This window comes from Bubalus bubalis, chromosome 17 (genome assembly GCF_019923935.1).
Source record: "Bubalus bubalis isolate 160015118507 breed Murrah chromosome 17, NDDB_SH_1, whole genome shotgun sequence".
In the NCBI taxonomy this organism is placed as follows: domain Eukaryota; kingdom Metazoa; phylum Chordata; class Mammalia; order Artiodactyla; family Bovidae; genus Bubalus; species Bubalus bubalis.
The window spans coordinates 29,094,001-29,155,027 of record NC_059173.1 but is presented as its reverse complement, the minus strand read 5'-3'; the positions used below and the strand labels follow the sequence as shown (position 1 = coordinate 29,155,027).

At 38.7% G+C, this 61,027-nt stretch overlaps 1 protein-coding gene across 1 annotated transcript; it reads left to right on the top strand.

Moving 5' to 3' along the window:
- The first annotated feature begins 20,125 nt into the window (after nt 1-20,125).
- Nucleotides 20,126-58,047, top strand: ASIC5 (acid sensing ion channel subunit family member 5). Its single transcript, XM_044930381.1, has 10 exons — nt 20,126-20,204; nt 20,799-21,105; nt 31,698-31,935; nt 32,558-32,683; nt 35,483-35,632; nt 37,355-37,502; nt 40,165-40,221; nt 42,346-42,514; nt 54,518-54,609; nt 57,416-58,047. Exons 1-10 carry the CDS (start codon nt 20,126-20,128, stop codon nt 57,604-57,606), a joined length of 1,557 nt encoding a protein of 518 aa, XP_044786316.1. The 3' UTR covers nt 57,607-58,047.
- The last annotated feature ends 2,980 nt before the right edge of the window (nt 58,048-61,027 follow it).

The following is a 61,027-nucleotide window of genomic DNA, read 5'->3' as shown; positions in this document are numbered from 1 at the left end:
GCAGATGCAAACATGTGCATGTATGCACTTCCACTTACCACATCACTCTGCTTGAACCCCAAAAAACAATGTAATTGTTTTACATTGTTAGAGTAATCACACTCCCAGTATGGCTTGCAATTATAATTATCTTTTATTTTTTGTCTGGCTATTGACTATGAGGATTTCCTGGTAGCTCATAAGGTTAAGAGTCTGCCTGCAATGTGGGAGACCCAGAAACAATCCCTGGGTCAGGAAGATACCCTGGAGAAGGAAATGGCAACCCACTCGAGTGTTCTTGCCTGGAAAATCCCATGGATGAAAGAGCCTGGCAGGCTACAGTCCATGGGGTCACAAAGAGTCAGACATGACTGAGCCACTTCACTTTTTATTGACTGTGAAAACTGATAAACATCTTTTACTATTGTGATTATGTAACTATTACTCACTTAATACCATTGTATCATGATTGGTCAACAGAAAAAGAATAGAATTCTATATCACCAAAACTACCATTTAACAGAAACACCTACAATCACTTTTAAAATCCAGATGCATATCAGAATTATCTTGAAATTTTTTGAAAAATATATATGCTCAGGTATTGCTTTTTTTCCTCCAGAGCTCCAGATATTTTTCTAATGAGCAGCCATGTTTAAAAACAACTGAAATATTTTAAAATCTTTTACTTTTATCTAGTTTTATCACTTTTTCTATTTCATATAAAGTGCTTCTATTTCATTTAGTTTATTTTTTCCAATTTCTCCATCTCTTTTTTTTTTTTGCATTCTTTCTCAAGCCTCTATCAAGCATAGTAGAAAGGTTTTTGCATACATATATAAATAATATGTATAATATATATGTTATAGAAAACATATGAATTTTCAGCTAACAAAAAAATTTATGACATTTTGATTCCATTTTGAGTTAGTATGAGTAGAATGCTAGCTTTCTAATTTAAAATAATAGATATGCAACAAGCAACAAAGCTTTACTGTACAGCACAGGGAGCTATAGTCAATATCTTGTGATTGACTATTGAACTATAGTCATACCTTGTAGTAACTATAATGGAAAATAATTTCAAAAATGATATATGTGTATATGTATAACTGGATCACACAAAAAAGAATTTTACTTCTTGAAATTTAGTAATATTTATCTTTTTACAGTTTTTGTAAATGTCCTATGGAAATCTAATAACCTATGAGATGTAAAATTTTAAATATATTTATGTAAGATATAAGAGTAATGTAAATATAAACTATTATATTTAAATTATTAATAACATCCTTCAGGATACTCCTATTCTTATTTTTTCTGCACTTGATAAAATATTCTCAGGGAAATGTTAATATGTCTCACTATGATTATATTTTTTTCCTTATATTTCTTCTGATTTTTGCTTTATTTACCTTTGTTTCTTTCCTGTTAGATGTCTAATGGTTTATGAGGTCTATATTCTTTGTTAATTGTACCTTTCATCATTAAAAATATTCATCTTTGTTGCATTTTAAAATAAATAAATTAATTTTTTTAAAGATACATGTACCCTTATGTTCATAGCAGCACTATTCACAATAGCCAAAATATGGAAACAACTTAAATGTCCATCAACAGATCAATGGATAAAGAAGATGTGGTATAAATATATGTACAGTGGAATATTACTTGGCGATAAGAAGGGATGAAATAATGTCATATGCAGCAATATCTAGAGAGTATTCTAAGTGAAGTAAGTCATATAGAGAAAGACATATATAATATGATATCTCATATATGGAACCTAAAATATGACACAAATGAACTTATCTACAAAACAGAAGTAGATTCACACATAGATGTGTGGTTGCAATGGTGAGGAGGGTTGGAGGGGGATGAACTGGAAGTTTGGGATTAGTGGATGTAAGCTATTATATATATTATATATAGGAGGCCTAAACAACAAGATGTTACTCTATAGCACAGGGAACTATGTTCAGTATCCTGTGATGAACCATAATGAAAAAGAAAAACTACATTATTTATGTTGAAAAAATAATGGCAGCTTTAAACTTTTTGCTAAATTCAAATTATCATGCAGACTTGAGTGTGTAGTGGTTCATTTTAAAGCTTTCAGTCACCTCAAGCTTAAAAGGCTATTGTAAAAAGCCGTGGGCCCTGAAACCATGACTGCTGCCCCCAGCCAGGGGTAGATCTCATGTCACAGAAGGAAAAGAACCATGGCTGTCTCCTCAATTCTGAGATTAATTTAGCACATGGATAGAGATTCTTCAGCAGTCCTGAGAAAACACTGATATCAACAGAGTACAGCTGTGGTTAGCCACCTACTTTGATGTTTTGTCTGTCCTGGTGAAATCTGATTTAGCTGGTGTACAAAGAATGCTCAGGATTATTGCAGAAGGCTAGAAAAGCATGTTCCTTGACACTTTGAGGGTACCTGTCTGTTCCTGAAAATCAAACTGACAAAGACAGATTAATAGAAGAAAATTATACAAATGTTACAGAATTTATACATGTACACAGGAGCCTTCATAAGGGAGTGGAGAGCTGGAAGGAATCATTTATATCTCTTGGACCAAGAAACAATAAATTTGTGAAGAATTAACACGACAAAGGGGTCTGGTGTAGTAAAGAGTGAAGAAGTAACTCAGGATATAAGGGCTAAGGGAAAAAGGCTTGTTGGCGGAGTCCTCAGCTGACTATCTGGGCTGATAAGAGTCTGACTCCAGCAAAAAGGGAAAATTTCTGCTTTAGGCAGAAAGTGGGGAGCTTTTCCTACATTTACTGCTTCTTTATTGCCTTCAATTCGACATAATTTTTATGTCAAAGAAGCATATTTGGGGGTGACACAGCCTGGGGTTTGCTTCTTTATTAAATACTTGGTAACTGTGGCTCTCCTTTGTATGTATTATCTAACATGGTATTATATACACACACACACACACACACAAACACAGAACAATATTATTCAATTATTTTTTTTAAATCCCATGCTTTCTTCAGGAGAGACATTATATAAAATTAAAAGAACTCCAGGGAAAAAAATAGACCTTTGAATTTTTCTTTATTCCTACAAAAATGTACACATTGTGAAACAATATCAATACAAAACAGCAGCAACTCAAAAATGAAGGTTACCAGGGCTCCACTTACCAAAAAGAACCAATCTTTAACTTGAGTCCAATATTCCCGTATCTAGAAAAATAATTATTTTTAATATTATAAATTTAGTCAAATCTGTTTACCTATGTTGAAAAATGCAAATATGTGTGTATTTGACTAGTTTTATTATGAAATTTTTCAACCCCAGCAAAAACAAGCTCATCTCTTAAGAGCTGTAAGCAAACCAGTGTCTCTTGATTAAGTGGTTCATTTCACTGTCCTGAAAATCTACCCAAAGTTACTTATCCCCAAATAAGCCCTCTCCAGTATGCCTGCTTCTTCTCACTGCCTCTCTTTCACCTTGGCCAGGGATAGAAATACTACTCACTTTTTAAAATTTAATGTTTATCTTATATTGTGGTATAGTTGAGTTACAATGTTCTGTTAGTTTCAGGTGTGTAGCAAACTGAGTTACTTATATATATATATATATATATATATATATATATATATATATATTCTTTGCAGCCAAAGATGTAGAAGCTCTATACAGTCAGCAAAAACAAGACCAGGAGCTGACTGTGGCTCTGATCATGAACTCCGTATTGCCAAATTCAGACTTAAATTGAAGAAAGTAGGGAAAACCACTAGACCATCAGGTATGACCTAAATCAAATCCCTTATGATTATACAGTGGATGTGAGAAATAGATCTAAGGGACTAGATCTGATACATAGAGTGCCTAATGAACTATGGACGGAGGTTCATGACATTGTACAGGAGACAGGGATCAAGACCATCCCCATGGAAAAGAAATGCCAAAAAGCAAAATGGCTGTTTGGGGAGGCCTTAAAAATAGCTGTGAAAAGAAGAGAAGCAAAAAGCAAAGGAGAAAAGGAAAGATACAAGCATGTGAATGCAGAGTGCCAAAGAATAGCAAGGAAAGATAAGAAAGGCTTCCTCAGTGATCAATGCAAAGAAATAGAGGAAAACAACAGAATGGGAAAGACTAGAGATCTCTTCAAGAAAATTAGAGATATCAAGGGAACATTTCATGCAAAGATGGACTCGATAAAAGACAGAAATGGTATGGACCTAACAGAAGCAGACGATATTAAGAAGAGGTGGCAAGAATACACAGAAGAACTGTACAAAAAAGATCTCCACGACCTAGACAATCATGATGGTGTGATCACTCACCTAGAGCCAGATATCCTGGAATGTGAAGTCAAGTGGGCCTTAGAAAGCATCACTACGAACAAAGCTAGTGGATGTGGTGAAATTCCAGTTGAGCTATTTCAAATCTTGAAAGATGATGCTGTGAAAGTGTTCTACTCAATATGCCAGCAAATTTGGAAAACTCAGCAGTGGCCACAGGACTGGAAAAGGTCAGTTTTCATTCCAATCCCAAGGAAAGGCAATGCCAAAGAATGCTCAAACTACTGCACAATTGCACTCATCTCACATGCTAGTAAAGTAATGCTCAAAATTCTCCAAGCCAGGCTTCAGCAATACATGAACTGTGAACTTCCAGATGTTCAAGCTGGTTTTAGAAAAGGCAGGGGAACCAGAGATCAAATTGCCAACATCCACTGGATCATCGAAAAAGCAAGAGAGTTCCAGAAAAACCTCTATTTCTGCTTTATTGACTATGCCAAAGCCTTTGACTGTGTGGATCAAAATAAACTGGAAAATTCTGAAAGCGATGGGAATACCAGACCACCTGACCTGCCTCTTGAGAAATCTATATGCAGGTCAGGAAGTAACAGTTAGAACTGGACATGGAACAACAGACTGGTTCCAAATAGGAAAAAGAGTACGTCAAGGCTGTATATTGTCATCCTGCTTATTTAACTTTGGAGGTTGGTAGGCACAAGGTTTGTTTTAGCCCTCCTAGTGTCTCTGGCGGGTATGGGGTTTGATTCTAAATGTGATTTCGCCCCTCCTACCATCTTGTTGGGGCTTCTCCTTTGCCTTTGCACATGGGGTCTCTTTTTTTGGTAGAATCCAACTTTCTCCTCTTGATGATTGTTCAATGGTTAGTTGCAATTTTGGAATTCTCACAGGAGAAGATGAGCACATGTCCTTCTATTCTGCCATCTTATCTTCTTTGAGGTCTTCCAGGTCACTCCTTATAAAAAGTTAAGGACTCAAGGAGAATGGAATCTTATGAAAGAAGGGCGAGGGCAAAGCCAGAAAGAAGGGAGTTGCCAACGGCACCTCCTTGAAAGGATACACACACACACACACATATTCTTTTTCAGAGTTTTTTACAGCCTATAACCTGTAATATAGGTTATTGATGAGAATAGAATGCTGAGTAGAGTTTCCTGTTCTATGAGTAGGTCCTTGTTCTTTATCTATTTCTTACATATATTAATGTCCGTATAGTCGAAACTATGGTTTTCCATTAGTCATGTACAGTTGAGAGAGTTGGACCATAAATAAGACCGAGCACTGAAGAACTGATGCATTCAAACTGTGGTGCTGGACAAGACTCCCTAGAGTCTCTTGGACTGCAAGGAGATAAAACCAGTCAATCCTAAGGAAAACCAACCATGAATATTCATTGGAAAGACTAATACTGAAGCTGAAGCTCCAATACTTTGACCATCTGATGAGAAGAGCTGACTCATTGGAAAAGACCATGATGCTGGAAAAGATTGAAGACAAAAGGAGATAGGGGCAGCAGAGGATGAGCTGGCTAGATAACATCACCAATTCAATGAAATTTGAGCAAATTCCAGGAGATGGTGGAGGACAGAGGAGCCTGATGTGCTGCAGTCCGTGGGGTCTCAAAGAGTTGGAAATGACTCAGTGACTGAACAGCAACAACAACAAAGTGTGTACATGTTAATCCCAATCTCCTAAATTACCCCCTCACACACACGTTTCCCCTTTGTTAATCATGTTTGTTTTCTGTGTGTCTATTTCTGTTTTGTAAATATGTTCATTTGTATCATCTTTTTATATTCCATATATAAGTGAAATCATATTGTATTTTCTTTTTATTTTTCTTTCTCTTTCTGACTTACTTCACTCAGTAGGTCCATCCATGTTGCTGCAAATGGTATTATTTCAATTCTTTTTTACAGCTGTCTACTCACTTCTTATTCTTGTTTTCAGACTATTCTTCTTTGTTTCTTTCTGAAAACTACATCACTCCTCACTGTTGATATGAAGGACAGAGTCCTGCACTCTCCTTTCATGTTTCCCAGGGATTCTACCTACCTGCAGGTTGGCTTTCCTTTCAGAGGTTGTCCTTTATTTATTCTTGAAACTTTCAGTGCATGTAGACTGCCCTATGCACAGCCTGTCCAATCTGTCCTCTGGTCTCTCCGTCTCCTCTAAGAATCTTGAACTTCCTTTTCTCTCAGCCAGTCACCCCCCGGAGCCACCACCTGCTCTTGCACCACCCACACAGTAGCCATCAGATACATGTGGCTATTGACCACTTGAAGTGTTCTTGGTCCAAACAGAGATGTGAGTGTAAAATATACACCAGATTTTGAAGGTTGAGCACTAAAAGAAGAGTGGGAATATATCTCTTTAATAATCATGTTGATAACAAGTCCAAATAATATATTAGTTATTCTGTTGCATGAGATATATGATTAAAACCAATTTCACCTGTTTCTCCTTTTTTAAAGTCTGTAAGAAAATTTTAAAAGCTATACATGTGTTTTATTCTTGTGTCGTTCTACTGAATTCACTTTAAAATCACCATGAACCTCAGCTGGGTTCTTCACATTATTTTCATCTTCTCTCTTCCCCAGCCCTAGAACACAGAGTTAATATAGGAGGAACAGATTCAATATGGAGTCAAGTTTATTCTTTCCTGTTACACACTGACTGCCCCAGCATCATCTACACCATCTCCTCCGACTGAGGACCCTTGATCTCTCCTGCATGTTTTACCTCTTTTTCTTCTCCAGCACAGTTCCTTCTCTAACTCATTATGTAATTTACTTACTGATTAGGTTTACTGTCATCTCCTGCTAAACTAGCACCTCCACAAAATCAGGCATCTCTGTTTTGCCCACAGATGCCTCTTACAGAACTGGGAGCAGCATTTGAACCACAGCAGGGTGTCCAGACTTTGTTGAATGAAGACAACTATCCCCACAGATTTAATGCTAAACCCAGGTATGGTGTAAAAGTATTTCTCATTGTTCTTGACTTATTGAAAGCCTTACAGAAATTTTGGGCTTTTGCTGTGACATAGTTTTCATGAAGCATTTCTTGATATCTTCAATATCTTTCCTGACATTCATCTGGATTGTAACATTTGTTTGCTATAGAGTTGCAAAGAGTTTCATCTCACATACAAACTTACTATTCACTTCTGAAAACCAGGCTTTATAATGAGGCTTAGTTGCCAAGGAATCGCACAACTTTTTTACAAATCCAGTTAAAAATCCACCAGTTACCTCTTCATTGTATGCATGAGTTTGTTGTTGTTGCTCTTTAGTGGCTAAGTGGTGTCTAACTCTTGTGATTCCATCAACTGTAGCCTGCCAGGCTCCTCTGTCCATAGGATTTTCCAGGCAAGAATACTGGAGTGGGTTGCCATCTCTTTCTCCAGGGGATCTTCCTGACCCAGGGATACCCTACATCTCTTCCATAGGCAGGCAGATCTTTACCACTGAGCTACTAGGAAAGCCCATGAGTTTTTTAGGACTGCTAAAATAATTTACCACAAATATGATGCCTGCCTCCTCCAGCTGCTGGGGGCTCCCAAAGATTCTCAGCTGAGGCACAGTGTCCCTCCAATCACTGCCTCCATCTTCCATGGCTTCCTCTCTGTGTCCAAAATCCTGATGATTTCATCTTGAGATCCATAATGGATCACATCTGCGAAGACTATTTCTAAATAAGGTCATATTGAAGTTTCCAGTGGACATGAATTTTTTTTTTAATTTACCCCCCTCTAGTGTGTGAAATTCACATGAGAAAAATTAGATCATGAGAAAAATTAGATCATTCCTGTTACTCCTGACAATCTATGACTGTTGAATGTTCAATTTTAAAAATTCACCATCTTTGAGTTTGTTTTGCCTTCTTTCTTGAAGATACTCTAAGCACACAACTTATAGCCTTCTTTAGAATAGTTTCCAAATGTATGAAAATTGTGAGGAATCACTATTTTTCCTCTAAGTAGTTGTAAGGCAGGTAAATTTTTCCCAAATATGCCGTTGCACAAAGAAATAAGAGATCGGAGTTGAGAAAAGAAACAGAAACAGAAAATCTCCAGTAGAATGTTTGGATAAGTTGACCCTCTCCAAGTAACCTTGACCCCAGGATCATGAACTATATGGACACATAGTTTCACAACCTCCTGGGCCTGCAGGTTAAGCATTAGTAGAGTCCTTCCCCTACTTTGGCCAGTAACAGGAACATGTTCAATGCTGTGAGGAAAACCCAGAGGTGTTTAAACAGAGACCGTTTCCCTTGTGGCGTGGCAGGCGCTGAGTGACAAACAAACCTCCCACAGACTGGACCAATGGCAGGCTGTGGCAGAGCTGGAGTCCCCAAAGCCTTCCATTTTTAGAAAATTGAACATACCAGCTGGGGGTGGCCTTTTTCAACATACAAATAATTAGGATATCATCGAAGTACATTTAATACATGTTTATTAATGATGGTATTAGAGATATGTGACGTTTTCTTGTCTATCTTACTGCTATGTGTAGAAAACAGTAGCTTCCTATATTTAAAAATTGAAGGATGGGCATTTTATTGAATCAGAGCACGAAAATGAAATTCAGAATTGTTTGTATAACAAGGTCAACTTCTTATTATGGGTCAAGAGATAAAGAAACAGAGTCTGTGATTCAATTTTGTGTTGAGCCAAGAGGCTTTGTTTCTAGTATATCTAGAAACAAAGATAAATAAATGCATTTATCTTTATTTGATGTAAAATAAAGACAGAAAAGGAAATTGAGTTATTTAAAAGGAACACCCAAAGGTTAGCATATCTACATGTTACCTTACCACTCTTTTGACAGCCACCCAAATAACTGAGTGCTAAAATAATTATGAACCCTATCTCTTTCCTAAAGCTAAGTATTTTGGTGCTTTAAATTAATTGATCTGAGTAGAAAACATCACAAGTTTTTATTCTCAGATTAACACTTTTTTGTCTAAAGTGTATTTTTAATTTCTAATTTTTAATAGATACTTATGGAAGATGAGACAGGAGTAAACACAGGAAACATATTTCAATTAGTCCTTCCAGAAAAGTTGTCAATTTAAATAATTTTTTAAAAAGCAGTAACCACAGAAATAAGTTTTAATGTATACAACAATTCAAAACTAATTTTAAAAAAATAAGGGAAATCAGAAGATAAAGCTCTTCTTTATAGAAGAATAGTGACAAAAAATATAGCAAGAATAAAGAAAGAGAATATCATTCTATAAACACCATAGCTATAATTAATTCAGATGAGACTCATTGATTTGTGCTAAAATCAGTGGGTGAACAGTTGGGAACAAGAGTCTAACTTCCTTCTGGTTACTTATTAATTACAAACGGAAAAGTGTTGGGGGCCAGCGTGAGGCACTCCGCCCATGGCAAAGGTCATGAGGAAGGAGGCTTGACATACGCAAAGGCGGGATCGAGCCTCAGGAGTCCCCCTGGAAATCCTTGAGCATCTACCCCCATAACCAGAGCCTGCCTACTTTACTACTTTGTGCTCCCACCTACACCTCTGGCTTTACAGGGGGCTGTCCCCCACCACCTCTTTCGGAGAAGGAGTTAACCTAGAGCTCCAGTTAATAATAATTCCTGGGTGTGATAGGAGTGTTTTAACCTACAAACTCCTCTGAAGGTTCTCTAGCCTGCCTGACAGGCTTGTCCGGCCACATGTGATTGCTCACAGCCTCCCAACCGTGAGAGGCACGAGATGCTTTAAACTTTCTAAAAACAGGTTCCTTAGAAAAGTTAGAAAGCTATTAGTGTAAGTATAATGGGCTGATTAGAAATTGTATTGGTGAAGGGTTTTTTCATTTGTTGAGCCAATGTTTGTTGCTAAGTCTCCATATCCCCTGCCCTTACACACATTAATGAATATATAGAAGAAATAAGTATTAACCTTTGATATTAATCACGTTAGACCTTAGGCTAAGTAAATTCTTTCCTTAACTAAAACCCACTACACCCTCACCCTATAGGAATGTAACTTTATTTGGGTGGCGTCTGTTTTAAGAATAATCACCCCTGGAGAAATAAGTGTCCTGGTTGACTGACCGCTGTCACAAGGAGAGGGTCATAAATTGTCAGCAGGCCCCCTGGCCAGAAGATGATGTAACACCCCTAAGACCTCTGTATACATTTGTATGAAGCACCTGACTTTGATAAAAGTCAGGACTGCTGACCCCGAGTGACTTTTGCATAACATCTCAGTGTATAAAAGTAGACCATGGAAAATAAAGAATTGGGATCAGTTCCTCGAAAGACTGGTCTCCCCATGTCTCTCTCTCACTCTGGCTGAGTCTCCATCTGGAGCGCGGAACCCACCATGCTTACTAATTATGCCTGGACTTCTAAGATCCGACCGGGGAGGCCTCAGTGTCTCCTCTCCTTTGGGAGAACGGAAGGACGCCTGCGGCCTACGTAAGTGGTGCAAGCTTTTTGTCTTGAAGTTTTATTGGTCCCCCGCGTAAACCAAGCTACTCAGCCTCTTTTCTCCACTGAATTTTCCTACTGAGCTATCCTCATTCTATTACTCTTTATATCTTTGATGAATAAATAATTAAATAGGTCGCCGACGCCGTCCCCACTTCGAATACCCTGGATCAGCTGGGGCTGGACCCCGGCAGAAAAGGTGCATTTACAAAGAAGGAATATGACTGGCCTCCCTTAACCAGGCGATCAAGCTTCCTGCCATCAATGATACAAGAGACTGAGGTCACATGCTCCTTGATCTGATGCTTTGTGAGGAATACCAACCCCCGAGTGGTTCTCCAGGGACCTTAAGTACCTGACCTGAGCCTAATTATGAAGAAGAAACTGTACAACCCTGACTTGAGAGACATTCTGCAAAACATCTGGAATGAATTCCTCAAAACAGCAATATGATGAGAAGACAAAAAAATAAACTAATGGCTAGGGAACTGTTCTGGATTAAAAGTTAATGAATAAAAATGATAAGGAAATAAAATCCATGATCCTTGAAGGGATTTTGGATTAGGAAATAAAATATTATAAAATTCGACTGGGGAAAAATTTGGAAATATTCAGTATAGAATGAGTATTAAAATATACTGCGGCATCAAAATTAAGTTTCCTGAGTGTGATTTTTACATCATATTTACACAGGAGGGTGTCTTTTTTCTTAAGCAATAAGAGGATGGATTTTATTCCTTTATTTAACAAGGAAGATAAAGCAAACGTGAGAAAATGTTAAAAATGAATAGATTATGGTACAGTATATAGGTACTCATTGCACAATTTATGCAATTTTAAGTTTGTACTTTTCAAAATAAAAGTACAAAATTAATGACAATAATTTTCATGTATCATGATAGCATGCACATAATGAAAAAAGTACAAGGCTAGGACAGACTTTGTATTCATTCAACATATTTGTTGACTATCTCTTACTTACCAGTTATTTTTCTACCCAGTTGGGTAAACAACAACAAAAAAGAAACAAAGAACCCTGCTATCACGGAATTTACTTTCCTTCTCCTCTTGTCTGGGTGAGGGTGGAGGTAGCAATGAGGCTTGGACTTGGTGGTAACATAAGTTTCCTTTCTGTGACAAATGCTATCATTTTAAATATGTGAATTTATTTGCTTTTAATAGATACGATATAGTAGCTAGTTTCTTTCATTTAGTGTTTTATAAAAAAATATATATATATACTGTAACAAATACAAAAACACTAACCCACAATGCTTACACACAGGGCACAACAGAAAATAGCAGCTCTGTTTTTGTGTTAATACAAACCCAAAGCAAAATAGAATTATTTATTGTTTTTGTCCAGTTAGTCGAGTCTGATTCTTTGTGACCCCGTGGACTGCTGCGTGCCAGGTTTCCCTGTACTTCAGCATCTCCCTGAGTTTACTCAAACTTACATCCATTGAGTCAGTGATGTCATCCAACCATCTCATCCTCTGTGGCCTCCTTCTCCTCCTGCCCTCAATCTTTGCCAGCACGAGGGTCTTTTCCAATAAGTCGGTTCTTCGCATCAGTTGGCCAAAGTACTGGAGCTTCAGCTTCAGCATCAGTCCTTCCAATTAATATACAGGGTTCATTTTCTTTAGGATTGACTGGTATGATCTCCTTGCAGTCCAAGGGACTCTCAAGAGTCTTCAAACACCACAGTTTGAAAGCATCAGTTCTTCAGTGTTCAGCCTTATTTATGGTCCAGCTCTCACATCTGTACATGACTACTGGAAAAACCATAGCTTTGATTAGATGAAACTTTCTTGGCAAAGTGATGTCTCTGCTTTTTAATATGCTATTAGGATTCTCATAGCTTTTCTTCCAAGGAGCAAGCATCTTAATGTCATGGCTGCATTAACCATCTGCAGTGATTTTGGAGCCAAAGAAAATGAAACCTGTTTCCACTTTTTCCCCATGTATTTTCCATGAAGTGATGGGATCATATGTCGTAATTTTAGTTTTTTGAATGTTGAGTTTTAAGCCAGCTTTTTCACTCTCCTCTTTCACCCTCATCAAGAGGCTCTTTACTTACTCTGCACTTTCTGCCATTAGAGTGGTATCATCTGCATATCTGAGGTTGTTGATACTTCTTCCAGCAATCTTGATTCCAGCCTGTCATTCTGCATAATGTACTCTGCATTTAAGTTAAATAAGCAGGGTGATAATATACAGCCTTGACATACTCCTTTCCCAATTTGGAACCAGCCAGTTGTTCCATGTCTGGTTCGAACTGTTGCTTCTTGACCTAATACAGGTTTGTCAGGAGGCAAGTAAACTGGTCTGGTACTCCCATCTCTTGAAGAATTTTCCACAGTTTGTTGTGATCCACACAGTCAAAGTCTTTAGTGTAGTCAGTGGAACAGAAGTAGAAGTTTTCCTGGAATTCCTTTGCTTTTTCTGTGACCTAAAGAATGTTGGCAATTCCATCTCTGGTTCCTCTGCCTTTTATAAATCTAGCTTGTACATCTGGAAGTTCTCTCTTTACATACTGCTAAAGCCTTCTTTTGGAGAAGGCAATGGCAGCCCACTCCAGTACTCTTGCCTGGAAAATCCCATGGATGGAGGAGCCTGGTAGGCTTCAGTCCATGGGGTTGCTGAGTCGGTCGGACACGACTGAGCGACTTCACTTTCACTTTTCACTTTCATGCACTGGAGAAGGAAATGGCAACCCACTCCAGTGTTCTTGCCTGGAGAATCCCAGGGATGGCGGAGCCTGGTAGGTTGCCGTCTGTGGGGTCGCACAGAGTCGGACATGACTGACGTGACTTAGCAGCAGCAAAGCCTTCTTTGAAGGATTTTGAGTATTACCTTGCTAGGATGTGAAATGAGTACAATTATGTGGTAGTTTGAACATTCTTTGGCATTGCCTTTCTTTAGGATTGGAATTAAAGCTGACCTTTTCTAGTCCTGTGCCCACTGCTGAGTTTTCCAAATTTGCTGTCATATTGAATGCAGCATTTTAAAAGCATCAACTTTTAGGATTTAAAACAGCTCAGCTGGAATTCCATCTGTTCCACTAACTTGGTTTATAGTAATGCTTCCTAAGGCCCACTTGACTTCACACTCCAAGTTGTCTGGCTCTAGGTGAATGACTATATCATCTTGGTTGTCTGGGTCATTAAGACTTTCTTCTATAGTTCTTCTGTGTATTCTTGCCACCTCTTCTTAATCTCTTCTGCTTCTGTTAGGTCCTTGCCATTTCTGTTCTTTATTGTGCCCATTTTTGCATGAAATGTTCACTTATTATCTCCAGTTTTCTTGAAGAGATCTTTAGTCTTTCCCATTCTATTGTTTTCCTCTATTTATTTGCAGTGTTCACTTAAGAAAGCTTTCTTATCTCTCCTTGCTATTCTCTGGAACTCCACATTCAGATGAGAATATCTTTTCCTTTGTCCTTTGCCTTTCACTTCTCTTCTTTGCTCAGCTGTTTGTAAGGACTCTTCAGACAACCACTTGCCTTCTTGCATTTCTTTTTCTTTGAGAAGGTTTTGGTCACCACCTACTGTGCAATGTTACAAAACTCTGTCCATAGTTCTTCTGACTCTCTACCAGATCTAATCTCTTGAATCTATTCTCACCTCCGCTGTATAATCATAAAGGATTTCATTTAAGTCATACCTGAATGATGTTTTCCCTACTTTCTTCAATTTAAGCCCAAATTTTGCAATAAGGAGCTGATGATCTGAGCCACAGTCAGCTCCAGGCTGGCTGTATAGAGCTTCTTCATCTTCAGCTGCAAAGAATATAATCAGTCTGATTTTTGTATCAACCATTTGGTGATGTCAATGTGTAGAGTCATCTCCTGTGTTGTTGAAAGAAGGTGTCTGCTATGACCAGTGTGTTCTCTTGGCAAAACTCTGTTAGCATTTGCCCTGCTTCATTTTGTACTCCAAGGCCATATTTGCCTTTTACTCCAGGTATCTCTTGAATTCTTACTTTCGCATTCCAATTCCCTACGATGAAAAGGACATCTTTATTTGGTCTTAATTTTAGAAGGTCTGTTAGGTCTTCATAGAACCATCCAACTTCAGCTTCTTTGGCATTAGTGGTTGGGGCATAGATTTGGGCATAGACTTACTGTGATGCTGGTTTGCCTTGAAAACGAACCAAGATAATTCTGTCTTTTTTGAGACTACATCCAAGTACTGCATTTTGGACTCTTTTTTTACTATGGGGGCTATTCCATTTCTTCTAAGGGATTCTTACCCACAATAATAGATATAATGAGAGAAAGTATTTGTTAAGATATGCTAAGCTGTGAGTTTGCTTTATATTTTCCTTTCCAAGATTATTAAGAAGAGTGTCTTAAAATAATACAAGAAAAGGTATTTTTTACATTGTCTTCCTTTGCAGAACGTACAGTCATTATCAAATCTGTATAAATCTAAAAAAGTTGTGCATTACTATTAATAGTTATGCATTTCCCTAAAGAGAAAGTAAAAGTTTTAATTCAAAGGTAAACTTCAAAGTAGCTAAAGATCATCTTTTTGATACCTTTAGATGTAGGTCGATTCAATGGGATCAAAAATTTTATTAAAAACACATAAGATTTGGGGCTTTTCTGGTGGTGCACCGGTTAAGACTCCACGCTTCCTATGCAGGGGGTGCAGGTTCAATCCCTGGCCAGGAAACTAAGACCCCACATGCTGTGTGGCAAAAAAACAAGCAACAACAACAAAAAAAACCACATAAGATTTTTTTGAAAAATAGAATAAAAATGTGTCTGTATAACGAATGTGGTACCAGAATATACTTCTTTAGACACTGCACAAAATTCTTAATGTTGCTTATGCTCTGAATTCAAATGCAAGGGCAGAGAAAATGCTCTCCCCCACCATCCACTCTATTTCACCTTTTGTATTTATCAGTAGTAATGAGTGGTTTTCTGCTGCTGATACTATTGGTGCAAGGGTGGGAGATAACAATAATTTAGAAATCTCTGGACTCCCTCTGAATTTGATTTTGTCTGTTCATGAGCATGTTAAGGGGTGGTGATGGGAGAAATCCGGAGATCCGCTCTTTTGCCAAAGGCCCTTGCTATGCAAATCAAGGGCAGTGGGCAGGGCAAGCAGAAGGAAGGGAGTGGGAGGTTCTGTGTTTTCACTGAGCTGCTTAAAGAGGTACATTAATTAACAAAGAAGAAACCAGAGGCACTTCCGAGATGGATGGTGGCTTAGATTTCACACAAGGACGTGATGAAGCAAACGGGGGCATTTCCTCAACGAGACAAAGATTGAGTTCAAATTTACTACCAGCTGCTGATAGAGGAAAGTGACAGTGAAATATTTTTAAAACTGAGCAGAGAAGGAGAAAAGGAAGCAATGTTGGAAAGGCCATCCTAAAGTAGAAGAGAGAGGAGGAGGTGTCAGAGCAAGCAGGCCAGAGCAACCACAGTCTTCAATTGTGTCACATGTGAGGAATACACACAAAAATAAGAGGCTTTTAAAATGCTGTTCTCTATCAAGTAAAGGGTAGGCAAAACAAGAGAAGTCTTGGCAACCTTCTTTGCTTCCTATCTGTTTCACTCTTCTTTCCTCTTTGCACTGAGGTCTTATGTGGAAGTAGCCAGAAGTTGTGAGCAAGAGGGAGAGGAAGTGAATACATGAAAGGGACTTTAGGAATGTTCTAGTGGGAATTTCCCTGGTGGTCCAGTGGTTAAGACTGTGCCTTCCAATGCAGGAGGTAAAGGTTTGATCCCTGATCAGGGAGGTAAGGTCTCACATGCCTCGGGATCAAAAACAAAACAAAACATAAAACAGAAGCAATATTATAAAAAAATTCAATAAAGACTTGAAAAAAATGTTCCACATCAAAAAATTTTAAAAATCAAAAAAAGAAATATTTCTAGTTATGCCTGCCTGCTTGCATGCTCAGTCACTTCAATTCTGTCTGACTCTTTGCTGCTCCATGGATGTAGCCCCCTAGGCTTCCTGGTCCATGGGATTCTCCAGACAAGAACACTGGAGTGGGTTGCCATGCCCTCCTTCAGGGGATCTTCCTGACGCAGGGGTTGAGCGCACAGCCCCTGTGCCTCGTGCACTGGCAGGCAGATTCTTTACTGCTGAGCTACCAGGGAAGCCCTGGTTATGCCTGAGCCTTCATTAAATTATGATGCAGATAAAATGTGGCTTTGGAGGCTATCTTTCTCTCTCTTGATTTCCCTTCCAGCATTTTCCCCCCAGGGTACCCACTCCCAGTTTTATTACTGCCCCCCACCTGGCCTGCCCTTTCCATGTTGGCACCATCACCTACCAGTCTGTTCCCAAACTGAAATCACCCAGTGAGTCTGCCCCTAAAAGTTCAGACAGTGAGCAACTGACAAGACATGAACAGGTAACCTCCAGGAATGCTGCGGAAAGATGCTCAGAAGAAGAAAAGAAGGAGGACATGCAGGGGAAGGAAAAGTGATCAGGTAAGTGAGCAGCATCTGGATTTTAACAGACTGTAACTGAAGCTGTCATTAACCCCAAAGGAGAGCCCTCTAAGGGAGAAATTCATACGTTAAGATTGACCCTCTTCCTGAAATTTTTAATTTCATGGTTATGGAAGTCATCCCAGGAGTTTCATTTACATCTCTTGAAATTTCTTAGTTTGCTTCCGTATAAGAATAGTTTCAACTTAGAGTCCTGAGTTTCCAAGAAAATACATGTAACACATATGTTAAAGGTTAGTGATCATATGAAATGCTACCATGGCAACTCTAAAAGGCTTTAAGTAGTAATACAGGCAGTTCCTCAGTTCTGTCAAGAGGTGGTGCCGTTTAAACACAACAATGCATAGTCTCCAGTTTATTATTTAATATAATAAATGCTTATAATTCCTCAGAATTGTTCCTATGAACAAATAACCAGCCTTTGTGCTCGATTGAGTTTGAATGCTTTCAACAACCATTTCCTCTCAAGGAGATATTTTTCTGGGGTTTTATTTTGTCATTTTCATTTGATTATTATTTCTGTTTAAAACCTTCATCAGCTATTTAGAAAGAAAATTCAACAAGGAAAAGACATCTTTATCCCCACAAATTTCAGTCCAACTGCATTTTAATTCAAAGTGATGTAAAGAGAGGTGGAAATAAAGACCAAGAAGACTTTCTCCCGGGTGAGTCTTCAGAGTCACGTAGCCTGTTCAGGGGGATTCTAAAACCACAAATATATGTAGGGATTGTCCCTTTAGTTCTGAGAAAATGGTTTCCTTAATTACACTTTTTGGTTTCACTCTGCCAGCTTCTCATGAGTCCACGGAGGCCCATAGCTGGTTCTGCCAGTGTGTTCAGCTTGCTGGTTATGCACTTTATGAGGCAAAGCATAGCAACACAAACATTTAAATTGCGCCCACGTTTTATAGCCTCAACTGCTGTATTTTATATAAAGGCCACAAAATGAGTATGGTTATTGATGGAAATTGGTTAGACCTCAAGGACTCCTGCTTATTGAAATTGGAGATGGAGCAGTTTGAGAAATCAAACACCCAGGCTAAGAAAGGTGGGTAAGGAGTAAAATCCTCAGAACAGGTAGGATTTTTATCTGTAAAAGCCAGAAATTAACAAAGGAAAAGGAGGTTATATTTTCATTGGGGAAATTTGATTTCCAATATTACTTGGATATACTATAAGTAATACAGTTTCTGTTACCTAGGAAAAGTGTTATTTTGTATGCAGGAGTCAAATATATGTGGTTTTAAAATATCCTTGTATACCAGAATCTGTTTTTGTACTTTTATTTATTTGGTTTCTATTTATCATGTGCCTACAATTTTTATATTAAAATACAGCAAAACTTATTTGATGTTCTTTAGAATGCTTCTGTAAAGATCAATATTCAATGCAAGGGCCACTTGCAATAATTACAAAGTATCCATTTCAGTGGGAAAGTAAGAAGTTTCTTGCTTTGTAGACTGGTAGACTCCTTATTAAACAAATTCTAATCTTCCTCACAGTAATACATGACCTTGTTGCTCCACTATCCATCCAAAAATATTTTTAAGAATTCTTTTAAAGCCCTAGCAAATGATGGAGAACACCCCAGGAAGTCAGAGCAGTTGTCAAGAAGTAGATTTATAATAAATGAGCTGAGTTTTGGCAGAGCTACTTAAAACTTACATTTTTCAGAGTAATGTTTACAACCAGAAACACTGCAGTTGACCGATTACTGATTTCTAGATCACTCTTCCCTTGTGGATGGAAGGGCATCAGGTTCCTCGAGACTGAATTGTCCTTCTGTCAGAGTCAATTCCGCACATGTATTGTAGCTAATGGATAAATAGTATGTAAACAAACATTATTAAGTTTATTTTGCTCATCAGTAATAATAACAAAAGCTTTTCATACATTTCTGATTTTGCTCTGGAGCTATGTAGTTACTATAAATACACATATTTAGGGACTTCCCTGGCAGTCCAGTAAGTTAAAATTCTGCTGTTCCACCGCAGGTGGCATGAGTTTGATCCCTTGTCAGGAAGCTGAGATTCCACATGCAGGAATATATGTATATAAAGAAAATGTGCTATGCTCAGTAGCTTCAGTCATGTCCAACTCTTTGCGACCTGTGGACTGTAGCCTGCCAGGTTCCTCTGTCCATGGGATTCTCCGGGCAAGAATACTGGAGTGTTGCTGTGCCCTCTTCCAGGGTATCTTCCCGAGCCAAGAATTGAACCCATATCTCCAGCGCCTCCTGCACTGCAGGCAGGTTCTTTACCCACTGAGCCACCTGGGAACCCCCATATATATATAATAAGTATGTATTAATATATAACCACATGACAGGATATATATATATATATATATATATTATATATAACCTGTTTAAAATTCAAAAAATTTTAAAAAACCATTCGTGGAGATATTATAAGATCTTAGTACAAAGTCAAGCTAATCAGACTAATACATAATTTCCTGCTCAGTGTACAATCTGTGTAAAACAATCATAAAATAATTTGTAATTTTGCCCTAATGCTTTGCAGATGAGATAGAGTCCCTTAGAAAATGTTCATAGGTGTCTTTATGTATCATTGTATATCCCATAACTTAAACTTAGTTAATTGATTAGAGACCTGGGGAATGTTAACTAATGATTTAATGAAACCTTTTGGAAATTAATTAATTTCCAATAAATTAATTAATTTCCAAAAATTTCCAATAAACACAATAAATTAATGTTGATTAGTTGACAGAAAGAATACTTCCTGAACTGAAACAAAGGATATAAGTTAATTCAGCTAATCATGAGCATTTGCAAGACTTAGAACTCATCTCTCTTTATTTATTTATTTATTTATTTTTGGCTGCCCTGGGTCTTTGTTGCTGTCTGGGCTTTTCTCTAGTTGCGGTATGTGGGCTTCTCATTGCAGCAGCTTCTCTTGTTGTGGAGCATGGGCTCTAGTGTGCACGAGCTTCAGCAGCATGTTGAGTTCAGTAGTCACATCTCCCGGACTCCAGAGCACAGGCTCAGTAGTTGTGACACAAGAGTTTAGTTGCTCCACGGCATGTAGCCTCTTCCCAGATCAGGGACTGTACCCATGTGTCCTGCATTGACAGGAGATCCTTTACCACTAAGCCACCAAGGAAAGCCCAAGAACTCATTTCTTAAATGAGAATTTTAGACATGAAACTTTTCCATCTACCACATCACTACCAAATTAATAGAAAAACACAAGCTGCTAATGTGAATTGAGTACTTACCATGGTCTGGGTGAGGTGCCAACCTATCCCCAGGTGTTTTTTATTTAATACAACCAACTCATGAGGCAGAGAATATTTTTCCCATTTGACTAAAGAGAAATACACTATTAGAATAAGAAATGGGCTAAAGTAAGTTTGCATTAACTAGAGGCATTCTCTCATGAGAGGCCTCACATACTTATTAGATCTCTATAGTAGACACTTCTTGACTCCTGAAGAATCTGTGCAACTCAAGATGAATTTTGAGTCCTTATGTGTACACATAAAAGGGGAGCATGTTTAAAGTCATGTGAGTTGTGTTTTTCACATACAGTGCTAGGTTTTCCTAACTTATTGCTTGTTTTGTCTTTGGTTGAATTTAAGGACTCTTGGAAAAGATCAAGCTCTACCTTTCAAAGAAAACTTTGCCACCTCACACTAACCGTAGGAAGTTTGACCATGACTTTGCCATCTCTACTTCCTTCCACGGAGTCCACAACATTGTCAGAAATCCGAGTAGGATTCGCAAGGTGATCTGGTTGCTGGTGGTCCTAGGCTCCATCAGTCTCCTCATCTGGCAGGTATACAGCCGTCTCGTCAATTACTTCAGGTGGCCCACCACGACATCTATGGAGGTACAGTATGTGGAGAAGATAGAGTTCCCAGCTGTGACCTTCTGCAATTTAAACAGGTAAAAACTACACTTTTAATAAGTCTCTGTAACTTTGCTAGGTATAATCTTCCTTGGATGACTGAAATAGTTTATTGTGTGCTATTTAATATACACAAAACCACTCGTGGTCTTAAATTGTCTTAAAAACAGAAATGTTGGGTGCTAAGAAGCTTATTGATTTCTTCTCTATTTTCCTTTTTTTCTTCCTTTTTTCCCTCCACAATTATATGCTAGGCTAAGCACCAAACCCTGTGGTTAAACAGATGTACAAGTCTTTATCCTTGCATTTAAAAAGTTTATTTCAATTAGCCAAAAAGAGAGAAACATCAGCAATCACAATGCAATATATGGTGACTGTAGATTACATGAAAGGTATGTGCAAGGACTCTGCAAGCACAGAGGACAGACAGGTGACGTCCCTGTCTAGGTGTCATGGAGTGTGAGTGTCGAAAGGTGGCCAGGCAGTTTATAGGGGGAGATGAGGAATAACTTGAAGATACAGGAAAGCACTGTGCTAAAGTTGGAGATGTGAAATGTTCCCATGTGTTCAGGGTGAGATGTTTATTGTGATAGGAACATGCCCAGCTCCATCGGCATGTGACCTGTGCACACCCTTGGTTCAGCACACTGTTGCTATTGCACCCTTGACCACAACTCCCTCCAGAGATCTGCAAGTCCCTGATTGTGTACCAGGTCTCCTGTGGGGAGTAGGGAGGGAATTTCCCCATGAGGCCATTCATGAAAACCCTTGTTACTGCCTGTGGTCAAGCCTGAAATTCTGTACATGGGATTTTCACCTAGCAGGTGGGGGAGGTGGTTTCCTTCAGATTCACCACTAATCAGCTATTTGGCCATGGACAAATCACTTCACCTTTTAAAGTTTCAACTTCTGTGTGTACAAAATGATGTAATATCTACTTCATGCATTTTCTGTTACAGTAGTTCATGTGGTATATACACCATTTTGTCTCATCCCTGGGGTGGTTCTTTGGACAGGAGTTCAATGTGTGTGTGTTAGTCACTCAGTTGCATCTGACTCTTTGCGACCCCATGGACTGTAGCCTGCCAGACTCCTCTGTCCATGAAATTCTCCAGGCACAAATATTGGAGCGGGTTGCCATTGCCTTCTCCAGGGATCTTCCCAACCCAGGGATCGAATCTGGGTCTCCCACATTGCAGGCAGATTCTTTACCATCTGAGCCACAAGGGAAGCACCGGGGTTCAATATATAGTTGATATTACAGCATGTGTAATAGTTAGATTGATTTCAAGATATGTGTCAAGGTGCCAAAGAGTAAAACAAAATCAAAGGCCCCACAAAGATATCCAATATGGTTGCACCATACTGTATTTTAAATGGCATGTGTTCTTTTTTAAAATATTATTTATTTAAAAACTTTTTAATTTATCTACTTGTTTTTGGCAGCACCAGGTCTTCATTGCCGTGTGTGGGTTTTCGCTAGTTGCAGCCGGTGGGAGGCTGCTCTCTAGTTGCAGTGCACAGACTTCTTATTGTTGTGGCTTCTCTTGTTGTGAAGCACAGGCTCTAGGGTGGATGTGCTCAGTAGTTGCATCTTCTAGGTTCTGGAGCGTGAGCTCAGTAGTTGTGATGCATGGGCTTAGTTGTCCTGCCACACATGGGATCCCAGAGCAAGAACTGAATTCATGTCTTCTGCATTGGCAGGCAGTTTTTTAACCATTGGACCACGAGGGATGTCCAAATGGTATACTGTCTAACAAAAGCAAGGCTGGTTGAAGATAGCCATTATTAAAAAGAAATTGCACATATCATTTTGAGTATGCCAGTGTGAGCACCTTAACAGAAATTTTCCCGAGAGAAACAACCATAACTGGTACATTTTACTCAAAAAAACAACCATTTAGAAGCTAATCATCAAAATATAGAAGTAACTCCTACAACTCAGTGAAATATTATTAGTGGTAAAAAAAAGAAAAAAAGCTATCAAGCCATAAATAGATGGAGGAATCTTAAATAACAGTCAACATAAATTGTCCAACTTAGATATCAGACTTCAGTTCAGTTCAGTTCACTCGCTCAGTTGTGTCCGACTCTATGCGACCCCATGAACTGCAGCACGCCAGGCCTCCTTGTCCATCACCAACTCCCGGAGTTCACTTAAACTCATGTCCATCAAGTCAGTGATGCCATTCAGCCATCTCATCCCCTGTTGTCCCCTTCTCTGCCTGCCCCCAATCCCTCCCAGCATCAGGGTCTTTTCCAATGAGTCAACTCTTCACATGAGGTGGCCAAAGTATTGGAGTTTCAGCTTTAGCATCAGTTCTTCCAATGAACACCCAGGGCTGATCTCCTTCAGAATGGACTGGTTGGATCTCCTTGCAGTCCAAGGGACTCTCAAGAGTTTTCTCCAACACCACAGCTCAAAAGCATCAATTCTTCAGCGCTCAGCTTTCTTCACAGTCCAACTCTCACATCCATACACGACTACTGGAAAAACCATAGCCTTGACTAGATGGACTTTTCTTGGCAAAGTAATATCTCTGCTTTTGAATATGCTATCTAGGTTGGTCATAACTTTCCTTCCAAGGAGCAAGCATCTTTTAATTTCATGGCTGCAATCACCATCTGCAGTGATTTTGGAGTCCAAAAAAATAGTCTGACACTGTTTCCACTGTTTCCCCATCTATTTCCCATGAAGACCAGATGCCATGATCTTAATTTTCTGAATGTTGAGCTTTAAGCCAACTTTTTCACTCTTCTCTTTCACTTTCATCAAGAGGTTTTTTAGTTTCTCTTCACTTTCTGCCATAAGGGTGGTGTCATCTGCATATCTGAGGTTATTGATATTTCTCCTGGCAATCTTAATTCGAGCTTGTGCTTCTTCCAGCCCAGCGTTTTTCATGATGTACTCTGCATAGAAGTTAAATAAGCATGGTGACAATATACAGGCTTGATGTACTCCTTTTCTTATTTGAAACCAGTCTGTTGTTCCATGTCCAGTTCTAACTGTTGCTTCCTGACCTGCATATAGGTTTCTCAGGAGGCAGGTCAGATGGTCTGGTATTCCCATCTCTTTCAGAATTTTCCACAGTTGATTGTGATCCACACAGTCAAAGGCTTTGGCATAGTCAATAAAGCAGAAATAGATGTTTTTCTGGAACTCTCTTGCTTTTTCCATGATCCAGCAGATGTTGGCAATTTGACCTCTGGTTCCTCTGCCTTTTCTAAAACTAGCTTGAACATCTGGAAGTTCACGGTTCATCTACTGCTGAAGCCTGCTTTGGAGAATTTTGAGCATTAATTTACTAGAGTGTGAGATGAGCTCAGTTGTGTGGTAGTTTGAGCATTCTTTGGCATTTCCTTTCTTTGGGATTGGAATGAAAACTGACCTTTTCCAGTCCTGTGGCCACTGCTGAGTTTTCCACATTTGCTGGCATGTTGAGTGCAGCACTTTCACAGAATCATCTTTCAGGATTTGAAATAGCTCAACTGGAATTCCATCACCTCCACAAGCTTTGTTTGTAGTGATGCTTTCTAAGGCCCACTTATCTTTCCAGGATGTCTGGCTCTAGGTGAGTGATCACACCATCATGATTATCTGGGTCGTGAAGATGTTTTTTGTACAGTTCTTCTGTGTATTCTTGCCACCTCTTCTTAATATCGTCTGCTTCTGTTAGGTCCATATCATTTCTGTCCTTTTTCAAGCCTATCTTGCATGAAATGTTCCCTTGGTATCTCTAATTTTCTTGAAGAGATCTCTAGTCTTTCCCATTCTGTTGTTTTCCTCTATTTCTTTGCATTGATCGCTGAGGAAGGCTTTCTTATCTCTCCTTGCTATTCTTTGGAACTCTGCATTCAGATGTTTATATCTTTCCTTTTCTCCTTTGCTTTTTGCTTCTCTTCTTTTCACAGTTATTTGTAAGGCCTCCTCAGACAGCCATTTGCTTTTTTGCATTTCTTTTCCATGGGGTTGGTCTCAATCCCTGTCTCCTGTACAATGTCACAAACCTCCATCCATAGTTCATCAGGCATTCTGTATATCAGATCTAGTCCCTTATATCTATTTCTCACTTCCACTGTATAATCATAAGGGATTTGATTTAGGTTATACCTGAATGGTCTAGTGGTTTTCCCCACTTTCTTCAATTTAAGTCTGAATTTGGCAAGAAGGAATTCATGATCTGAGCCACAGTCAGCTCCCGGTCTTGTTTTTGCTGACTGTCTAAAGCTTCTCCATCTTTGGCTGCAAAGAATATAATCAATCTGATTTCGGTGTTGACCATCTGGTGATGTCCTTGTTTAGAGTCTTCTCTTGTGTTGTTGGAAGAGAGTGTTTGTTATGACCAGTGCATTCTCTTGGCAAAACTCTATTAGACTTTTCCCTGCTTCATTCCACATTCCAAGGCCAAATTTGCATGTTACCACAGGTGTTTCTTAACTTCCTTGTTATGCATTCCAGTCCCCTATAATGAAAAGGACATCTTTTCTGGGTGTTAGTTCTAAAAGGTCTTGTAGATCTTCATAAAACCGTTCAGCCTCTTCAGCGTTACTGGTTGGGGCATAGACTTGGATTACTGTGATATTGAATGGTTTGCCTTGGAAACAAACAGAGATCATTCTGTTGTTTTTGAGATTGCATCCAAGTACTGCATTTTGGACTCTTGTTGACCATGATGGCTACTCCATTTCTTCCAAAGGATTCCAGCCCACAGTAGTAGATCTGAGTTAATTCACCCATTCCAGTCCATTTTAGTTCGCTGATTCCTAGAATGTCGACATTCACTCTTGCCATCTCTTGTTTGACCACTTCCAATTTAGCTTGATTCATGGACCTGACATTCCAGACTCCTATGCAATATTGTTCTTTACAGCATTGGACCTTGCTTCTATCACCAATCGCATCCACAACTGGGTATTGTTTTTGCTTTGGCTCCATCCATTCATTCTTTCTGGAGTTATTTCTCCACTGATCTCCAGTAGCATATTGGGCACCTACCAACCCAGGGAGTTCCCCTTTCAGTATCCTAACATTTTGCCTTTTCATACTGTTCATGGGGTTTCCAAGGCAAGAATACTGAAGTGGTTTGCCATTCCCTTCTCCAGTGGACCACATTCTGTCAGACCTCTCCACCATGACCCATGCATCTTGGGTGGCCCCACATGACATGGCTTAGTTTCATTGAGTAGACAAGGCTGTGGTCTGTGTGATCAGATTGGCTAGTTTTCTGTGATTATGGTTTCCATGTGTCAGCCCTCTGATGCCCTCTCTCAACACCTATCATCTTACCTGGGTTTCTCTTACCTTGGACATAGGGTATCAGACTTAGCAGACATCAAATCAGCTATTATAAATACAAATAACTGAAGAAACTGTGATTGAAGACATAAAGGAAGATATAATGTCTCATCAAGCAAACAATATCAGTAAGGACAGAAATTATACAAAGAACCAAAGGGACATTCTGGTTTTGAAAAGTGTATTACTGAAATGAAAAATTCACTACATCCATTAAGGGACTAAGCAATAGGTTTGAAGTGGCTGAAGAAAGAATCAGTGAACTTGAAGATAAATTAACAAAGTATGTGAGCTGAGAAACAGAGAGAAAAACTAATGAAGGAAAATGAAAAGGGCCTCAGAGAAATGGGGATACTAAAAAACATAAAAATATATGTAAAATGAGAGTACCAGAAGGGGAGAGAAAATACAGTGGAAAAATTTCTTTTTAATATAATGTGTCAAAACTCCCCAAATTTGCATAAAAATGTATCTTTAAAATGAAGATAAAATAAAAACATTCAGAGAGAATTCATTCCAGCAGACCCATCATACAAGAAATACTAAAAAGTTGTTCAGACTTAAAGCAAGTGAACTCAGAGAGTTTTCAAATCCATATGAAAAACTAAAAGCACCTGTAAATATACTTTTGCAATTTTAAAAGACATTATAAATGTGTGTTTATTCTTCTTTCTTCTCTTGCTTGTTTTAAAATGCAAGTGTGTAATACTTAGGCTCATAATACCTATAGATCACTCTATTTAACAGCAGATTACACACTCTTCTCATGTGTGCATGCAACACTTTCTAGGGCAAGTTGTAGCAAGACCATAAAACCAGCTTCAATACATTTAGAAGATGTGCAATCATTCAGAGTATGTTTATCAACTACAACAGAGTGAAATAAGTAGTCAATAATAGGAAGAAATTTGGGATATTAACTAATATATAGATATTACACAGCACACACGAAATAACCATGAAAGAAAAAAGTCACATGGTGTTAGACAACACTCTGAGATGAATGGGAAAACACACAGCGTACCTAAACTTACATTTGCAACTCAAGCAGTGCTGATCGGGAAATGCATGGATTAAAAAAAGAATGATCTCAAGGAAAATATTTAATACCCTATAATTTAAGTACTTTCATGGTTTTAGTACGGGGAGGGAGGTGGGGGGGGGTTCAGGATGGGGAACACGTGTACACCCGTGGCAGATTCATGTTGATGTATGGCAAAACCAATACAATATTGTAAAGTAATTAAAATAAATAAATTTAAATTAAAAAATAAAATAAAATACTAAAAAAAAAAGTTTATTTTGCATAATCCAAATCTCAAGTCAATGATTTAAACTCTGATGTTGGATGGTGGCATTAAGAAAAAGCTGATAGTGTACCCTGCAGTTAGATATAGTTAATATCCAGATGAAAAATGAGATTCAATAGTGTAGAAACTAAAATTGTAGAAGAGGAAAATTATGAATTATAAGAAAATTACTCTTTCTTAGGTAGCGAGTAATACACCATCAGTACTGTGGTGGTTAGAGACATCTTCAACTCTCAAAGTATGATTTTACAAATAGATACTTTGAATATCAGTTCACCAGCATCTCACCAACACTCTTTAGCAAATGACTGATGGATCAGGAAAAGAACTTAGGTTGCGAACTCCCCTGTTCTCACAGCCAGTGGTCTTCAAACATTTTCCCTCATGTCCCATATAAAGGAAGTTTGAAAACTATGTATTTCAGTGGCAAATTTTAAATTGGCAGCTAAAATTTTAACCATAGCTTTAAATAACTTAATGTCTTAGTTTTAGGAGATCAAAAAAAAATATTATGAGATAAATAAATATTATGAGAAAAAATATGATAAGGATTGACTATTAAGAATATTTATGATTTTCTAAATATTTAATTACTTCATTGATAAAAATCATGTAAATTTTAACCTGTGTACATTTTTTAATTGGAGAAGGAAATGGCAACCCACTCCAGTATTCTTGCCTGGAAAATCCCATGGATGGAGGATCCTGGTAGGCTACAGTCCATGGGATCGCAAAGAGTCGGACACGACTAAGTGTCTTCACTTCACTACACTTCACATTTTTTAATATTACAGTAATCTGGGATTTGCACACAACAACCCAGTTTCATTTAAAATAATGTGCAGGAAATCCAAAAAAGAATGAGTATATATATATATATATATATACACATACAGGTAATTTGCTTTTGTGTACAGTAGAAATTAACAAAATGTTATAAAGCAACTATACTTCAATAAAAAATTTAAAACCCTATTTTTTAGTAACTCAGAAAATAAAAATGAAATGACAAATTTTATCATATTACTTCAACTTTTCTCAATTCAGAGGATCCAGTAGGGGCTCAAATATCCTATGTTTAATGCCAAGCTTCACCCTAGCCAGAAATATGTGCATAACAGGACAAGACAAAGTTTAAGGAGCTTTGATTAATTCTTAGAGGAGTCTTCCACCAGTGTTTGCCTTTGTTACGGGCCTTGAGATTGCTATACACCAGGTGCATTATATGCTAAGATTTGTAATGATTGACAGGTAAGAGCTCTTTCATAAATTGGAGAAGAATCCTTGTGGGTGTTTCTTTTTAAATGCTGAGTTAGAGCAGAGGATCTGGAAATTGATTCTAACACACACACACTTGGATCTATTTTGATGGAGCTCAACAAAGGACTGAGTGAGGCATCAATGTGGACTTGAAAGGAAGCTTACTCATTTGGGTCATATAATTTGGGGAAATGTACTTAGAGGTATTAACACACCCAAGAAAGACGGGTTTAGTAATTGGTTATCAGTTATTAAACTGTTTAAACATATTGATGTATTTTTATTGTTTTGTTTTACTAGACTTATCAGTATAGGAAATGGAAGAGTAAGACAAGGTTTCTGACAAATTATATTTGGAAGAGTTTTGGAGCTTGAATTGAAGTTGAAAATAAACTTGGAGCAAAACACTTAGATTTTACGCTAAACAAAATGTCTCACAAGATTTATCACTTCCTTTGTTCCAAATAATGTTGGACTTTATTCACTAAATTTAATTCATCCACCTAAATTACTCTATGATCTAACTATTAATAGTATAAAAAATAGTTCTAAAATAATGTTCTAAAATGCTCTCCTCTTTAACCTTTTACTATATTGTGCTCAGACCTCCTACACCTGTAATAATTTCTTCATTTCTCTGCATAATCATCATGAAAAGAATGCAGTGAACATTGTATGAGGTGGTGTAGGATTCCAAGATCTCAGGGCTTTGGAGCAGACCCTTGGTCCCCTGTCAGTCAGAGTTAGAAACCTGAAGCCAGTCAAAGGTTCATCCCTCCGTTTAGAGCAAACACTTCTTCTTCACAAAATCTGTTACTAGTGTAGGTTTTTAACTCCCCAAAAGATCACTAAAAACACTTTTGCCCAAGAAAATCAAGGTTGTTAAATATATTCTAGTTAGATAAAATACCACAAGGGTGGAGGCTTAATAGTGTCTCTTAAGAAAAAGGAGGTCAAAGAGAATATTTATAGGGTTCTGGGACCTAGGTCAGCGGTTTTAAGAGAGGTCTTGCAAGGCTTAGAGCTAGTTACATAAGGTATTCTATTAAAAACTGGTCCAAAGAAGCTGTTTTGCATCTCTAAAAGGATATGCTGTTGGTTTGGTTGTCTTTTTTTTTTTCCTGTTTTTGGTTTTGTGTATGTCCCACCTTGACTGAGAAAGGGTTTAATGTGACTGTCCTGAGAATGAAAAATTACATTACAGATAATACAAAGGGAAAGTGAAAATAAAATATAGATTTTGTGACATAGAAGCAAAGTCACACACAAACCATGCACCGCGTGGTCCTGTATGCTCACCAAGAATGACATGAAAGTCGCTCTTTGTGACCCCATGGATTATACAGTTCATGGAATTCTCCAGGCCAGAATACTGGAGTGGGTAGTAGTTCCCTTCTCCAGGGGATCTTCCCAACCCAGGGATCAAACCCAGGTCTCCCACATTGCAGGCAGATTCTTTACCAACTGGGTATGTATTTTATTCCATGCTGTCTGGCATCTGAATTGAGGAGAGGAAGTTTGTTCCATTTCAGATTGTGTAATAATATAATATAATATCCAAAATATGAAAATCACATTTTGAAAGAAGTTAAGGTATGAAAATAAAGAACCATACAGAATGCAAAGCAGAACTTGTCCAGCAAAATAGAAGAATTACAAGGCACTTATTAGGGCAAACACATTACTTCTGCTTTGATTGCCAGCAAGTTGCTTTGCCAATAATGAGGCTTTTATTTAATAAATATTTACCTTACACTCTTCTAAATATGTTAGGAAAAGTAGTTTAATCATCTAAATGATTGTTTGACGTGTTATTAAAATATATCAATATATTAACCTTCATCATTGTTGTATTAACAAATACCAGTTTCATAAGTGAGGAAGTGTGACAGTGAGATGGAAAAGGGCACTGTCATAGCCTTAGATGCCTGTGACAATCAGGGCTCCATCCAAGAAGCAGAACCACTGTGAATGGCAGAAAACCAGGGGTTTATTATAGGGATTCAGCCCACTGAAACATAGGGGCTGGGTAAGCAGTCTTTGCAGGTCTGTTGCCTCTGTTTCTGGTGTTGGATCTAAAGTCAACAGGATCCGTGACTAGAAAGGGAGATAAATTTGAAATGAAGGAAACAAACATGAGCTGGGAATGCGTGTTTCATCTCTGATCCTGGTGGTGCCGGTGACCCGCAGGAGGAGTTGGCATCTTTTTCAGATTGCACCCGTGCTTGACCCAGGAGCAGAAGCTGTCTGAGGAGACTGGACAGGGCTGGGGGAACTGCCCAGTGCAGACAAGCTGGGGTTGCAGATCCACATACACAATGTACAGAACAACCACAACTCCACTCTGCAATGAACTGCAGGTTGTAACCAGATGCAGACAAGAGGGAGAGGTTTAGCAATGCAGTTGAGGCAGCCACACAGATTCAGCATAGAGCACAGCGGGGCTTGGATGTGAACCCTGGAAATCTGATTCCTATAGTGTTAACAGTTCCTAATATCTCTCTCAGTGTTGGGTGAAGATCCATTTGGATGTATCCAGAGCAAGGTCTGGAAGGTATTCTAGGTAAATGAAACTATATGCAGAAATTCAAAGTAAATTGCAGCAGGTGACAAAGACCTCTTAGTAATCCAGTTTTGCTTGAATGTATTACAAATGAGGGAAAATATAGGAGATAGGAGGAGAAGATGATAGAGTTCAGATACCATCTTTGAGATAACAACAAGTGTTTATTATTCTAAATAGTGCCTTTATTCCCACAAATAGGTTCCAAGCAGAAGCTGCAGCCACATTTGGCATTATTTTTTTCTTATGGAATATTGTATCCAAAGTCCTTCATCTTCAGGAAATCAGTACCAATTCTACTGGCTCTAAAGAGGCTATTGATTTCCTTGCAAGTGAGCGAAACTTCAGCATTACAGAGTTTGTCAAGGAAAATGGTTTTTATCTCAACAGCAGCACATTGTTAGAATGTGAATTTTTTGGAAAGCCATGTGGCCCAGAGGTAATGTTGAAATATTTCTTCAAATTTCATCAATATAACAAGCTACTTCTTCATATTATTTTGCATTGAGGTAAAGTTTACTCCCATGCAGAATCAGTTTAAATTTGCTCCAAGATCACATGTCCTTAGCTCAGCCTTATGGTATCAGGAGGTGTGAATACACATGGGACATGCCTCCTTTTTCATACAGTTATATAGGGAAAGATAGAGGACAGAAATATTTGGTGATATTTCTTGCAGGATTGTCCTTAAAGGGAAACCCCTATCTGTGGGTCCAAGTCCCACCTGAGGATTCTACCAACCATAGGTTGAGCTGTACTGTGGTGGGTATTTATTTTAAAACAATGTGTCTATGAAGTTCAAATCCCTGTTGTTCAAGGGTCAGCTGCATATGAAAATGTCTCAACTAGATAATCAGATACAAATTGACAGGTGCATTTTACAAAAAAATGAAAACTGTTTTTGGAATGCAGACTAAAATCGCCAGATTTCTATTCTTCCTGCTGTTTTTGCCTTCTCACTCAGCAGTATGATTAAGAAAAGAAAGTATAGGCATTTAAACTTTGAAAGGACCAAAATACTCACCCGATTGTGTTTTCTTTGGTTTATTTTCATATTGGAGGATTTTGCACATGTCTTCACTGAATATGGAAACTGTTTTACCTTTAATCATGGTGAAAATATCCAAGCAAAGGAAAAAGTGAGTGTTTCTGGAAGAGGCTTACACTTGCTCTTCAATGTAAATCAGGTATTGAATTTCTTTAAACTTCACCAAGGTTTAAGGCAAACAAGAATGCACAGGAGTTTCAGGACGCTGTGCCCTGTTGAATCGTTCCCACAAGTCTTTTTTTTGTTTGTTTGTTTGTTTAATTAATTTAGTCAAGACTCCCATGATGAAAATACAGACTTGGAGATTGAAAAGGTACAGTTTAGAGGAATAACCTGGACATTTTTAGCTGTATTACTTACTGTCATTTTTATGACACTGGAAATGTTCATGTCACAAAACAAGGAAACTAAAGATTTCTAAATCTCAATGTGTATAGTAATTTAAGAAGACCTATGAATTTTTAATGTTCAGATGATGTTTAGATTTTCATGAAAATAGGCAATATGTTTTAGAAAGAAGCCATACAGAGATATTTGACAAACCATAGAAATCTATAGTCTGAAAAAGTGATGAAAAATATTGCTTTGCAAAAATATTGTATCAGTGGGCTTTGCCTAAGCCAGTTTTGTAAATTTGTAATTGGTGTAAGTAGATTCTAAGTGTTTAGACCTAGGTGGCAGCTGTCCAGGCTCCTTAGAAATTCAGAGGTGTTCCTTCAAGACTACCTGATGTAACTCTCACCCAAAGCTGATCCTCACCCTCTATCTTGCACAATCATTTGTAGTGTTACACACTTAGAGGTATTCCATTGTTATGATTTGGTAAATGAAGATTTGAAATGCTATTGAATGAAGTATTCAGAATCACACAATTAATGGTAGAGATGAGAAATAAAAGTAGCATCCCTGAATTTCACCAAACTACTCCCCAGTCCAAATGAACAAGGCAATTGATTACTTTCCAGGAATTTCTGCTAAGCCATGCTTCGTAGTTTCCCCTGTATTCCATTCAAGAGTCCACAGCACTGCACATTGCGATACACACAGCCAGGATTGTATATCTAGTTCATTGATATTTTCAAGTTATTTAAATATAAGCCATATGTTCGCTTCAAATATTATATAATAACTTCTACAAGCTAAAATTTCCCCCAGTGTTTTTAGGGCGCAATTAAAATCTGCAAATTCAGTGCAAAGTTCAATAAGTAAATAGAGCTGAGATATTTCTCCAGACTAGCAGTTAAGTGTTCCTTAGAGAGTTACCGTGGGCCTAGGAGAAATAGGGTCCTGAGTATCAAACGCAAGTTTATTGTTGTTACATGTGCAGTTAACCTGTTCACAAGAAAAATCATCCTAGTCCCTCATCAAGGCCACCCCTTCTCCTTATAGCTTGAAATTATAACTAATAAAGTCACCAGAAGTTTGATCTTAAATTTCTTTTGACCCTCTGACAAATCAGCTGCTTTGGGTCCTGCCTTTTGGAAGTCGAACTGCATCTGGTGCTCATGTCTGCACTGGTGGGGTTCATTTCAGCTGTGCTCACTGCTGTGGGTTGGTGAAACAGGCTCACTCTGACCCCTCCTTGGGAGTGTGCTCTTCCTGCCTCAGAGTCACAGGAATAAACACAGTTCAGTCGCTCAGTCGTGTCCGACTCTCTGCGACCCCATGAATTGCAGCACGCAGGCCTCCCTGTCCATCACCAACTCCCAGAGTTCACCCAGACCCACGTCCATTGAGTCAGTGATGCCATCCAGCCATATCATCCTCTGTCGTCCCCTTCTCCTCCTGCCCCCAATCCCTCCCAGCATCAGGGTCTTTTCCAATGAGTCAACTCTTCGCATGAGGTGGCCAAAGTGCTGGAGTTTCAGCTTCAGCATCATTCCTTCCAAAGGAATCCCAGGGCTGATCTCCTTCAGAATGGACTGGTTGGATCTCCTTGCAGTCCAAGGGACTCTCAAGAATCTTCTCCAACACCACAGTTCAAAAGTATCAATTCTTCGGCACTCAGCTTTCTTCACAGTCCAACTCTCACATCCATACATGATCACAGGAAAAACCATAGCCTTGACTAGACGAACCTTTGTTGGCAAAGTAATGTCTCTGCTTTTGAATATGCTATCTAGGTTGGTCATAACTTTCCTTCCAAGGAGTAAGTGTCTTTTAACAGCATGCCTCCAAAAGCCCTTTCTGATCCTAATCATGAAGAACTACTGGCTTCTTAGGAAAAAAAAGAGAAACAATAAATCAGGAATTTGGTTTTATGATAATATATGAAAGCCAACCAAGAAACCTAACCAATAAAGCAAAGCTTGAGTTCCTGAAATGTAAGCTTTTATGTAATGAACAATTACATATATATATATATATATATATATATTTGTTTTCTTGTAAAAAATTCTTTATCTGACATAAGATTTACAGAAGAAAAGCACTAGTGCTAAAGAAGTAGTATAAGTCTTCACTTTTAGGAGAAAATAAATTTGAATTTTAAGTCAGGCCAAATATTTTAATTGCAAAGAGAAGCAGAGGGCCAAAGGATTTTCTGAGACAAATAAGTAAAGAGAACAGCCAAGGAGAAAGAAACTTAAGAGGCAGGTGAGGAGAGGGCGAGGGGAACCAGGTGGCTGACAGTCAGTATACGATATATTCCGTATTTCTATTCAAATTGCAACAGGCAAGAGGTGACCCGGAGAAAATGGCCAAGGCCTTGATGTGTAGTTTAACTGTGAAAAGTCGGTCTTTAGGTGTTTAATTTTCACAGCTTTTATATAAAAAGAGATCTCATATTGACATGAAGTATTTGATTTTTAAGTTATTCAAATGCTATCACAAGATGATAAAAATCAGTCTTGAACTCTGCACAAAATTCTGCACAAACTCATGTTGTACATAATTGACATCAGTTTGTAATCTGGGAAGAAATACTTGTTTGTTTCAGGAGGAATTTACTGATGACCCAACCCTTGGCTTTGTCGACGCTGGGATCACCTTTGTTATCCATTCACCCATGAAGGTGCCGCAGTTTGATGGTTTGGGCTTGTCCTCACCAGTGGGAATGCATACACGGGTGACCATCCGCCAGGTGAAGGTAAATATCAAATAAAGACGTACATATAATCACAAAATTCGGAGTCTGAGGGAACTCTGACCCCCAGCTAATCAGAGGAATGCAAAGCTTGGCACATCAAGAAGCAGTGCCGGTGTCTGCCTTTCCTTCTTCCTGATAAATAGAGACTGTGTCCGTCAGTGGGGTAATGATCCCATAAATACATAATAACACATTTCATTAGAAACTCTTTTCTCTTCCTGCATTTCAAACATCGCCAGAAATTCAACAGTTTCAGTTCAGATACTTTTCCATTACTGGGAGGCTCAAAAACAGCAAATTCACAGATACAGTTTAAGTAAGTGCTGGAAAGCTCAGCAAACCCAAGTCAACTTTGAATTTTATTTGAGTTGAAAATGGACATTAAAAAGGAAGTCCATGTGGCTGAACTGTACTTTTTCTCAATAGGACTTTGTAGGAAGGAAAAAGTCAGTGGGCAGAGCAGGTCTTAGAATCCCAGTGTCTGACAGGTTTCCACTTGGCAGCCCCTTGCTCTTAATTTTCTGGATTAACTTCCTGTATTTCCATCTCCTCTCTGCACATTGAGGGCCAAGGTCTAGTGTTTCCTTTCACAGTTACTCTGTTGTTGTTCAGTCTCTCAGTCATGTCTGACTCTTTGTGACCCCACGGACTACAGCATTCCAGGCTGTCCTTCACCATCTCCCAGAGCTTGCTCAAACTCATGTCCATTGAGTTGGTGACGCCCTTCAGCCATCTCAGCCTCTGACACCATCCAACCATCTTCTCCTTCTGCCCTCAATCTCTTCCAGCAGCAGGGTCTTTTCCAATGAGTCGGCTCTTCTCATCAGGTGGCCAAATCACAGTTACTTTGAGGTTTAAGTGAAATAATGTAAAGAAAACATTACCATATTGCCTGGCACATATTAGGTACTCAGTAAAGGATCTTTGGTGGGACTAAACCACCACCAAAGGATCTTTTCTTAATTGAAGTTTAGTTGATTTACAATGTTGTGCTAATTTCTTCTGTACAGTAAAGTGATTCAGTTATACATATATATTTATATATATATATATATACATATATACACACATTATTTTTACATTCTTTTCCATTATGATATATCATGGGATATTGAATATAGTTCTTTGTGTTATACAGTGGGACCTTGTTGTGTATCCATCCTATATATATACTAGTTTGCATCTGCTAATCCCAAACTCTCAGCCCATTTTCTCCCAACCTTAGCAACCATAAGTCTAGTCTCATGTTTTGATTCTCTTTTAAAGGATCTTTTTGTGTGTATAATTTTGGTTGCCGTTTTGTGAGTGGGTTGATGAATATGCTAAAATATATCAAAAAATTATTTTTTTTCCTTGTAGGAGTTCAGTTTTAAAGCACTTTGTCTGATTTTATTGATGTACCTACAGGTACAGGCATCACTGACTCAATTGACATGAGTTTGAGCAGACTCCAGGAGATGGTGAAGGACAGGGAAGCTTGTCATGCTGCACTTCATGGGGTCTCAAAGAGTCAGACGCGACTGAACAACTGAACAACACAGAGCATTTAGGGCGGACACTAAAGGGCAAACAGTAGACTTAACTTCAGGGGTTTTCAGGTTAATAGAGTAGGCATAGTGGACAAATGTAGTCAACTAAAGAATATCAAAGGCTTGAGAGAAAAGGAAAGGGATGTATTGAGTCAGACAGATCTCCTGACCCAGGTGTTTATTTTGTCTTAAGACAGTCCATCAGGAATACCCTTGGGGAGAATGCAATCCCCACATGAAACTGCAGAACTTCAGGACCTATAGCACCTCCGGCTGTTTGCAGGAATGCAAAGCTTGGCACATCAAGAAGCAGTGCGGATGTCTGCCTTTCCTTCTTCCTGGTAAATAGAGGCTGTGTCCTGTTCTGTAACTCTTTACTTAATCTGAAACATGGAAATAAATGTATCAGAAAGCTGTTTCACATTCTTAAGTAATTCTATGCTGGAAAACCATCCATCTGACAAATAAACCTCCTAGCAGGGATATCTGGAAAAGAAAAGAGCCTTGTATTGTCTGAGCTGGTCCCCAAATCCGACTTCAACATTTTCAATTGGGTGCTCTTAAGCTGCTCATCAAGACTTTTCTCAGTTTGAAAGAAACAGTAGATCTTCTTACCAATGCTGAATATTTCCTTGTTGAGACCTTTTTGTTGTTGTTAGAAAGACTCTGTAGTCTCCTTTTGCATCCAGTCTGAATGCTTTCAGAGCCACGGATGTCTGAGCCGAGCCCTGGACAGGGCATTGGAGCAGGGTGGATGGAGCTGGCCTTGCACTTAAGTTCTGCAGCTCCTGGAAAGTAAGGAGCAGCAGGAAGTATCCAACCTGCATGGCCTGACAAGTTATAACAGGGGGAGTGAGTATGCAGGTGGTCTCAAAACTGCTTGACACAGAACTCACTCCATGTAATAGCCAGATATTTCTATTTAGATTTCCTTCACCCTATTCTCCAGTGTATTTATGAAGAAGTGTAGAGTGATTTAAGGGGTGAACCAGTCTGGTCCTACAAGCTTACCAGTTCCCCTTGAGATGGCCCATCACACACCACACACACGCACACACACACAAACACTCACACACACCACACACACAGTCACACATGAACATGCTAATGCTGTCCCTATAACAGGGGTTGCAACTCAGCAAATAGCTTCTCAGAAATTTTGAGAATCACCACTTCCTTCTTTCCAGAATTTTTATTTTTTGTCTTGTGGCTCCTCCAAAACTGGCATTCTATAAAACTGCTAATTCTGGCTCTGAGTCTCATTCCTAATTACAGAAAATTCCAAAGTTACAGGAAAGGGTCTAAATTGATATATGAAAAATAATGTTACAGTTTTAAAATGTATCATTTCTGACAAAACAAAACAAAAATGAAATAACTAATAAGAATCAGACACTAGGCAAAATGAAATGTAAAACACAAAGCATGACATATGCACAAACTTTGAGGTGCTTGCAGAAATATAGCTTATTTGATTTGATCCTTAGTTATCCCTCTAAGTCTGCTTACAGATGAGGAATGAGATTTATACACATTGAATGAACTAGCTGAAGAACTCCCACTAGCAAATTGTAGAGGCAGTTCTAAAAATCAGCCTTTCAGATGTGGGTCATTTCCAAAATTTCATCATTCTTGATGTGTGTATGTCCCGTCGCTTCAGTCGTGTCTGACTCTTTGCGACCCTGTGGACTGTAGCCTGCCAGGGTCCTCTGTCCATGATATTCTCCAGGCAAGAATACTGGAGTGGGTTGCTGTGCCTTCCTCCAGGGGATCTTCCCCACCCAGGGATTGAACCTGCATCTCCTGCATTGCAGGCAGACTCTTTACCACTGAGCCACCTGGGAGTTTAAACTCACTTTTACATTTATCATCTCATTTTTTTCTACGGTGATTGTAAGATGTGCAAATCACCATTTTACAAATGAAGAAACCAAGTTTCAGAAAGTGGCTTGCCTAAGCATTACCTCTTGGTAATGAGAGAAATATCATTCAAGAAGTAAGCCACAGTGTGGTAAGAGAGACTTCTTATAGACTCAGTGTTCAAGGTAGACTTTTCTTTTTTATTTTTACTTCTTCACAAAGCACACTTCCCCCTTGTCAGCTGAACTTCTCCACAGACTGTAAGTGATGTTCTCTGTTGTTTGTTTTAAGGACCATTGAATAAACACTGAGCTCACCCCAAAGATTCATGGGTTATAGCAATAGACAAGTGCTGCATTAAGGTGCAAAGACTGAAGTTTTAGAATCAGCCTGGGATGAAACCCAGATCTGATTGAGATTGATTCTGTCCCAAGGTTCACTGCAGGTGCTCCACAGAGAGTGCTACTTCCCTGCCCCATCCTACCACTAGATAGGCAGCCCCACCAGGTGTGTGGGTTTATGTATATTTAAATCAATGGATATAGGGAGCTGGACAGAAGGTGAAGAGATAAGTCTAAGCCCCCTAACTGCTTAGGCAAGCCACTTTCTGAAACTTGGTTTCTTCATTTATAAAACGGTGATTTGCACATCTTACAATTACTGTAGGGAAAAAAATGAGATGATAAATGTAAAAGGAGTTTAAATTCCAAAGATATGAACAGTTGAAAATTATTATTCCTACTTTCAGTTCAGTTCAGTCTCTCAGTCACATCAGGTCTTTGTAACCCCATGGACTGCAGCACACCAGGCTTCCCTGCCCTTCACCAACTCCTGGAACTTGCTCAAACTCATGTCCATAAAGTCAGTGATGCCATCCAACCATCTCATCCTCTGTTATACCCTTCTCCTCCTGCCTTCAATCTTTTCTAGCATCAGGGTCTTAAGATTTTAAGTGATATAGACAAATGGAAAGAAACATGGAGGAAACAAAAACATTATTTTCTTCCTCCCAGTGTGCATTTTCATTGGGTATTGTATTTTCATACTAGCTTTTGCAAAATGATAGATGGAGAGTGTTTTTGTCATTATTTCACTCATTTCATAAAATGTAAAGTCTCTATATTTACCCTTTTTATTTTTAAGGAAATGGGATAGAGTGTGACCTACAAAAGTTTTACAACTGTGTGTCTCCTATACTCGGTAAGTGGCTTAATTTATTTCTTTATTTTCAAGATTTATATGAAAGTTGCTCAGAATCAAACAAGACTTTAAATCATACTATAGATAGTTCAGAAATTAAACAACAGAGACTATAAGAGGTAGGTTTTCAATGTTCTTAAATTTAATAACAATAGCTTACACAGTAAAACACAATGAAAAGCCTTTCTTATTTCAAAATACATCTGAATCAAAGATATGCACTATCAAAGTGACAGTAAGAGAGCTGTGGTTTTTACTTCTAATTTTTTTAAACTGTAAACATTTTTATAATGAAAGTAGCTTTGTTGGGTTTTCTTATTACATACATAAATCACACTTGTTGTGATTAGTTCAAACATTACAGAATAGGAAAGAATCACTTGAAAATCAAAGCAGTAGCATCACTTTGAAAATTACTGTCACAATTTAGGTGACCATTCTTTTCCTCATTCATTTCACTATATGTAGCTTATACAGAAGTGTGTATGGATAGTTTTTACATAAATGGAATCACAACGTACATGACACACATACTGGAGACAGCTTCCTCTTAAACAGCATTTTTCACTTATATATCTCTTACCTTAACTCTCAACCGATGTTAACGCTCCAGCACATTCTACCATAATTTTCTCCACAAATATAGTTTTCTGTTTATGATTTTAAGTCATTGGTTTTTTTATTAAAATGGAATCATATTATATACCCTTCTATGAAACTTGCTTATCTAACCTGTTGCAGAAATATCTCTAGGACAGCAGGACAAGATTTCAGAGACTCCTTTTAATGGCTGTAAAATATTTCATGGAATGGGCATGAGTACAAATGATCTGATATTTTTAAACAGCTTTACAAGCTGAATATGCAGAAGTCACATTACTAAGTGAGGAGTTAAGGTTACATTGTCAAATTTCTTGTCATTTCCTATCCCTGAAAAGGGATGAATGTGAAGTTTGGGGAAACATCATGCATGCAGTTACTTCTTGGGGGAGTTTTATGGGAAAATGGGATCAGAAGAGTGCATGTGTGTGTGCGTGTGCATGTATGTGTCTGTGCATGTACATGTGTGTGCGTGTGTGTGTGTGCAGGGAAAACATGGAAGTTATTGCCAGTCATCTTTCAGAACCAGGGGATGCCTACAAAAGTCATGCTCAGAGGAGTATCAATAGGACAATCTAGAAAACAAGCCCAAAGTTGGTCCTTATTCAAGGTCTTGGTAAACAAAGGATTCACAGGAAAGAGTTTCACTAACAAAACCACAAGGAAAACAAGAACTGGAACATTTGCTGAAAGCAAAGAACAGTGAGATAGGCCCAGGCACTGGTCCAAAAGTGCCTGTGGGCAAACACCACTCCCTTCCCAACACACACTCACATGGGTGGTGTGGTTGCTGAGGAGAAGTCAGAGGACAGGGAACTGAGTGAGAAAGTCCCTGCATCCCCAGACCTGAGGACCTCAGCACCCCACAGCACCATGCACACCATCTTTATTGAGACAAGCCCAAGAGTACATTTCGTTTAAACCTGTGTCACTCACTTTCAAAATGATGTTTCTAAGGATTCATTTTGATATTTGGCAAAACTAATACAATTATGTAAAGTTTAAAAAGAAAAGAAAAGAAAAGAAAAAAAAGAAAAAAAAAAAAGTTCCTCTCAAGGTGACCTAAGGTCACAAAAACTTTCCATCTTTTACCCAAATGTCTAATTTCTTGTGAAAATAAGCCCAGAGACTTTCTGGTAAGAAATTCTTACTTCTAACAAAGATATGAATCCAGTGACACCATGAATTCAAGGTTAACCCCTATGATTGTCTTCTTTGTTGTATTTGTACTAAAATGTAAACAGAATATAAATACCACTTCTTAACGAAGCAGTGATTGAACTTGTTAACCACTGTTTTAAACATAGGGGTTTCCCTAAAGGCTCTGACTGTAAAGAATCTGCCTTCAAGCAGGAGATGTGGGTTCATTCCCTGGGTCAGAAAGATGCCCTTCAGAAGGAAATGGCAACCCACCCCAGTATTCTTGCACAGTGAAAGTGAAATGATAAAATTTTTAAAAGCTCTGTCCTCCCCACTGTGAAATAATCTTTTTCTCCAAATATCCTATCCTAATTTTCATTTCAGACCACATTGAAATTAAGGGATTGTGTACAGTGGGAACACACAACTCCAGCTGCCCTGTACCTTGTGAAGAAACAGAATACCCTGCGTTCATTTCTTATTCCACTTTTCCAAGCCAAAAAGCTTTGAAATATCTTTCCAAGAAGTTGAATCAAAGCCAGCAATATATCAGGTATTTGTTTCAGCTTTGTACATTATTTCTAATTAACATACATATTTTATTTACTTTCAAAGACTCCAGGAATAAAATTCTGATCAATCACAGAAAGCAAGGGCTGACAGCAGTGAATCATCAATGAAAGCCTAGAATTTTAAAGGTAGAAAAGAGCTTGTCTTTCAATCCCTTAACTTAATTAAGTGAAAAGTGAAATAAGGACTGAATAATTTGCTTATGATCTTACATTTTTGGCCCAACTGGGGAATAATGCTAACATGACTGAAAACATGAAAATCCCTTACCTGTACATTATAAGGGCTTCCCTGGCAGCTCAGCTGGTAAAGAATCTGCCTGCAATGCAGGAGACCCCAATTCAATTCCTAGGTCGGGAAGGTCCCCTGGAGAAGCGATAGGCTACCCAGTCCAGTATTCTTGGGCTTCCCTGGTAGCTCAGACGGTAAAGAATCCACCTGCAATGCAGGAGACCTGGGTTCTATCCCTGGGCTGGGAAGATTCCCTGGAGAAGGGAATAGCTACTCACTCCAGTATTCTTGCTTGGAGAATCCCCATGGACAGAGGAGCCTGGCAGGCTACAGTCCACGGGGTCATAAAGAGTCGGATACGACTGAGCAGCTAAGCACAACCACATATTATAAAGTTTGGGTATACTAATAACTGTATTAATTAAAGGGAATACAAACTATTCTCATTTTACAGAGGAGAGGAGTGAAGTTACTGCATTTCAAGTGAACTGTCCTGTGAATGTCCTTAGTGGCACACAGGGAATTTATGCCCCAAACCTATAACTCTGGTCTCTGTATATTTTCCACAGAGATACATCACTACAATTTTGATGAACTAAAGATTATATTAGATCTCCTGCTATATTACTCTCCTATCAGAAATAACAAATCGAACTTCCTAAAAAATATTTTAAAAATCAGGCAGCATCATAACATTTATCTTTGTATTTTATTCATATTTTTAAGCTGAGGACCTAAAATAGCAATATAGTACATTTGGTGTTTGTACTTAAGTCTATTATAATAAAATATATTAACTAATTAAAAGTGGATTTACTTTTGCACAGCCAAGTATCTGACTTTGAAAGCATATTTCAGGTTTTAAGCTGGTATGTATTTTAATGAAACAAACAAAAAAGCATTCTCCCAGTATAAATTTCTAGACAATAAAATGATCTTTCAAGTCAGGAAGAAAAAGTCTTTTCATTAAGATGGGGTTGATAGGGTAGCACTTTAAAAACCTGGATAAAAAGATAGAAAACTAGAAAATTTGCAGCTGTATCTTTGTCAGCACTTCTGTCTCTAGTATAGATGCCTCTATTTCATTTTAATATGGAAAACTGGTATATTTATAATATTATTCCTATTATACTTAGCTGTGCCTGAGAAGAGCAGTTCATGTGATTTTTTGGCTGGAAAAAATCTCCTGGGCTCACTGTTTATCATGCAGAGGATATAGACTTTATTTTAGAGACATATTGGTGAAGTCAGAAAAGAAACTCATTTTTATACAAAATGACTCTAGAGAACATTGTTGTTTTTTCTCCTAAAATTTATATTATTGTAAGTAGCTACCCATTAACCTCATCCTATAACTGACACATGGGGACCTTGCAGGCTTGTGACTAGCAGAGGCCAGTGCCGGGAGGGCTAAGGTGAGTGGCTAAACAAACACAGCTGGACTCAGGGCTGTCCAAATCCTAGACAGAGCCAGGGGTTAGAAATCACACATATAATTAAAAATTTGCTTTGTGCACAGAGATCAAAAATTGAAGAGTGGTTAATCAGAAAACATGAAGAGTTTGTTGTTGTTGTTTAGTTGCTAAGTGGTGTCTGATTCTTTCGCCACCCCCATGAACTGTAGCCCACCAGCCTCCTTTGTTTATGGGATTTTCCAGGCAAGAATACTGGAGTGAGTTGCCATTTCCTTCTCCAGGGGATCTTCCCCACCCAGGGATCGAACCTGCATCTCCTGCATTGGCAGGTGGATTCTTTACCACTGAGCCACCAGGAAAGACCATACAGTTCGTTAGGAAAGCAGATATAAAAGCTTAGCATCAGTAGGACTTAAAGCACTCTTAATTTAATCATGAAGTGATGGCAGTGGCACAAACCAGCCCCAGACTACGACCAGTCTGAAGCCCCAGGTGGCAGTTGCTGGGTCCCATCAAGAAGGAGGTGAGAAGATTAGCCTGATTGAAGTGGGCCCTATGGAAGTGAATTGTGGCTGAATTTAGGCCAATTTCATTAGCAAAATAATTTTTTGTGTGTTGAATTGAACGAATTTTCAAGTGAAATTTGTATAAAATGGTTTGGTTTATAAAAAAAAAAAGTATTCCCCTTAATTAATCCAGCACTAAAACTTAAGCATGTGGAAGCATTTTTTAGTGTTTTATAAATGCAATAAACACTCTATTTTTTCTTTGATCTTCTTACCCTCATTAAAACCCAGATTTTATTTTATAATTGTACCTCTTGACATAAATATTCTTGGATCTAAATTCTGAAAAATTTTCCTATCACCATGAAATGTAGAGTCAACAAGACCCAAATTACCGGCAAGTCACTCACTTTGGAGGAGCTGAGTAAACCTTGTGATATTTTTATAGGGGTTGAATTTATCTTCTCCCCAAAACACAAATAGATAATTCTGGAAAATGACTGTAAGTTTTGTGCTTGGGAAATTAAACAGTATTATCAGTTTACATGCAAATTTGGATCACAAAAAGATTGCAATATTGCTAAAATTTCTCAACTTCCAAAACAACTTTATTATTTCCTTCACTTTGGCTGCTGTTTTATTATTTGCAAATATTATGATACCCCTTGCTTAGCTACTTAAACACAGTACATTCCCCTGTTACCCAGGGTTAAACCAATAGAAATTAAGTAAACGTATTAATGATATATTTTGAATTAATTTTATTTGGGAATATTGATTTCTAAATGGTAAACAATAAAGAGAGTGATTTACAACCATGCCTCTCAGATATTAAAGATACCACATAATTCCAGGAATCATTGCTAATAGAACCTATTCTTTTTTACTTTTAATTTTATATTGGACTATAGCTGATTAAAAATGTTGTGTTAGTTTCAGATGTACAGCTGTTCCAGTTACACATATACATATATCTATTCTTTTTCCAAAATCTTTTCCCATTTACATATTATATTACACAATAGGATCTTTCTTAATGAAACTATTGTTGCATATGAAAACCATCAGGTAGTTGATTTTTACCTCAGTTTAAAAGACAGAGAGGTTAAATATTTATAAATTTATTCATTAGCTGTTTTCTTCTTTGATTTGTTCCTTTATTTGTCCATTTCACAAATTGGAAATGAGTGCCTTTTGTGTGTCAGTATTCCAGAGTGCTCTAGAAACTAGAGATACTTTTGTGCATAAAAGATAAACCCCTGCCATGCTGCATGCATGCCCTGTGGAGTGAAGATGGACAATAAATATATGGGGCAACCAGCCATGGTGCTGAGTGCCTGGGAGGGGAAGGGACAGAAAAGAAGGAGTCAGAGTCGGGGAGGGCTGGTCTCAGCATGAAGGACTGAGATCAAGTAAGACTGTCCTGGCAGGGTGACAGCTGAGCAAAGACCCAGTGCTTCTCAAACTTGTCAGTCCCTTTACAGTCTTCAGAATCCCTGAGGAGTCCAGTGAGTTCTCCTTCATGTGGGATTTAAGTATCAATATTTGCCATATTAGGAAAGTAAGGTGTGACTTCTTAAATTTATTGATTCACTTAAAACAACAATAATGAATGTGCTATACAGTGACATAAGTAAAAGTTTTTATAAAGATTAACTATTTTCAAAAATGTTTAGGAAGAGGAGTGGTATTGTTTTAGGATGTGGTAGGTTTCTTCAGTGTCTGACAAGAGAAGACAGCTGGATTCTCATTTTGCATTTAATCTGTTGGGTTATGTTGTTTGGTTGGAGAACATGAAGGAAATCTTGCATGAAACAGATGTATGGTTCAAAAAGGGAGGCCTATTTTAATAGCCTTTATAGATAATTGTGATATTTTTCTTTGATGATACATCAAAAATCAACAAGACTAGCTTGTTACATGTTAACAGCAGTATGTGTTTTGTGATTTGCCCAGAGGGACTGAGGTCAACTCTTGACTCAATATTTGATGGCACTGTTGAGATTCATGGTACCATACATGCATCAGGAGGGTATGAGAAATGTACTTATTGTTCACATAATGACACTTTCTGTGAACAGAAGGGCAGGCTCGCAGGCAGAACTTTTCCTGGTTTTTGAGAGAACAAGAAAAGGCAGCTGGCTCTGCCTGGCCTTATGGTTTTGAGATAGGACTTGGACAAACAATCCGAGATGAAGGCCAGGGTCTGTGTGGTTGAACTTTCCCAGGGGCCAAAGGGGGAAGACCATGGCTTTCTCATCAGTTTAACTCTTTGAGGACAAGAAAGGGGCGGGGTGGCATTTGAAAGCTGTCATCTCTGAAATGTCAAAACATATCAGTGAATTTTTCATATTCAATTTGATTTATATTCACTGAACTTGCACTTTGAATGGGTCTTTTATTCGTGCATGGTTTGGAACATCATTTATTGGGTGTTAGAAAAATTCTTTTAGCTATGCACATTTTCCAAATATCGATCTACTTTATTATATAATACACATTGGAATGTAATAACATTACTTTTCCTATCATGCTGCTGCTACTGTTAAGTCGCTTCAGTCGTGTCCGACTCTGTGTGACCCCAGAGACGGCAGCCCACCAGGCTCTGCCGTCCCTGGGATTCTCCAGGCAAGAACACTGGAGTGGGTTGCCATTTCTTTCTCCAATGCATGAAAGTGAAAAGTGAAAGGGAAGTTGCTCAGTCGTGTCCAACTCAGCGACCCAGTGGACTGCAGCTTACCAGGCTCCTCCATACATGGGATTTTCCAGGCAAGAGTACTGGAGTGGATTGCCATTGCCTTCTCTGTTTCCTATCATAAAAGTCTTTAAAAATTGAGTTATCAAGCTCATCATAGCAGACATAAATTTTCCAAAATTTTAACTTTAGCATAAAAGTTAAAAGCTTAAAATTTATTATTAACCTCGTCTTATCAGTTATTCTCCTTGATGCAACAAGCTCATTTTGTTTATTATTGTGAAAATCTCTGCCAAATTTCACATTCTTAAGAACTATAGTTTGTCAGCCATTCCTTCAAGTGAAAATTATGTTCTATATCAAAAGTGGCTACTGCAGCTTTCTTGAAATAATAATCATAGTGGAAATGTTAAATAACATGTCAGTATTTTATTAAAATAATTTTGACTTTGTGAACTTCCAAAAGAGATAACAGGGACCCCTAGGGGTCTGTGTGGGCTTCCCTGATGGCTCAAGTGGTAAAGAATCCACCTGCAATCCATGAGGTGTGGGTTCCATCCCTGGGTCAGGAAGACCCCCTGGAGGATGGCATGGCAACCTACTCCAGTATTCTGGCCTGGAGACTCCCATGGACAGAGGAGCCTGGCAGGCTACAGTTTATGAGGTTGCAAAGAGTGTGATACCGAGTGACTAAGCAGGCATGCACAGTAGGGGTCTATGACCACACTTTGAAAATTGTTAGGCTTTAAGGTGATAATCAAATCCCTTATGTTATACAGTGGAAGTGAGAAATGGATTTAAGGGACTAGATCTGATAGATAGAGTGCCTGATGAACTATGGACTGAGGTTCTTGACATTGTACAGGAGACAGGGATCAAGACCATTCCCATGGAAAAAAAATACAAAAAAGCAAAATGGCTGTCTGAGGAGGCCTTACAAATAGCTGTGAAAAGAAGAGAAGTGAAAAGCAAAGGAGAAAAGGAAAGATATAAGCATCTGAATGCAGAGTTCTTAAGAATAGCAAGAAGAGATAAGAAAGTCTTCCTCAGCAATCAATGCAAAGAAATAGAGGAAAACAACAGAATGGGAAAGACTAGAGATCTCTTCAAGAAAACTAGAGATACCAAGGGAACATTTCATGCAAAGATGGGCTCGATAAAGGACAGAAATGGTATGCACCTAACAGAAGCAGAAGATATTAAGAAGAGGTGGCAAGAATACACAGAAGAACTGTACAAAAAAGAACATGACCAAGATAACCACGATGATATGATCACTCACCTAGAGCCAGACATCATGGAATGTGAAGTCAAGTGGGCCTTAGAAAGCATCACTATGAACAAAGCTGGTGAAGGTGATGAAATTCCAGTTGAGCTCTTTCAAATCCTGAAAGATGATGCTGTGAAAGTGCTGCACTCAATATGCCAGCAAATTTGGAACACTCAGCAGTGGCCACAGGACTGGAAAAGGTCAGTTTTCATTCCAATCCCAAAGAAAGGCAATGCCAAAGAATGCTCAAACTACCGCACAATTGCACTCATGTCACAATCTAGTAAAGTAATGCTCAAAATTCTCCAAGCCAGGCTTCAGCAATATGTGAACCGTGAACTTCCAGATGTTCAAGCGGGTTTTAGAAAAGGCAGAGAAACCAGAGATCAAATTGCCAACATCCGCTGGATCATAGAAAAAGCAAGAGAGTTCCAGAAAAACATCTACTTCTGCTTTATTGACTATGCCAAAGCCTTTGACTGTGTGGATCACAATCATTTGTGGAAAATTCTGAAAGAGATGGGAATACCAGACCACCTGATCTGCCTCTTGAGAAACCTATATGCAGGTGAGGAAGCAACTGGACATGGAATAACAGATTGGTTCCAAATAGGAAAAGGAGTATGTCAAGGCTGTATATTGTCACCCTGCTTATTTAACTTATATGCAGAGTACATCGTGAGAAATGCTGGGCTGGAAGAAGTACAAGCTGGAATCAAGATGGCCAGGGCAAATATCAATAACCTCAGATATGCAGATGACACCACCTTATGGCAGAAAGTGAAGAAGAACTAAAAAGCCTCTTGATGAAAGTGAAAGAGGAGAGTGAAAAAGTTGGCGTAAAGCTCAACATTCAGAAAATGAAGATCATGGCATCTGGTCCCATCACTTCATGGGAAATAGATGAGGAAACAGTGGAAACAGTGTCAGACTTTATTTTTTTGGGCTCCAAAATCACTGCAGATGGTGACTGCAGCCATGAAATTAAAAGATGCTTACTCCTTGGAAGAAAAGTTATGACCAACCTAGATAGCATATTGAAAAGCAGAGACATTACTTTGCCAACAAAGGTCCATCTAGTCAAGGCTATGGTTTTTCCAGGGGTCATGCAAGACCACTGGTCATGCGACAAAGGTCTGTTTGCCAAGGCTATGCGACCACATGTGAGAGTTGGCCTGTGAAGAAAGCTGAGCACCGAAGAATTGATGCTTTTGAACTGTGGTGTTGGAGAAGACTCTTGAGAGTCCCTTGGACTGCAAGGAGATCCAACCAGTCCATTCTAAAGGAGTTCAGCCCTGGGTGTTCTTTGGAAGGAATGATGTTAAAGCTGAAACTCCAGTACTTTGGCCACCTCATGCAAAGATTTGACCCATTGGAGAAGACTCTGATGCAGGGAGGGATTGGGGGCAGAAAGAAAAGGGGACAACACAGGATGAGATGGCTGGATGGCATCACCGACTCGATGGACGTGAGTTTGAGTGAACTCTGGGAGATGGTGATGGACAGGGAGGCCTGGCGTGCTGTGATTCATGGGGTTGCAAAGAGTTGGACATGACTGAGCGACTGAACTGAACTGAACTGAAGGTGATATAAGAGCTGGTCTCAATATTAAAGGGGAAAAGGCACCTCAGTAAGGAAAACCACATGCCAAGAAAAGTCCTAGACTAACAGCGCACCTTGTATATGGGCAGAATAGCCTGGAAAATGGTGTGGCAGGAGGCAGAGTAGATGATAGCCAAGGATGGGCAAGCATCAATCACCATGAACAGGTCAGTGGTAGATAGAAATCTCATAACACCGCAGAGGGCGAGTCTGGGGTGAGCTCTCACCAGTAAAGTGATATGATTTACAAGTTGCAAAAGTATTGCCTTGGTTCTTGTGTGAAGAGCGGAGGATGAGTATCTGTTGAGATGGAGTACACTAAGGTCAGAAGCAGAAGGAGAAATCAGAAAGCGATTGGAAAAATCCAGGTGAGAGATGATGGAAGTTTAGGCAAAGGTGGTCTCAGTGGATGCGTGAGAGGTTGGATTCTGGGTATATTTGAAGGTAAAGCAAATACTGATGGATTAGCTGTGAAGTTTTATGCATTAAAAATGAAGAAATATATGAAGTTTGACTTGGAATATTTGAAATATCTGTTGAACATCAAGTAGAATACCAAGAGGTAATTTGATGTATCAATGAATTTCAAGGTGGTGTCTGGGCTGAAGATGGTAAGTGTACATAAGAGTTATTTCAAAATAGTTATTTAGCCACTCAGGCTGCATATAAAGATTTCCAGAAAACACAGAAAACAGTCTCTGCCCAAAATACCAATGATGTAAGGTAAATGACTACCACTTATTAAAAGCACATAAGAGTTATTTCAAAATAGTTATATAGCCACTCAGGCTGCATATAAAGATTTCCAGAAAACACAGAAAACAGTCTCTGCCCAAAATACCAATGATGTAAGGTAAATGACTACCACTTATTAAAAGCACAATATATGCAGGTTCTGTGTCAGTTTTTTGCATATATTATTTAATTGCTTCTTGCCACAGAACTGAAATCCTGACTACAGAAGAAGCAACCAAGACTTGGGAAAAGAAGGTGGTTTCTCCAGGACCACATAAGTCACAAAGAACAGGACCCAGATTTAAATCAAAGTTAGACACACACTCAAGCATTTGTAAATCATATACTCACTAGATATTTACTTTTAATGTCTTTTCCAGTTTCTCAGGAATGAGGAACAGAAAAGTTATTAGGTCAGGAGAAAAATTATTTTCCCTAAATACCAACATGACATGAATGCGTTCAAAATGAAGCTATAGTGATTAGTACTGAACACAACGTCATGTCTAATTCAATACTAAACAACCTCTGAGACAAAAATAAATACTACCTTTGTCAAATTGGAATTAAAAGACCATTTGCCAAACCTTCTGTCTGTGCCTGTGAGGGCTACCATGTTAGAATAAAGGCTGAGAATAGAATAAGTCAGCTAAGACTGTCACAAAAGGTGGTCAGAACCTCTCCTAATGTGGGGGTAGCCCAGGGCAACAGAGGGCAACATAGTTCAGTTCAGTTCAGTCGCTCAGTCATGTCTGACTATTTGCGACCCCATGAACTGCAGCACACCAGGCCTCCTTGTCCCTGAGTTTACCCTGAGTTCACCAGCTCCCAGAGTTTACCCAAACTCATGCCCATTGAGTTGGTGATGCCATCCAACCATCTCATCCTCTGTCATCCCCTTCTCCTCCTGCCTTCAATCTTTCCCAGCATCAGGGTCTTTTCAAATGAGTCAACTCTTCACATTAACTGGCCAAAGTATTGGAGTTTGAGCTCCAGCATCAGTCCTTCTAATGAACACTCAGGACTGATCTCCTTTAGAATGGACTGGTTGGACTCCTTGCAGTCCTAGGGACTCTCAAGGGTCTTCTCCAATACCACAGTTCAAAGGCATCAGTTCTTCAGTGATCAGCTTTCATTATAGTCCAACTCTCACATCCATACAAGATTACTGGAAAAGCCATAGTCTTGATGAGATGGACCTTTCCTGGCAAAGTAATGTCTCTGTTTTTAATATGCTATCTAGGTTGGTCATAACTTTCCTTCCAAGGAGTTAGTGTCTTTTAATTTCATGGCTGCGGTCATCAGCTGCAGTGATTTTGGAGCCCCAAAAAATAAAGCCACTGTTTCCACTGCTTCCCCGTCTATTTGCCATGAAATGATAGGACCAGATGCCATGATACTAGTTTTCTGAATATTGATCTTTACGCCAACTTTTCCACTCTCCTCTTTCACTTTCATCAAGAGGCTCTTTAGTTCTTCTTCACTTTCTGCCATAAGGGTAGTGTCATCTACATATCTGAGGTTATTGATATTTCTCCCGGCAATCTTGATTCCAGCTTGTGTTTCTTCCAGTCCAGCGTTTCTCATGATGTACTCTGCATATAAGTTAAATAAGCAGGGTGACAATATACAGCCTTGACATACTCCTTTTCCTATTTGGAACCAATCTGTTGTTCCATGTCCAGTTCTAACTGTTGCTTCCTGACCTGCATTCAGATTTATCAAGAGGCAGGTCAGATGGTCTGGTATTCCCATCTCTTTCAGAATTTTCCACAGTTGATTGTGATACACACAGTCAAAGGCTTTGGCATAGTCAACAAAGCAGAAGTAGATGTTTTTCTGGAACTCTTTTGTTTTCTCCATGATCCAGTGGATGTTGGCAATTTGATCTCTGGTTTCTCTGCCTTTTCTAAAACCAGCTTGAACATCAGGAAGTTCACGGTTCACATATTGCTGAAGCCTGGCTTGGAGAATTTTGAGCATTACTTCACTAGCATGTGAGATGAGTACAATTGTGCAGTAGTTTGAGCATTCTTTGGCATTGCCTTTCTTTGGGATTGGAATGAAAACTGACCTTTTCCAGTCCTGTGGCCACTGCTGAGTGTTCCAAATTTGCGGGCATATTGAGTGCAGCACTTTCACAGCATCATCTTTCAGGATTTGAAATAGCTCAACTGGAATTCCCTCACCTACACTAGCTTTTTTCATAGTGATGCTTTCTAAGGCCCACTTGACTTCACATTCCAGGATGTCTGGCTCTAGGTGAGTGATCACACCATCATGATTAACTGGGTCATGAATATCTTTTTGTACAGTTCTTCTGTGTATTCTTGCCACCTCTTCTTAATATCTTTTGCTTCTGTTAGGTGCATACCATTTCTGTCCTTTATTGAGCCCATCTTTGCATGAAATGGTCCCTTGGTATCTCTAATTTTCTCAAGGGGATCTCTAGTCTTTCCCATTCTATTGTTTTCCTCTATTTCTTTGCATTGATTACTGAGGAAGGCTTTCTTATCTCTCCTTGCTATTCTTTGGAACTCTGCATTCAAATGGGAATATCTTTCCTTTTCTCCTTAGCTTTTTGCTTCTCTTCTTTTCACAGTTATTTGTAAGGTCTCCTCAGACAGCCATTTTGCTTCTTTGCATTTCTTTTTCTTTGGGATGGTCTTGATCCCTGTCTCCTGTACAATGTCATGAAACTCCGTCCATAGTTCATCAGGCACTCTATCAGATCTAGTCCCTTAAATCCATTTCTCACTTCCACTGTATAATCATAAGGGATATGATATAGGTCATACCTGAATGGTCTAGTGGTTTTCCCTACTTTCTTCAATTTGGCAAGTCTGAATTTGGCAACAAGGAGTTCATGATCTGAGCCACAGTCAGCTCCCAGTCTTGTTTTCACTGACTATATAGAGCTTCTCCATCTTTGGGTGCAAAGAATACAATCAATCTGATTTCGAATGTGGTCCACTGGAGAAGGGAATGGCAAACCACTTCAGTATTCTTGCCTTGAGAACCCCATGAACAGTATGAAAAGGCAAAAAGATGGGACACTGAAAGATGAACTCCCCAGGTTGGTAGGTGCCCAATATGCTACTGGAGATCAGTGGAGAAATAACTCCAGAAATAATGAAGAGACAGAGCCAAAGCAAAAACAACACCCAGCTGTGGATGTGACTGTTGATAGAAGTAAGGTTTGATGCTGTAAACAGGGCAACATACCTTAGGACTAAATATTTTAAAGGTACAAAATAAGATACCTAACTCTTTGATAAAATATGCTTGCCCACCTACCTCAAGTACATGGTCAAAATGACAAAGTAAAAAATATCAGCAGAAACCATAGATTTCTTTTTATATGATTGAAAGTTGGCAAATATCAAAGATAGATAAATTTAATTATATTGCACATGTTTGAGTGTGGGCAATGTTTATATGAGTAACCAAAAAAAGAGGAAGTAATTCAAAAGCTGAAAAAAAAAAATCTGGCTGACAATCTTGAGCTCAATTAACTCTGTTTTATCCCCAGGGAGAATCTTGTGAATATTGAAATAAACTATAGTGACTTAAACTATAAGATAACCCAGCAGCAAAAAGCAGTGAGTGTCTCTGAGTTACTTGGTAAGTATTATCTAGCTGTTCCTCATTTTTTTTTAATTTATCTATTTTAATTGAAGGCTAATTACTTTAAATTTTGTGGTGGTTTTTGACACACATTGACCTGAATCAGCCATGGGTGTGCATGTGTCGCCCCATCCTGAACCCTAACCCCCTTCCCTCCCCATCCCATCCCTCTGGGTTGTCCCAGTGCCCCGGCTTTGAGTGTCCTATTTCATGCATCAAACTTGCACTGGTCATCTGTTTCACATATGGTAATATGCATGCTTCAGTGCTATTCTCTCAAATCATCCCACCCTCACCTTCTCCCACAGAGTCCAAAAGTTTGTTCTTTATATCTGTACCTCTTTTGTTGTCTTGCATATAGGGTCATCGTTACCATCTTTCTAAATTCCATATATATGTGTTAATATACTGTATTGGTGTTTTTCTTTCTGACTGACTTCACTCTATAATCAGCTCCAGTTTCATCCACCTCATTAGAACTGACTCAAATGTATTCTTTTTAATAGCTGAGTAATATTCTATTATGTATATGCACCACAGCTTTCTTATCCATTCATCTGCTGATGGACATCTAGGTTGCTTCCATGTCCTGGCTATTGTAAACAGTGCTGCAATGAACATTGGGGTACACGTGTCTCTTTCAATTCTGGTTTCCTTGGTGTGTGTGCGCCCAGTAATGGGGTTGCTGCATCATATGGCAATTCTATTTCCAGTTTTTTAAGGAATCTCCACACTGTTCTCCGTAGTGGCTGTACTAGTTTGCATTCCCACCAAGAGTGTAAGAGGCTTCCCTTTTCTCCACATCCTCTCCAGCATTTATTGTTTGTAGACTTTTTGATGGCAGCCATTCTGACCAGCATGAGATGGTACCTCATTGTGGTTTTGATTTGTATTTCTCTGATAATGAGTGATGTTGAGCATCTTCTCATGTGTTTGTTAGCCATCTGCATGTCTTCTTTGTAGAAATGTCTGTTCCTCAATTTTAAAAAAATTTTCAATTAGTTTATTTTCCTTTCATATTTAAGGTTTAGCTTATCAATGGAGAAAAATAATCCATGGTGCTTGTCATTCACTTGTCATGTAAATCTGACACCTTTCCAGTCCCTGGACATGTCTCCAGCAAATGCAGTGGGGTGCTCACAAATAAGGCAGGGCTCATGGACTTCCCAGGTGGCTCAGTGGTAAAGAATCACCTGCCATTGTAGGAGACTCAAGAGACATGAGTTCCATCCCTGGGTTCGAAAGATCCCCTGGAGAAGGAAATGGCAACCCATTCCAATATTCTTGCCTGGAAAACTCTGTGCACAACAGAGGAACCTGGCGGGCTGCAGTCCATGGGGTCGCAAAGAATCAGCCATGACTGGGCACAGTACAGTGCACAGCGTGTGGTCTCATGGTCACTCGGCATCTTCCTTCACTCAGATGTATCTAACCCCATGTCAGCGTCACTGACCTCTGCAACAAATTCCACCCAGACTGGGCTGCAAAGAACCCGAAAAAGTAAAATCTGCATTTAAGTTACATCCACCACCTGTTCATACTCCTCCATCATTCCATCCTTGGCAAACTTAACCGCTGAATTTCAGATCTCACTGTCTTTCAGAGGAGGTTGTGGAACAGACAGAACAGGAATCAGAGTCAGGTTAAGTGACCATGGTCAAACCCTGGTGGCTGAGCCAATCTCCTCAATACAATGCAGAATCCTCAATGTTCTTGGATGGGCTTCCCTGGTAGCTCAGCTGGTAAAGAATTCACCTACAATGTGGGAGACCTGGGTTTGATTCCTGGGTTGGGAAGATCCCCTGGAGAAGTAAATGGCTATCTACTCAGTATTCTGGCCTGGAGAATTCCATCGACTGTATAGTCTATGGGGTCACATAGAGTTAGATAGGACTGAGCAATTTTCACTTTCATACTCAATCCATCGCCAGGCCTTACAAAAATAACATTGTCCTAAGAATGGCTCAGGGCAAGGAGGAAAAGATTAGTAATGTAATCTATTTACAAAGGCAGTGCTTGAGGAGTCAGATTCACAGAGACAAAAAATAGGGTGGTGGGTGCAAGGGACTGGGGAAGGGGGCAGTGATGAGTCAGTATTTAATGAGGACAAAGTTTCTGCTGGGAAAGATGAGAAAGTTCTGGAGAGAGAGGCTGGTGATGATTCTATGACATTGGGAACATACTTAATGCCACGGAATTGCACACTTAAAACTGACTAACATGGCTAATTTTATACTATATACATTTTACCACAAAAAAAAAGCACAAACAATAAAGACTTATAGATGCTGAAAAACTTGGTAAAAAGAAGGCAGTACTGTGTTCATACATCTTAGTTCAATGAAATATGGCAAATGCTTACAAAGAAATTGTTTGGACACTTGAGGGCATAAACTACTTGGAAATCTGTTTCTGGAAAGTATCATTAACAAGTAAGGCTGTCCTGGTGTCCACTTTCTGTTCTCTGCTCTGTTCTCCACTTAGAAATGAATGTGTGATTGTCTAGGATGTTTTATGAATTTGCTGAGATTTAATACCCTCCAAAGTCCTTGAGTTGTATTTTTGGAAATAGAATTTATGTTTTCTTTTGCTCCCTTTTTTGAGACAATTATGTGAATGTTACTCTAAGGTATTATTTATTGCTACTGCATTATTTATGCTAAATTTAATACCATTAGCTCATATTCATGTATCAGCTATTATTAACTTTTTAGCTTCAAATAATTTAAAATCTAGTAAAGTTTAGTTTGATTTTTATGGAATAAGCATGATTTATTCACTTTCTTTATTGGTTTTATTACAGCAGATGTTGGTGGTCAGCTGGGCCTATTTTGTGGGGCCAGTGTGATTACAATTATAGAAATTATTGAGTATATATTCAGCAATTTCTACTGGATATGCATTTTGTTCTTGCTGAAGATCCCTGAAATGGCCCAGGGAGCTCCTGCACCTCAGAATCACCTGGAGAATAAAGACAGCATCGAGGTATGCTGATGTCCACTTAGGACAAAAGCATTTGTTCTTCTCTTCATGATACCTTCAGATTTACTCATGGCTTATTCACTGCTTTGTAACTTTACGTTATAGTCCTGGAGATATCTTTTTATACATACTTCATCTCTGTCTGTGTCTTTAATTACACATACATATTGATTTATATATTAAAAAAAGAAACAGGCACTGTCTTGGGTTTTTTTCACCATGGAATTAATTGATTAATCCCCAGCACCCAGAACAGTAGAGATTATATAGTAGGCATTTCAAAAATACTTCTTAATGATTGAAAGCTTGTGCAATAGAAAAGACACTCTATGATTAACTACATAAGTTAGACATGATAGATACTCTATATTTGAGGAGACAAGATACTTCTTTATCCAGGAAACAGTGCATGTAATTTGTGCTTTATAAAATTTCTGAGAGATTTTATTTTGGGGAAAGGTCAACATGATTTCTTTTCTGTTGTTTGGAAAGTCCTATTATACAACTGACTTTTGGACAGTATCTATTTCTATTTCCTGTACAGGTGGATACTTACAATAAATCTATTTGAAAGTAAATTTGTAGTATATTGGGAGAACACAGTGTTTATCTCTAATATCTGTGTATACTTCTTTAATTTCGGGAGGAAATTCAAGATTTGCTGTGCTGTCATCATCCCTCAGGCAGTTAGTCTACTCTTCTCTTTGTGACTCTGTTATTAAATGCACCATCTAAACAGCATGTGTCAGGGGTGGGGGGCATCCCTGGAGGCCCAGTGGTAAAGAATCTACCTGCCACAGGGTTTGATCCCTGGTCCAGGAAATTCCCACATACTGTGTAGCAACTAAGCCGGCGCACCACAACAATTGAGCCTGTGCTCCAGAGCCCGGGAGTTGCAACTACTGAGTCCTAGAACCACGACTACTAAAGCCCGCACACCCTAGAGCCCATACTCTGCAGCAAAAGAAGCTACTGCAATGAGAAGCCTCCCCAATGCAACTAGAAAGTAACCCCTGTTTGCCACAACTAGAGAAAAGCCTGAGCAGCAGCGAAGATCCAGCACAGCCAAAAGTAACTAACTAACTAAATTAAAATTTTCAAAAATAAATAAATAAACAGCACATGGTAATAGGGCAGGTAAGAGTCGGACCATGTGGCTGAAAGGTACCATCACCCATCTGGGAATCTGTTTTCTTCATTTCTTTGCTTAAATAATCAAGGGCAAATAGTCAGAGAGTAAATGCAATGGAATGAAGAAGAGAATGAAATGGAGAAGAGTCCTTGAGATGAATATTCATTTATGAGTGTTACTTCTTTGGGGATTGATGAAGGTAACCACACAGAGATTTTTTGCTTTGAAAGTCAAAATTGCAACTCTACCCCTTGCCCCCCGCCCCCCACAAAAAAAAAAAAAAGGACTAGTCCTTCTGAAGCATTTTAAATATTGTGGAAACAAGCAAACCCATATTTGTGACATGACAGCCAGTAATGGGTCACCCTCAAGTGATACAACTCTGAAGAGAGTGATGGTGGATGTGGATAAAGGTTTGAGTCCCTAATACAAACCTCTTCTTAAGAAGGGATGAAGCCATAAAGAAAGCTGAAGCTGCAGAAGGCAATATCCTAAAGCTGAAAGGACAGCTTGGAGGATGCAGTGCTGCTTCAGTGGAAGGCATTAGGGTGAACAAGAAATTGTGGGTTGGGGAACAAGAAAGAAAAAGCCCTCTAATGATGCATTTATCACATAAAATAGAGGGCTTTGCCGCTAGTGGCTTATCACTTAAATAAGTCAGTTTCACCTTTTGCTCCATTTTTATTTGAGAACCTCTAGAATTGCCCGATTTCCATCCACAGTAACTACTGTAACTTTAATTAAAGCAAGAATCTTTTTGGAAGTATCAGAAAATGGATATATGCAGATTAGAGTCTTTGGTAGAAATTTAATATCAAATCTCAGCATAAAATACTGAAAATTTAGGATTGTCAGTCACCAGATGCAGCAACTACTTAGAATTCTTTCAGGAGTCAATTGTTCATGTATTACCAGGTTTTATTGAAGATATATCCTGCCACTGAGACATCTAAGTCCCCTCATAACTGCAATATCAGAAGGACTTTCCAATAAAGACAGAGCAACTCAGCAGAGTCACTGATGCAATGGAAATGGTACCCAGGGAGCCCATTTGATGGCGACTCTGGAGCACATGGAGGGAAGGGAAGAAGAACATTGTATCCAAAACCAGTTTGTAGCTGTGCATTTAAAGCCAGTATGGAGATTCCTTAAAAAACTAAAAATAGAATCCAGCATACACATTGCATATGATTTAGCAATCCCATTCCTGGGCATATACACAGAGAAAACCACAATTCAGATACATTCACCCCAGTGTTCACTGCTCACCATTTACAATAGCCAGGACATGGAAGCCACTTAGCAGTCCATCAACAGAGGAGTGGATAAAGAAGCTACATATATGCAATGGAATAGTACTCAACCATAAAAAGAACAAAATTGTGCTATTTGCAGAGACGTGAATGGATATGACTGTTATACAGAGTTAGATAAGTCATAAAGAGAAAAACAATTATTGCACATATATGAAATGTAAAAATGGTATAGATGATGTTATTTGCAAAACAGAAATAGAAACACAGTCATAGAGAACAAACATATGGACACCAAGACGGGTAAGGGGATAGAATGGGATGAATTGGGAGATTGGGACTGACATATATGCACTACTGATACTATGTATAAAACTAATTTCCAGGAACTGTTCTCAGTGCTCTGCCATGACCTAAATGGGAAGGAAATCCAAAAAAGAGGAGGTATATGTATACATATAGCTGATTCACTTTGCTGTGCAGTAGAAACTAGCACAACATTATAAATCAACTATTCGCCAACAAAAATTAATTTAAAAATGAAAATTAAAAAATGAACATGGTGTATAAAAACGATGCACAGAACTTAATATTCTGAAACTCAACAAGTAAATATTACAAGTAAAAAATAAAGCCAGTAAACAAAATCTCCTCAATGGCCAGCTCCTATTGCTCTATGCCCTAAACGTTACAATCCCCTCTCTGCTATCTCAAAGCAGCTGCCTGAGGTACTGATGGAAAATTCTTAACTGAAAGTCAATTTGGAAACCAGCCTCCCTTCAGACTTAGAGGGTGACACTTTGGTTGCAGAAGGTAAAAGTGAGTCCACACACTGGGAAAACAGAAGGCTCATTGGAGAGACTGACCCTTGGGATTTCCACTCCAGAATAATACTTGGGTATTTATAGATATGTGTGGCCAGTCACATGGGCCCACAATAATTGGACGATTAGGAATTTCTCTCAATGAGGAAGATGATTTTGGAAATCTCTGTCATAATTCTGAAGGAGAATCAGAGCAGCTTATGAGATGCCCGCCTGGAAAACCC

What these genes read in the sequence shown, in the direction of transcription:
- ASIC5 (XM_044930381.1), top strand. Translation starts at nt 20,126, where the DNA reads ATGGGCTCTAGTGTGCACGAGCTTCAGCAGCATGTTGAGTTCAGTAGT. An exon ending in TGACCATCCGCCAGGTGAAG is followed by an intron (nt 35,633 to 37,354) that starts GTAAATATCAAA and finishes TTTTGTCTTAAG; the next exon opens with ACAGTCCATCAGGAATACCC. An exon ending in CTGTGTGTCTCCTATACTCG is followed by an intron (nt 40,222 to 42,345) that starts GTAAGTGGCTTA and finishes TTTTCATTTCAG; the next exon opens with ACCACATTGAAATTAAGGGA.